This window comes from Malus domestica, chromosome 05 (assembly GCF_042453785.1).
Source record: "Malus domestica chromosome 05, GDT2T_hap1".
Lineage (NCBI taxonomy): Eukaryota > Viridiplantae > Streptophyta > Magnoliopsida > Rosales > Rosaceae > Malus > Malus domestica.
Genome location: NC_091665.1, coordinates 7348223 through 7420311, shown reverse-complemented (window position 1 = coordinate 7420311; position 72089 = coordinate 7348223). Strand labels below are relative to the sequence as shown.

The window sequence follows — 72089 nt, the reverse complement described above, 5'->3', positions numbered from 1 at the left end:
GATGTTTGAGGTCTTGCTAAAATTGCTTCTAATGGAAAAATATAGTTTGTTAATTTATTGATGATACTAGAATGACTTGGTTGTTTTCAAAGGATCAAAAGAGTGATATTGTTTCCATTACACGTGATTTCCATGTCATGATGTTTACTTAGTTTTAGGCTCAGTAAGGTCTTCCGGCCTATAACAGAGGTGCGATATCGCGGCTCATTTTTTTCGTAAAAGGGGTGCGATATAAGTCACTCCTGGCGAAAGACTTCTCTCAACGCTTTGAGATTGAGTATTAATCACTGAAAACCTAATGCGACATTTTGTTTGACTATTTACAAACTTAAAAGGAAGTATATTGTACTCCTAATTAGTTAGGAATGTGATTGTGTAACTCCTATTGAAATTCTACAATATCTTTTAGATACGTTCGTATTTCAGTTGTATTACTTGAAAGACAATGATTCTCCCTTCTTTACTACTATAAATAAAGACACAATATGATGAGATAATACATATCTCAAAATTCACCAATTTCTCTCTTCTCTCTAGTTCCATCGCCCTTCTTCTCTCCCCCTCTATAATTCTTCAGTTTAATAGGCATACAACAATATAATAAATTTTGTTAAAATAAAAATAAAAAACCACCTATGCCCTTACTTGAGCCCGACCTAGACACGTAAGCGCTAGGTCCCTGCCCGTTGTCCGACTAGTGCCTAGCACCTTTCAAAAACTTGATTGTAACTACAATAATGGCTTGATATTGTTATGGATTTCATATTACTGAGTCATTAACAAGCATGTGTTTTCAAACTTCGTCAAGTCTTGAAAGAAAGGGTAAGTTGCAAAGAACAAGGTAAGTCTTGAAAGAAAGAGTATATTGAAAGAGACGTTTGAGGTGCTAAAGATGACCATTCATCTAATTTTTCTTTTGTTTATATGTACATATATTTGTGTGCTATTGTCTACGTACTAGTTTATCTATATTTTGGAATTATCTTGGAACCTTAGATGGAATTTTGCAAATGTTGTTTCCAGGGAAGGATGACAACATGAAGCTCCAAATGGCTCAGGCTAAGGAAGAAACCATCAAGAAAATAATCAGCAGTCTCGGAAAACCCCACCGCAAGTTGCAAATCCGAGTTTAGTTTTAGCAAGCTGGCCCATCCGTTTTAACTTTTTGGGAGGCAGATTCTCTGCCCTTTCACTTCCTGTGCCCTCCTGTTTGTGTAATCACGGTTAAGTCACATCAACATTTTATATTACTATTTGACCTTAGACCACCTAAACCCTAGACCACACAACACAGGAGGACACGGGAGGGCATGGGAAATAAGAGGACAGAGAATCTGCCTCCAACTTTTTAACCCAAAGATACAGATGAGGATGCGAAATAACTGGAACAATTAACAAAACGAGCTTTACTCAACTTAGTCGGTCGAGATCCCAAGAGAGATTAAATTTTATTTATCCAACACTCCTGAGACATATGACCTGGAGATAAAACTCCAACCTGTCTAATCCAAATATAATCGAAGCAGAACAACGAAGTCTTGAAATAGAACGGGGTCTGCTTTCGAACTTTACTTTTTTATGACACGTTCGAGATAGTCGTTAACTATAAAAACTCAGTAGCCAACTAATCGAGATGTGAAGTTGTTGAAATTTTGTGTCTACTTGATCTAAATATAGGGAATGTGCATAGATGTGCGTGAAGTTGCGAAAAATACTTGGTGGAAATCATTTCCAACACAAAACATACCCCTAAGGTTAACATGAAACACAATCCTAAAATTTAAGCTTTTACAGTTATTGCCGGACTAGAAATTTAACTGAGTTGGCTTTCAAGTTGAATATCAAAGTGCGCAACGAATAAAATTAATAAGAATAAGAATAGTATTAAACAAACGAGAATACCAAAACGGCTACAAAACCCTAGAGTCTACATTGTGACTAACTTCTTCTCTAATGAATAACAAAGCACCCTATTTATAATAAAATAACCCTAATCTCTAACAAAACCTAATTCTAACGGGCTAAGCCCAGAAAACCAAACATTCAAATAAACCAAGATACTAATATTTTCCAACACCCCCCCCCCCCGTCAAACTCATGGCGGTATACGACATGGGTTTGCAAACAAGCAGATGAGGACTGGCTCCGTTAGGCGGACAAACAGATAGGCAGGCTCCGTAACGCGAACAGATAGGCAGATGGCAAATGGATATAGATTCAGATGGCAGAGAACAGACAGATTCAGGCAGACATATTTCGTTTGAGCATGGACCTTGTCACTAAACGGACGAGATTCCTATAACCCAACGGCAACAAACAAGCAGACGGAAACTTCGACAATAATCACTCGAGTAGTCAACAATCCAAGTACTCGAGTGATTGCTAAGCAGGCAACATCATACTTCAGACAAAAATCCAACAATTCCTGCAGGCCTAAAACAAACATCCAAAAATAATTTCTTTTTTTTCTTTTTTTTTTCTTTCTTTTTTTCTTCTCCTTTTTTTTTTCTTTTCTCCTTCTTCCTCTTTTTTTCTTCTGTTTCCTTTTTTCCAATGGTTTTCTCCAGAATGCGCAAACCAAGTGTGAGTTCTGGTCAACGAACAATAGGAACAGCAAGCAGATGTGTAGCAAGAAGTCCAGCAGCGGTGCGAGACAGAGGTGTAGCAGTGGTGTGGTGGATCAGTCAGATCGGTGGGTCAAGTGCGGAGGGGGTTTTGACCAGGCGACCGTGAGACCATGCGTGTAGTAGCGTCTGTGGTACAGCGGATGTGTGGTGGTCGTTTGTGCAGCAGTGCAAAGCGGGTCGGGTTCTGGGTTCCTGATTGCAACGGCAACATGAGTGGATGGTGATTGGGTGAGATGATGTTGGGTCAAGTACGGCGGTGATGCGGGTTGGGTTTTGACGAAAATTGCAGAGATGACATCGAGTTCAGACTACAACCTGTTTTGTTTTTTCAAACTAAACCAATGACAATCTAAACAACAAACAAGACGGACAAACAAACTGATATGAATCAAGGGAAAATTAAATCCTTAAGGATCAAACTTACTCTGATACCAAGTTGAATATCAGAGTGCGCAACGAACAAGACTAACAAGAATAAGAATATAATTAAACAAACGAGAATGTCGAAACGGCTACAAAACTCTAGAGGCTACATTATGACTAACTTCTCTAATGAATAACAAAGCACCCTATTTATAATAAACTAACCCTAATCTCTAACAAAACCTAATTCTAACGGGATAAGCCCAGAAAACCAAACATTCAAATAAACCAAAATACTAATATTTTCCAACAGTATCCAACAGTAGCAATTAGAACCCATGAAAGATGAATGAATATATTGCACTTGTCGCTTGTTAAGTGTAAAAGGGATCGTGCGTACAGGGACAATGACAGACAAAGGGATTAAACAAGTAATCATCAAGCCTTCTATATCTGAGATACATTTAGGGCAAATATAAAAGGGACAACTTGGGTGTGTGAGGAGACATGTCATTATCAACCTTAGTTATTCTTTCTCTCTCTTTCTCTTCCTTCTAGAACATGTTTAAGTCATTTTCTTCAAGCTTGTTTAGCATTTTCTTTCTTCTCTAATATATATCTATATATGTGTGTGTGTGTGTGGGACGCAGGCATCCAGTCCCACAAACCGCCCCAAACATCCAACTTGCTTTCTTTGCACTATTTCTCGTTTGCAAAAGCAACCCCACCAACCACTCTTACCATTTACAAATTATAGACGTGACGATGATGATCAGCCATCAGCCTGTTATTCTTGTTGTACGGTTAATCATTGTACCATATCCCTTCTCTTCAACAATTCCACAACATATTGCAAGTTCGAGAAGCATTTTATTAGTTCGTTTAAAGCTTGTTTTCCACCACTTGCTGTACACGTAGTACTTTTAGTTTCCAGGGCAATCCATTAAATGAAAGAGGAGAATTTAAACCCAAAAAGCAGTGGATTAAACATAAATAACTAGGGTAATCTACCGCTTGCTATACATGTACTCTTTTTAGTTTAAAATCAGCACAGAACAGGTTATTTGTCAATTTTAAAGGCACCGACTTATCATGTTAGACCGGCCATGAAACAGACCTCTGCAATTGATCAACTTTCGACTTAATGCGTGCAGTACTATACTACTACTGTAATGAAATCAAGTATCCCTTCGATTTAATGTTCATACATATTGGCATTAAGGTGTTGGCTAATTATGATCCCCCACTAGCTAGTTAGTTCCACTTGTTTGTGCCACAGAATTTTCATTTTCCATTTTCCAAATTATTGAACTATATCGGACATGTGAGAAGCCGTGTACGTGAGAAGACGTATTGAGAGAATTTGTTCTATAGAAAATTAGAAGCCTTGGATTCACCGATCCCTTCTTATTGTACTAAATCTTTTCAAATAACCAATTATTTCTCGAGTTTCATTAGGATTGTTTTACCATGCACGATCTATTATTGGTAGACCTGAAATTCATGTTGTGTTTTTCGTGTTCGTGTCATACCTGATATTTTAATAGGTCGTGTCGTGTAACACCCGTTAAAAGTAAACGGGTAATATGACCCATAACATTAAAAAAGAAAAAACATTTGTCTTTCAAGTATTATATAATCCAAAACAAGAGTCTCATAGGAAAAACATTAGTACATTACTATAAAATACCAAATGTTCAAGGATATGCAAAATGAAAGGAGTCCCGCTTAAAGGTTGAGGAACCATGCTTTCATAATTTTTTTTTATACTTGTACATTAATGATTATGAATTTTATTTATTTTGAGCTCCCTTAAAAATACTATTCATGAGGGTTTGTATGGTTTTAAAATTCAAACAACGATGTACCCATACTCATAGCGTAAAGAATGTGATCACGAGCCTTTGCAAATTTTTTCATATTTTTCGCACTTGTAAATTAATTATTATAATTTTTTAATGGGTTTGGTATTTTTAAATTACTTGATACTTTTATTTTAATGTGTTTTATAATTTTTTTATTCTCACTTTTTGCCTATAGTGTACTATAAAAATAAATAAATAAATAAAACTTAAATTTTTTAAATTTATATAAAATAATAATACAATGATACATATTTATTATGCATCATATACATATACACTATGACTATTGTATTTATAGTAAGTTATTTTAGTACTTTAAAAAATTAAAATATTCAAAATAATTTTTTACATAACGTGTCGAAATAGGTTATCCGCATGTCACTTTCGTGTAAACTTGTTAAGGACCCATTATTAACAGGTTCTTATCGTGTGATCCGATAATGACTCGATTAGTTATCGTGTTGACCCGAAACCCGTTATTTTTGTTTTATTTGCATGTCGTGTAAGAAATTATCAGATCTAGTTATTGGGTATTCTAATACATTTTTTCACATTTGTGTGCGCAATATTATTTTGGCTTAAACACGCATAGAATATATATATATTAGCTCTTAGTATTAACTAAGAGAACTTTTGATATATTCAGAAGTTGAATTCTGTGATGAAATCGATCAAATGAATCTGCCACCATGATTGTCATTCTTGTTATGAATTCCTCAGGAATAATGAAAGGTTTCGCCGTCAACCCTCTTGTTCACACACAAGACAGAGGTCATGAGGGATACGTGAGCCATCCACATGCTTCTCTCTTGATTACATTTTTCATGCATGCGTTTATATTTTGCAGCTTTGTATATATAAATACTGTCTGCAAACTGTAACAATGACTATGTTATTAATTCATGTATTGTCATGCATGGTGACCATTATATATTTTAAAAAATAATATTAATTCACGTGTTATAACAATACATAGATTATATTATATGAATGAATATAAATTGTAACATTATATGATGGTATGACTGTCATACTAAAATGTATTGCATAGTTCCTAGTCTCCGTAGATTATGACAATTACTATGCAGATAAACTTCTTTTTTTAAATATTAATTAATAAACTTGAAATCTTTCAAGTCTTTTACTGATTAATCTGAATGCTAAAAATTAACATGGGATTTCTTTTAGGATTTTTATGACAAAATATATAGAATAACTACACTAATTCATCTATACTATGAGAATGAGATTCAAATTTGTGCACAAAGGAGGTGGAGCATGTGAGCCAAAAATGATCTCAAAAAACGTGGAGGTGACACATGAATTTTTGGACAAGAAAGACGAGATTACTCTCAAGGCACACAAGAATTCCCACACGCATGCAACGGACAATAACGGCTCAATCAAGGAAGAGTCAAAGGTGATCATTATGATATTTATTCAAATCCCTTTCATCACTCTCCATCAATCCCTTATTGATTTTATTCAAAATGTAACTCTCAAAACTTCCTATTTAATATAGAAATAATTGTCATGTTAATTGCAAGATATTATTTCACATAATATCTTGCAATTATTCATCTAATTACACCATATATGACCAGTCATTCTCCACCAATAGGGCCGGCCACTCTCCTATAAATACCCCACTTATCCCACTAAAATGTTGGGCCATTTTGCTACCCACAAACTCCTAAACACATTCTTTTCAGAATTCTAACTTTGGCATCGGAGATTTTTCGGCCAAAGCCCCCCCCTCCACCCCAAAATTCATCGTGGGTGCATGAGGCTTTTGGCATTAATCTTAGGTGTTATTATTTTGCAGGTGCATTTTCGTCAAAGGAAGGGATGGTGGAAATTTGCATCTACAAATTGGTGCTTTCATTGAGAGTTTTATTCACACGTTTGAAGAAGACTCTTGCATTCAAAGTTTCTCATTTCTCGTTTGTTCGCAAATTTTTCATATGTTCTTCTTCCTAGCATTTTTTAATTCTTTGAATAGACGCAGGAGAAAAATACAATGACGAGAAATTCAGAAACCATAACGAATGGAACTTCCTACGTTCAAGATACGGATCAAATGATGGAGGATGCAATGTAGCCCCACCACGACGATCCATAAGACTCACCACAAAAGGATGAGTAACCTTACCACCACCGAGGACCACAACTATGGCAGCCATGACAGTTGTCGTGGTAGTAGAGAATGGGACATCTTCATGGCAGCTAGGCCACGAAGCAACGATAGCTGCATCATACGAAGCAACTGTTGCAACGCAGCCAGCCAAAGATCCGTAAACCTATGACGCCATGCCAAGAGGAGGAAGGGCCCATCTCCCTCACCCTTGATCTTGTCCGTGCCCACAATCCAACCCGCACCCTTGGTCCAGCCCACTCTCGTGGCCTACCTAGCTGCCCATACCTGTTTAACCGTTCCGGTTTCAGATTTTTGAACCGACGATTTAACCAGGGGTACTTTCACCCTTTTTTTGTGTGTAGATTTGACATATTCCAACTCAAATCTCGCGCTTAGAGTCCATTGCACTTCCACTACTCAAGGAGACGCATATCATCCAAGCTCTTCCATTCTAAATGACGAACAACATTTGTCTTGACAAGTCATAGAGTTAACAAGCGCATTTGCGTAGTAGATGACCTTGGTGAATCAGCTCTTGTAGCGTACCGAGATGTAGTGTTGTCACACCCTAATCGGAGTATTAACTTAAAACTCTAATTAAGGCATGATTCACAATTTAATATGGAATAGAATCTTTAAAAACAGATTAATCCATAGTAAAATAGTGAAGAAAGAAAAGAAAAAAACAATTTAGAAGATATAAATTTGTTCAAACATAATTCACATTTATTCACCAAGAGATAATTCTCAAGTTTTACAAAGTACACTTTACATAAATCTACATGAAACTTCTTGTTCCTTATTAAAACAAAAGAGCAAACACCACCAAGCTCTTTATTTTATTTATATTTACACATATCATGCAACAAGTAACATCTCTAGCACATGACTTAATTCTCTGGTTTCGATCCTGCACAAAATTTAAGTAGGGTGAGCATAAAGTTCAATATGGACATTATACCTCAATATATAACCATTAGTATCTTATTTTTATGTAGTTAAAACACATTAGAAAAATGATATGTATGAATGCACAAAGTTTCTCTCTTCAAACCCTATTAACTTGAACCCAAACACCATATTTTCCTTTTGTTAGTGCTCTTGCCTAATTCCCTTTCACCAATCCCGTATTACCCTTAAATTATTGTGCACTTTGGGGCTAGCCTGAGACCTGGTACCTGCCAAGAATTAGGCTCAACTACACAAAAGCCTTCCTCATTGCCCATTTCCCTATCTACTTCACAAGAATCTCAACCCAAGGTAATCAGTTCATTGTTTACAAATGAATGAAAAACATGTATATCAATCCACCCAAGTAATTGTATAGGTAATGAGTTTATGAATCCAACCACATAGATAAATATCAATCAATATGTATTAATCAGATAATAAAAGAATAAATATTTATAAGGTTTCCCAAGCACCCCCTACCTGGTTCCAAAGCTACAACGTAAGTCCACGTAACTACCAAACTGATCAAGTATCTTGGTCCAAGTCGTGAGTTCCTATTCAAAGTATAAACTATCACTATTTAAGCATACAATTTAAAATATAACTACTATTATAAATAGATTTTGTACATAATAACCCAAACAACACATACTTTAGTTTTCTAGTAAAAATAGTTTTAAAACTAAAAGTTTTTGTATGGTGGAAATTTATGATAAATTAATATTGGATATCTGTACGAATCCACCAATAATATCTAAATATATTATTACAATCAGAACTCGTTTCTAACACCAAAATTTGTTTATTGAATTTGATGACTGGTTCAACAGTTTCATGTTTCAAAAATTCACCTTCAAATCCCTTCCTTAATACCAATCCATAATCAAAACCTCAACATAAAAGACTCTTTCTTTTTGAGTTTATGAAAGCTCTCTGTTTTAAACAGTAACAAAACATAAGTATATTTTGAAATCAAAGGGGAAACTGAACATTCTATAATAAAATTATAAGGATTTTTGGCTGAAATAGATTGACTATTGATTAACCAACCTCTTCAAAGCCCCTCTAAAATAAAAATGAAACAAATAAAAGGAATGAGAAGTCTAACCAAAAGAAAAATACTTCAACTCTTAGCACCCTTTCTCCTTTACTAGCCTTCAGAAACTATAAAACTTTTTGTCTGGCATTTCCATTACTGTTGATTCTCAGGAGAACTATTAACTCCCTATTTATACAGGTTTTTGTTTCATTTTAACTGGATAAAAACTCGTACTTATCCCTAACAATCATGATACCTAACTCTAGACTATTCACCACTTGCTTTTTAGACCTCCACCTCTTGTTTCCATAGACTCCACAAGTTCTCCTGGAACTAACACTCAGGTGACACAAGCCACCAAGCCACAGAAATTGAACACTCCTACTTGCTAGCAGTAAGAGGAGGATTTACCTGACTACCCACACGGTAACTAGATTGAGATGAAAATCCTAGCAAATGAAAATAATACACCTCCTAATTTCAAATTCCTACGTGGTGGTAAGAAAGAAAGAAGCATGTAAAACACAAGTTCAATGTACAGTCATAAGGAAACAAAAACAAACTTACCTCATGAATTACTTGTTGGCTACTCTGATTTGAGATAAGTATGGAATTGAAGACTCGAAGACAAAAACTTATTTCTTGCTTATGAAATTCGAAGAGAGAAAAGCTAGGGTTTCTTTTTCCCCTTTTTAGACTAAAGGAGATAAGGAGATCATGAACTCCTTATTGAGGTTGTCATCCATAAAAAGATAAAAATAAAGTAATAACAAAATATTGTATTTGTCCCCCCCATTTTTTTTAGATGTATATAGTATATAATATATATATATATATATATATATATAATGAATCTAAAAAAAATATGAACCAATTTACATATTAGTCTAATTATATAAATTAGAGAGTTAAATCAACACTTGCACCATTAACTAATTAAAAAAAATTTCGGGTTCTCACAAGCGTGCCCCATATGAGGTGTCCCAAAGCAGGACATAGGTAAACAATGGTCCTCTCCAGCAGAATAGATGAATCAAGCATAGGGAAGAGCAGCCTAAACCAACAGGTCATGACCGGGGGTAGCCAGAAGCTCCACTACCCTAGTAGAGGCATATTTAGGAAAAAGTTGAGAAGTTCCTCACTGAATGATTGCACAATATCCAACGCAGTGAAGCTACTGACGAAGCACTCTGACGAGACATGACCAACATAAGCAAGTCACCTTTTATTGACAAGATCGAGCAAAATGAACTATCCCACATACACTGGCGGATACAAAGATTACTTATGTTCTGATAAATGCAGCAACCCAACCTAATGGTGCACGAAGGGCAGACGAGTACCAAAATGATGCACCAACCCAACTACCAAAACCTAAGGCTGTCTTGTTTTCATCATTCCAGACGATTCAATACTGGAGCAGCGTATCACTAGTAGCCGAGCATTGTGGACCTAATGGTCCAATTCCTTTTATTGTGCACAACCTGGCCCAAGCTAGCCCTAGCTTCACTTTCACAATCGCGCCTATCTTGCACCACTGCTTCTAGCCATGTTAAAACTTGTTTCGAAGCTCTCGACCACCCTCGATCTATCATCACAACTCCCAGTCATGCCGATCTTGCCATGTAACTCCCTGCTGAGTTGATTTTACTCCACAGCTCCCAACCAAGCCTCAGAAAAGCACATGATGAAACATCTAAGGATGGCACAATACTTGGAGAAGGCCAAGAGCAGCTTACTGCAATTTCCCATTTACACCCTAACGTGGGTTCCACAAGCAGTTCGAAGTCTCAACCAGATCGTCGAACAATACCTTACAGGCTGAGGATCATTTCAGTTATCCAACACTCTAGCTTTCCTTATATGCGTTCACAACAACAACTTCCATGTTCTTTAGTGCGAGAGGGTAAACTAATTCCCCGACACCCATCTGGGCATGCTCGCTAGTACAACAGGGTAAACTAATTGCTCTCTAGTACGAGAGGGTAAACCAATCTCCTGATACCCATCTGGGTAAGCTCTCCAATGTGAAAGGGTAAACTAATTGCTTTCCAATGCGAGAGGGTAAACTAATTCATGGACACCCATCTGGGTAAGCTCTTCAGTGCGAGAGCATAAACCAATTCCTTGACACCTATCTGGGTCTGTTTTTTGGTGCGAAAGGATAAATTATTTCTCCGACACCCATCTGGGTCTACTCTTTAACAGAAGGGGCAAATTGCTCATGAATTTCCACACAACTACTCATTTTGATGTGATTAGTTAACGATTATTTCACAAATCTTTATCATGTTGTGATGTAGGCCACACAACTCATAGGATCGAATACTCGAAGACCAGTTAAGCAGCAAATGGTATGGAGGCAGCAACCGACGATAAACTCAACAGCTCAACGCCTTAAGGAGCCAAAACTCATAGCCATAGTGACTTGTGGGTTCGTCATCCCTTTTCGAAGCAGCGTGCCCAACTGACGGTTCTATGGCTAAAATATTTGCAAGGCACTTCAAGCAAGCAAGTTTCAAGAAAAACAAAGATGGAGTAAAGTGAAGAAAGCATTTTATTAAATTTCTAGCAAATTGATAAACTTGTACTAAGGTCACCGAAATCCGACACAAGCTAAACAGAGCATATAACTCATTTAACAGCTTGGATGACCTTGGGCTCTCCAGCAGCCATCCTGCCTTCAACAGCCACTTTGCACTCAACAGTTTGCTGATCCGACACTTCATCTTCAATAACTCCGATCTTGGCAGCTTCGTCCTCGATTACTCCATCTACGGCAGCTAAGAAATCAAACTCAAGTAGTTTCCTTCTTCTTTGCAAGTAGCATAAACGTGGCAACCCAAACCGTGGCATTTGCCACACCATTTCCTCGGCCCATGCCGAGCCAACCTTTGGCTCCAGCCAAAGCCGAGCAACCCAAGTCATGGTCCTTGCCACACCACCTCCTCGGCCTATGCCAAGCCGACTCCTGGCCCCTGCTAGCCAATGTGTCGCACCACCCCGATGGCTGCACCGCGGTAGCACCACCCAAGAAAAAGATAAAGAAAATTAAGTTTTTCTTAGCTTGGTGCAGCACAGAGAAGACAAAAAAATCAACGGAAGACGGTTCTTTGCACTGGAAAGCGAAGAAGAATGCTAGGGGAGGGGGAATAAATATCCTCTAGCTTTTTTTCTTGTATGGAGAAATAATAGCCCTCCGAAGTTGATTTAATCCCCTACTTAAGGTAGTGTTAAATAGGCTTTGGTGGCAATTTATTTCCCTTTCTTAGAAGAATCTAATTCCAAGTCAAAGTGGGAATCTGCACAAAAGTTGGAGATCTCTACACCTACTGCCTTTTCCTGCAAGCAGCCCAGCAGGTGTGGGGGCATTTGTAGAGAAAAAAATAATCCCAAAAATCGTGGATGTGACACGTGGATTTTTTGACAAGAAAGACAAGATTACCCTCAAGGCACACCGGAATTCCCACACACATGCAACGGATAATAACGGTTCAATCAAGGAAGAGTCAAAGGTGATCAATATGGTATTTATTCAAATCCCTTTCATCACTCTCCATCAATCCCTTATTGATTTTATTCAAAAGGTAACTCCCAAAACTTCCTATTTAATTTAGGAATAATTGTCATGTTAATTGCAAGATATTATTTCACATAATATCTTACAATTATTCACTCAATTACACCATATATGGCCAGCCATTCTGCACTAATAGGGTCGGCCACTCTCCCATAAATACCCCACTTATCCCACTAAAATGCTGGGCCATTTTGCTACCCACAAATTCCTAAATACATTCTTTTTAGAATTCTAATTTTGGTATCGGAGATTCTTCGGCCAAAGCCTCCCTTCATTGTGGGTGTGTGAGGTTTTTGGTCTTAATCTTAGATGTTATTATTTTGCATTTTCGTGAAAGGAAGAGATGGTAGAAATTTGCATCCACAGAGCATACTGCTCAAGCTAACTTGGACTGAACTCATGTCTTTCTAAGAGAACTTAATAATTATATAGCAAAAGAGAGAAGAATAAAACTATTGGTCTAGTATAGTACCCTAAAATAAGAAGGCTATGGTGCATGATTGCCTACTTAGTGAAAGTTAACAAACCTCTTAAGTTCAGGGGAAAGGGCCACCTTTAGATTTTCTGTTAAACAACATAATCGAGCATAAGATCCTATGCACAAAGCTTTTCTTCATTACACGCCATCCATCATAAACCCTAGCAGCATTTATCTGTTAGCATTTAGTAATTAATTATAAAACGCTATCTGCTAATGAATACTAATTGAATACTAATTGACCTGGCAAGCGGATTGTGTTTGTTGTCGTTTTTGTGTTATACTCGTTATCTTAACGGATCGTATCGTGTCAAACCTGTTATCTTAATGGATTCTTAACAAGTTGCTCAATATCCCTGACTCTTTAACGAATCACGTCATTTGTGTCGGGTTAATGGGTCATGCTATATATTGTCATGCCTGATGTCTAGACCTGGAAAACGGGTCATATTTGTGTTGTCTATATGTCATACCCGTTATCTTAACAGGTTTATAACGCAAGACCTGATAACAACTCAATTCATTAATTGATTCTTAACAAGTGACCAAATAACAACCCGACAGGTTGCCCCAAAACCTATTATTTTTCGTGTCGTTTTATGTTGGGTTAACTGGTCATGCAAGAAATTGCCTAACCTAATACTATAGCATATATTTTATCCCAGGACTTGTCTTTCTCGTAATTTAACTTAAAAGGCTATAATTGTTCCTTTGCTTTTTCATTATATCAAATTCACAATAGTATAATTCGAAAGGAAATGATTAAGGTATTAATTTAAGCAGTTAATTAACTTCTACTAATCAAGATGAAAGCGATTTCTAGGCATTATGAAAAGAATGATCATCTAATACCATGGTCGTTGAATAACGTTATGTAAATACCAAAATCACATATATCATGTAACAAAATATAGATTAATAAAGGAAAGTCGGTAGATCGCATCAAAATGTGATGATTTTATCAGATTAGGTTCATGATACATGTAGATAATTCAACCTTGAATGGAAATGGACCCCATTTCAAGAATTTGGATCGAAAACAACAGCTAGTAATAAAAGGCTAGTAGCGTTGGGTTGGGGTCATTGACAAGCTAGAACTTTATCAAGCTTTACTTGCTGACAATATGATGGTTCAAGGTTTTCTAAGATAAGTACTCCTTAGTTGAAGTCTAAACTCTTGTGGTTTGGGTGTGTAACACTAAGTTTGATCTTTTGCCCTTTTTGTTTTTTACCTTTTATTTTTTCTAAATGGTATATTTTCAGTAAGAGATGTGAGAGGAAATTGGTTTTGAACTCACGCCATCCACAAGTATGGTTCTAAAACTCCCTACCTAGCGCCTAGGCGGTTGGTCATTGCCTAGATTAATTCCTAGGTGTTTGAACATTAAGAAATGACGCTTAAACGTGCCTAGGTGGGTGCCTAGACCCGTCTAGGCACCTGCTTAGGTCACGACTCTCACTTAGACTGAAAATAGATAACTTTTTTCCATTTTATTTTTTCAATAAACTGTAAGAAACTTGAATACTTGGATAAACATTCATTATATGCTTGTTTCTCATATTTCTAATATTTTATAATTTATATGTCATTCTATTTTGCAATTTATGTATCTCAATACAATCATGTATTTTTTTTAAGTATAAGTAGATATTTATTTATATGTTAATAATAAATTTAATTAAAATTAAATAAATAAAAAAACTACCTAGGCACTAGGTCGTCACCCACCTCCCGACTAGCGCCTAGCGCTTTTTAAAAGCTTACAAGTGAAGAGAAATACTATTAAACCACAGCAAACATAAGGGTAAATCGTCAAAATGGTCCCTGAGATTTGCATAACTCATCACTTTGGTCCTTGAGATTCCAAATCGATAAAAGTGGTCCCTGAGATTGTCCACCATCCATCATTTTGGTCCTTCCGTTAAAAACTCTGTTAAGCATCCTGGAGCTCTTGGCTGGAAGTTTGGGTAATTTTCAAAGCTTCGTAACTCAATCGTTGCTTAACCAAATTCGACCCATAATATATCAAAATGAAGATAGGAAAGTGTAGAATAAGATCATATCTATTTCAAAGCCCAATAGTTGCTGGATATGGCCGGAAAATAGCCTCAAAGTTGACTGGTCCAAGTGAAAACTTGAAAACTCGCGGAAACTGGGTAAACTACGTTCATAACTTCTTCAATACTTAACGAAATCAAGTGATTCAAAAATGAAAATCATACTTCTCAATGAGACGAAGAGAATAGTATCTTTTTCGATGGCTAACTCGCAGTGGTTTGGCCGAAAAACGGCTCGAAAGTGGCTAACTAGAGACCAAGACAGCCACTTTTGAGCCGTTTTCCGGCCAAACCAAGGCGAGTTAGCCGTCAAAAAGGTACCATTCTCTTTTTCTCGTCGAGAAGTATGATTTTTGTTTTTGAATCACTTGATTTCGTTGAGTATTGAAGAAGTTATGAACGTTTAAAGTTTACCCAGTTTTCGGCGAGTTTTCAAGTTTTCACTTGGACCAGTCAACTTTGAGGCTATTTTCCGGCAATCTTTGGCAACCATTGGGCTTTGAAATAGATATAATCTTATTCTACAATTTCCTATCTTCATTTTGATATATTATGGGTCGAATTTGGTTAAGAAACGATTGAATTACGAAGCTTTGAAAATTGCCCAAACTTCCAGCCAAGAGTTTCGGGACACTTAACGGAGTTTTTAACGGAATGACCAAAATGATGGATGGTGAACAATCTCAGGGATCACTTTTATCGATTTGGAATCTCAGGGACCAAAGTGATGAGTTATGCAAATCTCAGGAACCATTTTGGCGATTTACCCCAAACATAATGTTACGAATCATTACATATTTTCAAATTTGAAGAAGTTCAGGAATATATATATAATTGGAAAAGTCAAATATAGGACTGCACCCAATAAAAAAAGGGAACTCTAACGAAAAGCTCCTGGTACTGTTTACTTTAACGAAAAACCACATTTTTACACTAAAAAGTCAATCATGGTACCATTCACTTTACCCTTTATTTTGCCTTTATCGTTAAAACTAAAAGTTTTCAAACTCTTTTCATTAGTTTTCCTATAAAAATAACCAAGTACTTCTTTCGTTACCCTCTTGTGCTTTAGGGATGTTTGACATTCTTGTTGAAAGGCTAAAAACGTTTTTGAACTGTTTTTGGAGAATAGGTTAGAAATTTTTCTAGAGAATAACCTGCTAGGTGCCTCTCAAGAAGAACTTTCATATACTTATTCAAAAAGCACTTGAACTTTTAATAAATTTTTTAACATGTTTGTGATAATAACACTTTTTTCGTAAGTGCTTGTAAGTAGAAGTATTTTGTACATAAAGAATTTTAAAAGAGCTCATATCATGAGTAGTGCGTTGTAATTGAGTAATTAAGTAGTTTTTACCTTATGGTTGAGAGAGATGGAAAGTTCACCCATATGGAATTATACTTTTTTTTCATACATAGATATATTACATTAAGGAGATGGAGAAATAAAGTGGTTTCGAATTCCCACCATGCACAAAATTTGAACTTAAAATCTCACACTTATAATTAAATCGTGATATTAATGGGTTCCAATACAAAAATTTCTTTTTGAAAAGATAATTTTGTCGGATCACCGCTGCTTGATCAAAATGGTGTCAGAAGGGAGGGTGTTGATATTCTTGAGACCAAGGTAGCTAATTTTATTGAGGAGGGTGTTAGGTCTTTTCCTCCAATGTTTCATTGCACTTCCCTGTAATTTGTCAGTTTCTTAGGAAATATGTTCCTGTTTCCATGACTGGCCAAGGATCTGATGCGGTAATTTGGGAGCCCTCTCCTTTCAGGTAAGCTCTCTTCCCGCGATGGATATCATTTCTTAAGGCCTCGTTTGCAGGTTATTAGGTGCGGGAGATTGATTTATTCTAATTTTATTCTTTCTAGAATCTCTATCGTATTTTGACTGAGGACATGCTGCAAAGATGCATTTTATGGCATCTTAATGTGTTTTATGTTGTTTGCACGTGGAATCTTTTGAGCACGTTTTTGTTACATGCACTTTTACCATGTCAGTTTGGCAGCATATTTGGGATGCTTTTGGTTTGGGTACACTTCATGGCTCCTTATTAAAACGTTTTCACCCTAGGTTGGCCTTGGATAGGAGTTCACAATTACGGGATTTGTGGTTTGCAGCTTTTGTTTGTACTATATGGTGTATATGGTACTTAAAAAACCAAGCTCCGCATGAAGGACTTACTATTCATGTTTCTTATGCTTTGAGTTTATTGTTGGTCAGATCCATTATACAAATAGAATTGGGTCTGGTTATATGAATAATGTTGTTCGCGATTTATGTGTATTGAAGAGGATTGGTGCTACATGTAGGCCTCGTTGAGCCCTCATTATTTTAGAGGTGTGTTGGCTTCCTCCCAATCATAGTTGAGTTAAGATAAAATATTGTTGGCGCTTGGAAGAGTGGTTCCGGTCATGCTGGTGGTTTGTTTCGGGAATTCAAAAGCTAGTTCTTTCTAGCCTTTTGTTCTAACCTAGAGATTCCTAGCTCTGTTGGGGCGGAGTTAATAGCGGTTATTAAAGCTATTGAATTAGTTTCGGTTCGAGATTGAAATTAAATTTTGTTTGGTTGGAAGTTGATTCTGTTTTGGTTCTTGACTTCTTGCGCTCTCCATAATTGGTTCCTTGGCAGTTGAGAGGGGAGTGGAGGAATTAACTGCATGAATTTCTCAAAATGCATTTTTGGTCTTCTCACATTTATAGGGAAGGTAATCAAGTCATTGATGCCTTTGCAAATCATGGTTCCTCTTCTATTCAATGTGGTTGGTGGGATTCTCCTTCTGATTTCATATTGTCGTATTAGCATCGTGATTATGTAGAACTTCCAAACTACCACTTCAAATAAGTTATCTTTTGTTGGCCTTGTTATATCTTGTATTGGTTGTTGGAGGTTTTGTTTGTTATGGTTGCTATATATCGTAGTCTGGGTTAGACTTTATGTCCCCCTTGATTGTTTGTAATTTTCTTCTTTTTTAATAAAGTTATATTTTTGTCACTTCCCATTACAACAATATTGGAGCAGGATTGACTTTGAGGTTTTACCAAAAAAATAATCCCTTTAAGAATGTCTTCAGTAAACAGATGCAAATCTGAAACGGCAAAACCACATTTACATCTCAATTTGCACCTTCAAGAAATGTGAATGTGAATTCTACTCTAAAAATATGTAAATTTGAAATCTCATTTATTTTTCTCATAATTACTCATAGTGCTCATTTTCTAAAGATGTATATTTACATTTTCCGACAAAAATGATACTATACATCATTCCATTAGAGAATTTTTCCATCAACAAACAATATAAAATGTCTATTTTAAAGTCTTTTGTCTCTTCCGTTGCAATGCTCCCTGAGCACAAAAGAGTATAGCTTGTATGTCCCATGGTTCTGCACCTTGAGCAAAAGAAAGTATAGTTATTAACTACATACCGGAGAGATTTTTCAGTGTAACTGGAATACAAGATTGTACATCACGTGTTACCATATAATTAGTGAGATATGTGTGTTGAAAAGTTGATAATTTAAAAAATAAAATTTCTCACCACTTATATAAAAACACGCGGTTTACCGCTCGTGTTCCGGTCACAATGAAAATTTTCTCTGCATACTGTCCGATAATGGAGAGATTTTTCAATGTACCCGAAATACAGGATGGTACACCACATGACTCCATACAAGTGGTGAGATTCTTGTGTTAAAAATCGATAACATAAAAAATAAAAATTTTGACCACTTACATAATAACACGTGGTGTACCGCTTGTGTTACGGGCACAAGGAAAAATTTCTCCCGACAACGTGTCCACATTGCATATACACAGAGATAGAGGACAATATGTAAATCCGGGAAATTAAAGACTTTGTAAAATCCAAGGAAACCTTTTCGAACAGAAATTAAACAATGTTTAATGTTAGTTTACAAACAAATATTAACAAGATAAGAAATAGCTGCAAAGGGCACGAAAGGGTTTTACCTGAATCATGCTATAAACAATTTTCTTGTTGTATCTATATAGATTCAACCCAGTACTTATCACGAAGCACTGGATTATTAATAAATAAGGAAAGGCTGTTCTTGTTCCCTTGTGTGTCAATTAATCAATTAGAATGGTTTAGCCCATGATATATTATCCAACCTTAACTTAGTGATCGAAGAGTGATGGATGACTTTGGGGGGACTCATCTGGTAGATATAAATCTAAAAATTAATATGATTAGCTATATATTTGATTTGGACAGGTTGGAAGTCTGCCAGGGCTGTGTATGTGGCAGCAGATGAATGGTACCAAATGGCCAAGGGCGGCACACCAAACAGACTCGATAGGGAGGGAGGAGATGGATAGTGAAAGGCAAGAATGTGACGATGTGATATATATGTAAAAGATAATATGACATAAATCACTCATTTTTAACGGGAAAAAACGTAACATCTAGTTTAGTGCCAGACAAGATATCATTATAAGTAACTAATTATAAGAATCATAAATGAAGTATAAAAGTAATTGTCTAATTGTAATCTAAAAAATTGGCAAATATTTGGCGAGTTCAATAAAAACGGAAATGTTTATGAAGATGGAATAATGCTAGAGACAACAAGTTGTTTAATTCCTCATAGCCTCTCTGGCTTCGAAAATGGTGAATAACCGTGGCTTACCACCAGTTTTCTTTCTTTTCTTTTCTTTTCTTTTTTCAAAGAAAAAAAACAAGTTGTGTAACAAATTTGATCAGTCTCAGATTAATGATGTGGAAAACGTCTTAATTTTAAATGAATACGAGTTTAATTACAAGTGAGTATGTATTGAGTAATTAAATTATTTTAAAGATAAACTAGAGTAACCCTAATTGCATCTCACAACACCTAAGCGCGACCCGTCCCATCACCACACTGTCCGTCTCTCCTAGGTGGGAGGAGTTCTCTGTTTCTAAATTAACATCTCAATGTTTCTGTTGTATTCCAATACCATACATTGATCATCTATATATATATATATATAGTGATGTATTTTGAAAACTGATAAACTTTTTTTCTCAATGGGGATTTGAAAAATGTTTATATATATAAATAACAAATAGACGAGATGGTAAAGTCAAGAGATAATGTGGGAGTGAATGTTGTTAAAACTTAAAGCTACAAACCTAGTTTAGTTAAGGGAATAATATATATAATATATAGTTATATGCGGAAAATCTTAGAACACAAAATTGCGGTGGGCGGGGGTGGCGTGTAAACATGGTGTCACACTCACGCCGTCCAAACACAAGCTTTGCATCTCATTTTCTCAGCTGCCACCCCACGCGCAAAGCCAATGCGCAATCAATACCATTACCACTCTTATGTACCCTCTCCTCTCTTTCTCTTAATTCCATATATACCATATCTCTTGTTTTTAAACTAATTACAATTAACTAGCTCTTTTCTTCATCTAAATCTTCATCTCATCACCATCGAGCAGCTGACCCATGTTTATAAATACATTTATTGGCCTCTCTTTCTCTTCAGCAACAAATTAATATTCACTTCACAGAACTGCAGAAGCCCTCCCTCTCCCTCTCTCTCTCTCTCTCTCTCTCTCTCTCTCTCTCTCTCTCAAGCTAGGGTTCACCGGATCCAACTAATACATACATCTTCAATATTTCCATTCTTTTTTACGTCTTCATATATCATCCTTGAGTATTTCCTTTTCTGATCTCTTACAAGTTCTTTTCTTAGCGCAAAGAAGGCAGTTGCAGCAACAGTTTTATTGATATCCTGTGAGTATTTTCCTGTGTGCATGATATAATTCAGCTCATGCATATGTTAATCTCACTGTTGCATGCAGAACTATATATATATTTTACAACATATATATTGCTAAAATTGTTTTAATTTCTTAGTTCCTTTTTACAGATGAAATTACTAGCGTTTGTGTAATGCATCTACATTTACAGTTAATTAAAATTCACATTTTGTGTGATGGATGATCGATCGATGATTTGTTTGTACTAAATGTAGGTCAATGTTTTAATAATCTTACGGTAATTAATGAAAAAATTATATTGGTTTTTATTGATTAGTTTTGATTGTGTAGTTAGCGTGGTTTGGGTATGAAATGAATTGTATTTAAGGAATTCGGTCGAGCAGGAGGTAGCAGGCAGGGAGTGCGCTGCACTCAAAGAAATATAACATGCTTGTGCCAGCAAAGTCAAGCTTTTCGGCCAACTTTTGTGTTCAATATATATTTGTGCCTAATTACTCCATGCAACTAATGAAAACAAATTTACTTATGAGCTTAATTTTGGGATAATCCTATGTTTCAATGTTAGCGTGGTGGGTTCCAATCCACTACTAATCCTCTGTCATGATTTCTTTCTTTTCCGCAATGTCAAATAGCCAAAAGCACATGCACCACCACTAACAATTCCCACAAGTGAAATCGTCATCATTACTAGCTAGATACTTAGCTACTATATAGCATAGGGTTTAAATATCATGCACACGACTTTCAGAATTTCTTCTTCAATATCCCTCCAAATTAAGAGTCAAATAGCCAAAAGCACATGCACCACCACCAATTACAAGAACCCTTCGACTATGTTTGGGCAATGAATTTTCAAATCTCTTTTAAGGTCAAGTTATAAAGAAATGAATTACAAAATATTAGACAAAGAGAATTAAGAATGACAATCATGGCCATCATATAGGCATGTAAGAGGAATTTACAAATGACACTTTCCATATAAGGATTTGTAAATCCCCTTCACATGTCTTTCTAATGATCATGGAGAACATTTCTAATCTTTTTTATATAACATTTGTAAATCCTTTAAGACTGAAAACTTTCTTACCTAAACATAGCCTTCGAGAGGCAGTCCTAAGAAAAAAATGTATCATATGATTCTTTTTATTTCATGTAATCATGAATATATATATATATATATATATATATATATATATATATATAGGGCAATTCTTTGGCATCCTTTAATATAAAGCATTTGGTATCATTTTGAACATTAGTAGTGCAATACAATCACATTCAAGTATAATATCTCACATTTAATATGATTATGATAAAGTTAAAGTTAATAACACCGCATTACATTGTTATAATTAATAAGATTGGTAATTACATTGTGGACTATATATAAACACACACACTCACACACACACACACTCATGCACATATATAGCTAGTCAAGAGAATACTTATAAGGACTCTCTCTCATACTTCCTTGCATGATATGCAGGTGCGTCTAGAAGACCATTAGTAATGGAGATGGAATCTTGTGTTCCACCAGGCTTCAGATTTCACCCGACAGAAGAGGAACTTGTGGGTTACTACCTGAAAAGAAAGATCAACTCACTACAAATTGATCTAGATGTCATCGTTGACATTGACTTATACAAAATCGAACCATGGGACATACAAGGTACTTTAAGAACCAACTTATTTTTAACGTTTGCAGTTTGACCTCGAAATGGCACAAAAAGATATGTACCTAAGGGGGGTTTCTGTGTTCATACTATTGGATATGGCAACGTGCAGAATGAAAACAACATTGGAAGAATCCGTTGATGCTTGTTAGGAAAAAACGAAACAAAATAGATAGCGATTTAATACTTCATTTTAGCTATTTGCACTCCAAACTGTATAGCTAGCATTCACAAAAAGAATAGATGAAACTAATTAAAGAATGATTAAGCACTAACCAAAAACATATTGCACTTTATCTCCTCTTTGATTAGTCAATTTCATCTTTTATATAGTACTTGACATTATGGTAGCTAGCATTAAAGTGCTATCGTGCATGCGGCATGCATTTTCCTCAAAATTATAACATAATAGAAACAACATAAACACAAATGCTACTCTTTGTCATCAATGGCTAAACAAAAGAGTTGTTATTGACATCGCATAAGATTATGAGCATATGGATGCATTCTGATAACTATATATGTATGTATTGTATGGTACAGCGAGATGCAAGCTGGGCTACAGTGAAAAGAATGAGTGGTACTTCTTCAGTCACAAAGACAAGAAGTACCCGACTGGAACTCGAACAAATAGAGCCACAGCTGCTGGATTCTGGAAGGCAACAGGAAGAGATAAGGCAGTGCTTTCAAAGAACAACATTATAGGAATGAGGAAGACCCTGGTGTTCTACAAGGGACGAGCACCTAACGGCAACAAAACCGACTGGATCATGCATGAATATCGACTCCAAACTTCTGAACATGCACCCCCTCAGGCATGTTCTTCAATATCGTCCATCGATTAACTTGTTATTTAATTTTTCTTCAGTTGATCGAGAAATTGACAATATTAATATATTAATTATATGAAAAACTTTATTATTAGAGAGAGATGCCATCATTAAACCCTAAACCAGTAAATAACATGTGTTTACATACGTAGTTTGAATTTTTATATTATATGAATATATATTTTACACACACGCATGTTAATTTGCAAATTAACAAATCCGGCCTGGTTATGATCGTGCAGGAAGAAGGATGGGTTGTATGTCGGGCATTCAAGAAGCCAAGTCCTAGTCACAGGCAAGGTTTTGAAGCTTGGAAGCATGCTTACTATGTCAGAGATCATCCTTCATCTTCAAGCTTCTCGAGTGAAATGCCTATGGCTATGCTGATCAACCCCAATCAAGGTTTCCATCAACCTTTTCGTTCAGATCAGCAAGATCATTTCGTTTCGAACAACATTTTCTTGGGTAACCAACTCATGGAACTTCCTCAACTAGAAAGCCCAACCATTTCAACAAGCTTTGTCACCCAAGAAAACATATTGAATAGCAATAATCTCAGCACTGAAGACTATGAGGACGACAGGAGCAACAACAATAACAGCAATCAACAAATAGATTGGAAAAATTTGGACAATTTACTCGAAGTGCAATTGACTGATAGGGCATCATTTTCTCATCCAAGTTTATCGTCGGGACCCCAATATTATGAGCAAGAAACTCGAAGTAACCATCTTCTTGGATGCTTCCAAGACTTGTGACAGCAGAAGATCAATATAAATGGTCTCAACAATTTATTCTTGTTTGGCTCTTAAAAATAAAAAATAAAAAATAATAGTCCAGTCCATATCTAGTTGTGTAGTCGGGACAAGGTTATATATTAAGCTGTTGAGAGATTGCATGCTTAAGAGCATCTCCATTGTCAAAAAAATAAAAAATTATCAAATGTAAATTTTTAGGCTTAATTGGTAAATGTCAAATTTTCTTTAGCTCAAACTCATATGTTTATTCTAATTCATTTAATATTTGTAGGACCCGCTCTTCAAAAAATAAATAAAAATAAATTTGCATGATTTATGATTGGTGCATTACTAAGACCAACACAACAAAACATTCAAAAAATCAAATTTTATTAAGTGACATTCCACTAAGGATTTGCATTTCATTTAAAGACAATCTAAAATTAACCTAAAGTACAATGAAGATATTTAGAAAGTTACTAAGAATTTTGGCTCACAAGGCCAATTTTATCGTAGGCCACAATAATTTGGTTACGGCCCATGCTCAATAGCCTGATTACGAAAAGTCAAGAATGTTGGGCTGGGTAGCTTTGTTTTAATGCCAAGAAATAAAAGTTTTAACTTTTAAATGATAATTTATGAATACTTTTGATACCGATATAATATCATCCAATAAAAAAATCTTAAATTGTTGTAGGCCTTTTTAACTTAACTATTCTAAGGGAATAGAGAGAGGGAGGCTAGCGGCAATAAGAGAGAAAAGAGAAAGATTTAATTGTGAGGTTTGTGTTTGTATCACCCCATTGTGCCTTTATTTATAGTAGTAGGGTAGGTTAAATCCTTACTTTTTTAGGATTAAAACTCTAATAGGATATTAACTACTAAAGGGAATATTCAAAGATATCCCTAGATACACTAGGATTTACACAATCACATTCATATTCTAAATATGACTGCAACACTCCCCCTTGAGTGTGTAAATACTCAAACAAAACATCACATCAGATCTTCAACATATAAGATAGAACAGTTGATGAAGTTGGCGGCACAACGGGTGAATCCGAGTCTCAAATTTAAAGAAAGTATGCATTGGTAGTAAAACTCACAAAACCTCGCTATGGTAAAACCTAAGGCAGGTGAAAACCCATAGACTAAGGAGAAAAGTGAGAAATATGCATAATGTCTATAACAAACGTCAAATAAGACGAAAGTAATGAACTCAACGGAGTATGATCATCCCAGCATGGGTGCCTAATCAAAACCTCATTAGGTAGCAAAAAACCAGTGGAAAAAATGTTCCTATTCGTAGGAAAAAAAGTAGATTAAGATCAAGTGAGTATGCTTCAGGATACTCCCCTTAAGTTAAACATAACTTCCAAATAAAAGAACTACAAGCAATTCAACTCAGATAATTTACACATATCGATTCCTTGGACAAGCTTCTGAAAAGTAGACTTGGGCAATGACTTGGTGAAAAGATCGGCCAGGTTGTCCTGAGAATAGATTTGCTTGACTACAATATTCTGATGCTATTGTTGCTAGTGAGAATAAAAGAACTTTGACGTTATGTGCTTGGTGTTGTCTTCCTTGATGTATCCCTTCTTTAACTGCTCAATACATGCAGCATTGTCTTCAAAGATCATCGTAGGAAGGTCAACGACGGAAGTATGACCATTAGTGCTTCAAATATGTTCCATTACTACTCTCAACTAAAAGCACTCACGCGATGCTTCATGCAGGGTGAAGATCTCATCATGGTTCGAAGAAGTCTCAACTAGCGTTGTCTTGATAGACTTCCAAGATATAGCAGTGTCTCAAACGGTAAAGACATAGCCTATTTGAGAATGTGTCATATGTGGGTCAAATAGATATCCAGCATCTATGTAACCAATAAGGCGGGAATCAACTCAAAAATCGAAAGGGGCAGCAGCTCATTTCTAGCGGAAAATATCTTTAACAACATTCCAATGTCTGCGTGTGGGCGCATTGATGTATCTAGCCAAAAAATTAACAGCGAATGAGATGTCGGGTCTAGTGCATTGAGCCAAGTACAATAAAGCCCCAATTGCACTTAGGTATGAAACTTTAGGCTCTAAAATCTCTTTCTCATCCTCCTTGGGACAGTAGGGATCTCCTTTAACATCTAGAGTCCAAATGACCATAGGAGTACTCGAAGGCTTCACTTTATCCTCATTAAAATGCCGCAACACCTTTTAGGTGTAGTTTGATTGATGTACTAGGATTCTATCCAAACAATGTTCGATCTCTAAGCCAACACAATATCAAGTTTTCTCAGGATCTTTCATCTCAAATTCTGATTTTAAGTGAATGGCAATTTCCTCAAGCTCTACAGGAGTTCCAATGAAGTTCATTTTGTCGACATAAACTACAACGATCGCAAATCCGGAATGTGACTTCTGAACACGCATGGGCATAATTCGTTGTTCATATAACCCTGACTTGTCAAATATTCACTTAGACAGTTATACCACATTCACCCGGATTATTTCAATCCGTAGAGTGATCTCCTCAATCTAATAGAGAGAGTATTCTATGGTCTAGAATTATTTGAACCAGTTAATGGAAGTCCTTCTGAAACTTTCATGTAGATTTTCGTATCTAAATCCCCATACAGATACACGGTTACCACATCCATTAGTTGCATATTTATTTTTTCGGAAACTACCAAACTGATTAGGTAACGGAATGTTATGACATCCATTACGGGGGAATACTTCTCCTCGTAATCAATCCCAAGGTGATGAGAGAAGCCTTGTGCTACAAGGCGTGCTTTGTATCGCACTATTTCATTCTTCTTATTTCACTTCCTTATGTAAACCCATTTGTAGCCCACGAGCTGCACATATGGTGAAGTAGGAGCTATAGGTCAAAATACCTTCCGTTTCGCAAGTGAATCGAGTTTGACCTGGATTGCTTGTTTCCAGTTTGACCAATCCGTTCTACGTCGACATTCATCAACGGAACGTGGTTCAATGTCATCGTTAAGTATGATGTCAGTAGCTACTGTATACAAAAATGCATCGTCGACGATCATCTAATTTTGATTCTAAACCTCATCCAATACTACGTAGTGGACCGAAATCTAGTGATTCTCGAGAGGTTGGGTTGTCTCATCTAAGACATCACTGTAATCTAGAATAACCTCATGTTTTGGAATAGATGAGTGAGCGATTGTCGAATTTAAACTAGGGTCACTAGTTGCTGCCATTTTCTTTTTTTCGGGATTATGAATCCTTTGAACTAAAGGATTTGCCACGCTTCAGGGTTGGAACAGATGACTGGCTAGCCGTCAATGTATCGACCGCGTGGAAAGTGTGGCCTCTTTACCTTCGGGGATGGTTCGGCCTTCCTATGCAATGTTACGACGTACTCGGGGTATGTCTATCCTTGCAGGTGCGTTTACAGCAGGTATATGTGATCTTGTCACCTTAGCTAGATCAATAAAAGCATCTGACATGCTTTGAAGATATATAATTCATTTTAGACTAGGTAATGTGGGGATCTAGATAAGACATAGTGGGAGTATACCACGACAATTCGCAGCATTCTCCAGGAACGTTAGCATGCTTATCTCTCCTTAACGACGGGAAAACTGCCTCATCAAAGTAGCAATCCGCAAAACGTGCGGTAAAGAGATCTCCTGTCAAGGGTTCTAAATAGTGAATATTTGATGGCGAATCATAACCGACATATATTCTCATTTTTCTCTAAGGACCCATTTTGGTACGTAGTGGCGACACTATTGGTAAATAAATTGCGCACCCGAACATACGTAAATGCGAGACGTCAAGCTCGTATCCAGTAACCAACTATAACGATGAATGAAGTTAGGTAGCAGTGGGCCTTAGGCGGACTAGCATAGCTGCGTGCAATATTGCATAACCCTAGGCAGATATCGACAATTTGGTTTGCATAACCAAAGTCCAAGCTATCAATTGAATGCGCTTTATGAAAGCTTCTGCCAGGACGTTTTGGGTGTGAACATGGGTTGTAGGATGTTCTACTTCAATCCCCACTGACATGCAATATTCGTCAAAAGTCTATGACGTAAAGTCTCAAGCGTTATCTAGTCTAATTGACTTGATTGGATAATCAGGATGGTGAGCCTTTAGCTTAATAATTTGTGCTAGTGATTTTGCAAATGCAGCATTGCATGTGGACAATAGGCAAACATCTGACCATCGTGTCGATGCATCAACCAACACCATAAAGTATCTAAATGGTTCGCATGTTGGTTGGATAGGTCCACAAATTTTCCCTTGAATCCTTTGAAGAAATTTAGGAGGGTTGTGAATAATCTTTATAATTGAGGGTTGAGTATTCAACTTCCCTAAAGAACACGCTTTGCATGGCAGGAATCCAATGTAGGGAGGTAAATGATGCCCATATGATGATTTGAGGATACATCGCATCATGTCACGTCCGAGATGTCCCATACGGTCATGCCAAAGCAGCAAAGTGCTCTGAAACTCAAGCACAGGGCCAACCACATGGTGGGCTTCTATGCCGCGAATGGTTGTGATGTACAACCCACTCGAGAAACATTCCAACTTCTCGCAAATACGCTTCTGGCCATACTCGTAAGATATGATACAAAGAAATTCAGAACCATTATCTTCAGTGGTTTCAATATGATATTGATTATCTCTAATATCTCTAAAACTTAGAAACATTCTTCCAAAACGTGGAGAATATAGGGCCTCTTTAATGGTTAAGACAGTACCATTGGACAGTATGATACCAACCTTTTTGTATCCTTCAATCATGTTGGATGAGCCTGAGAAAGTTGTCAGAGGTGTGTTCTTAGGTAAGAAATTAGTAAAATAGTGTCGCTCACGCAATATGGTATGCGTGGTAGCACTATCAGCCAAACAACTAACTTCCCCACTAGACATACCTAGAAATAAATTGATTGAATTGGTCACATGCATAAATATAATTTCATTCATTCAATTAATCAATTCAAGAAATAATATCCATAAAATAATTATCCATAATTTAAAACAAACCAAAACCAAACAAATTATTCCAAATACTTAGAAAAATTGTCCAAAAATTAAACCATAAACCTAAAAAATTAGGGGGGGTGTCCGACCACTAGGGGTAAAACACCCTAAAAATTATCTAGAAGAATAAAACTTATTCGTCCATAGGAGCTGATGTCTCCTGAAAAATCTGGCATCTCTATGGATGTAGTAGTATCTTTGAACGGTAGTTTTTCCTTTATTCTTGAAGTTTGGGGCCTTAGGGGCAAAGGGTTGGAGCTTCTAGGTCAAATTTCTTCCATTTGGTGGGCCTTGGCTCTGTTGACCTTGGGCCTATGGTTGGGCTTGCCACCCATTGCCATGGCCACGATGATTTTTTCATCATTTATGGCTACTAGAATTGGTCGCATGGGATTCAGGCACGGTGTTCGAGCCAGTGGGTCGAGCTTGATGATTTTTCATCAAAAGCTGGTTCTTCTTTTCGATGAGAAGTAAAATAGAGATCAAATTTGAAAATTTGGTGAACTTATGTGCCCTATATTGTTGTTGCAGGACAATATTTGTGGCATAGGAGGTTGAATATGAATTATCCAGGAGATTTAATTCAGTTGTCCACTTTATAGAACTTAAGTAGTGATCGAATTCTACAAACTTCAAAGTTGTATTCATTCACAGACTTAAAGTCTTGGAAGCATAGATGTTGCCAGTCGTGTCTTGCTTCAAGCAAGTAAATGTCTTTCTGGTGATCAAAACAGTTAGCCAGAGCAAGCCAGATGGTGCGTGGGTCCTCCTCAACGAGGTACTCGATCTGCAATGCATTATGGATGTGTCTTCAAATAAAGATCATTGCAGTAGCTTTCTGAGCTTCGTCAACGGGTTTGTCGTTGGTAGGTGCCTCGATGGTGGCTCTAATACCCTTTGCATTATGATGAAGCTTCACATCTTAAACCCACTTCAGGTAGTTTCTTCTAGATACTTCCAGAGCGGTGAAATCGAGCTTTTTCAAGTTTGACATGTCCCTAAAACAAAGGGTACAACAAAATATGGTTAGTCATATAGTAATCCCTAGACATACATCGTAGAACATTTGGGTTCTATAGACATGTATTGGTTTAATTTAAGCATGAAAGCTCTAGGTTTCATGTGGTAAGTTTTGAATGAAAACTTCTGGTTTCAAAGGCACTAAATATGAAACTATAGGTTCAATTTAGTTTTATGAACGATTAGTTCATAAAGGAGAGGTTCCTACAAGAACATAGAATGCAATATGCTAATTTAAGTGTAGTGGATTTAAGTTGCTTCGGGAACTCAAGTGTGTGAGCTTCAGGACTACGAAAGGATGTCAACTGTTCAAAGTATACAAACAAATTATTGAATCGTTAATGTCCAAAAGTGATCTTCATGTCAATAATGTTGGATTAATTATCAGATTAATGAACTGCATGTCACTTTTAATTAATTCAATATATTGAGACCAAATGGGTCGATCGTAGAAGCAAAATAATGACAAATGGGTCATATTAGCTTTGGTTGGTGATAAACCAAGTGATAATTAAATTAGAATTAATTAGCGTAAACCAAAGTGCCCCCAAATTTATTGGGCATGATTTATAACGCGGGGATGCCAAAAATTGGCATTGGGTCGAAAATAGGGCGGGAATAGACCTTGCAGTTTCAGCTGCAGGCTTATTGGGCCTCGGGGAGAGTTGCAGGCCTTGAGCCAAGTGGTCTGGGTGAGCCCAGTAGCAAAAGTTGTTGGTTTTGGGCCTAAAAACCATGCACGGGTCAAGTTTAGCCTAAGGCTGGCTTGCGGGTTGGTGCGGGGATCCCCAACTGAAGCTGGGTTTCAAGTTTTTAGGTCGGGGCAAGTCAAGCCCAGCAGCAAAAGTTGTGGGCGAGTGGGCCGAAGCCCATTAAGCAATGGGCTGCTGCGGGAAGGCCTGTCATGGGTCAAAGGAAGCCCAGTAGCAAAAGCTACTAGAGATGGGCTAGGGACACACGGATAAGTCCAAGAAGGCTGCAGGCTTCTCAGTTTAGGCTGAGTGACTTTAGGCCCATATAAGCTTACCAGGCCGAAGGCCTAGCACCTCTATGCTTAAGCAGCAAAGCCTAAAGGGTTGCTGCCATGTGGTCCAATGTGTCAAAACGACACCATTTCATGATATGCTCCACGCGACTAGGTTGTAGGCCAATATGGTGGTTCGGCAGTGGTGCCATGATGGTGCGGTTGCCATGCTGCATAATCCCAGATTTTTCCTCCTTTTTTTTTTTTTCTGACATCTCTAGGGTTTAAAAAACCCTAAATTGCTTCTAATTTATTTATATACTTTGACTCACAAATTCCACATAGCAATATAATTTTTTAATGAATGAAACATATTTATATTGACAAATATATGAAACATATACAATATATATTAGAAGGAAAATATGAATATAGGGGGTTCATGCATCATGGGGAATGTTTTCATGCTTCGTGGACGTTTCAAATATCTTCCTTTATTTTAAGCGTACCTAATTGGCAGAAAAAAAAATAAAAGCCTTTGAATTTTGTAGAAAAGTGCTTCCTCTTACGATCCTTCAGTTTCTTAGCTTCTAGCAATAGCATGTTAATAACGTGTTGTAGGCCTATTTGATTGAACTATTCTAAGGGAATAGAGAAAAGGAGGCCGGAGGCAATAAGAGAGAGAAGAAAGATATTTATTTGTGAGGTGTGTGTTTGTATCACCCCATTGTGCCTTTGTATCACCCCATTGTGCCTTTATTTATAGTAGTAGGATAGGTTAAATCCTTACCCTTTTAGGATTACAACTCTAATAGGATATTAACTACTAAGGGGAATATTCAAAGATATCCCTATATACACTAGGATTTACACAATCACATTCCTATTCTAAATATGACTGCAACATAACTACTATTTAAAAAAAAATTAAATAGTCTCATAATTCAAAATAAGAGTAAGTTGTCGATTCCCTTCTAAATTTTCACTTAGCTTTCAATTTTCCACCTAAACTTTTCTATTGACAAATCAATGACTTGAACTAATTTATTTAGCCAATTTCCCCCTACAGTTAGTTTTTCATATATTTCATCCAAAGTTTTGTTAAACGGAAGTATGTGTATAACATGTGACAATCATTTGAGAGCAGAAACGTGATTAAGCAAGACCTTCACACAATATACCATGTGCAGTCGTAGAATTGCAAAGTGGTCGTTTAGAAGTCTAGGGTTTTCACGCAATTTGCAAGGTGGGTCTTCATTGAAACTTGGGGGAAATTGACATTGCCTTTGTCGATTTCTTAGTCAGGTGATGGCAGATTCGAAAAAATCAGTGAGATTATAAAAAGATTTGGGAGTTGAAGATGCCTCTGGAGGTGTGAAACAGAGGGAATCGTCCAAAGTATTGTAAGTATATTTAATCCCTTTTGTAATTGTTTGTTTAATAGGTGAATGTAGGCTTTACATTGCTTTTTCTCTATTCTATGGCTTTGTATGGGATTTCTTTTTGGTATTCAAATGGTAGTCAAATGTATACGTGGTTCTAAAGAAAAGCATGTTATACTCTTCACCACGGTAAGAAAAGGAAGAGAATGGGTGTGAAGCCTGATTTATATATTGATATGCCAGGCAACAATTGGATTTTTTTTTTAACAACTGTGTATTGAAATTGATGTTGCTGAAATACTGGATTTTCAAAATTGATCTTGCAAAAGTGCATAAAATTTTAAAACTAATCTTGCAGAGTGTGTGAATTGTGAAAATAAACCTGCAGAAGTGCATTAATTAATTTTTAAGGATCTAAAATCAGTTTAAAGTTTGGGTAAATTACATTTTACCACCTCAGGTTTGGAGTCGATTTCAATTCCTTACAACATCTTTAAAACATTTCACTTTCATACCTTAAGTATTATTTTATTTCAATATAATATATCTGTTACATTGTCCATCCATTGGTCCGTTAAGAGCGAACGTGGCTGCCACTTTGTGCCACGTAGTTAAACACTTAATAAAAATTAAAAAAAGATTAAAATAATTATTTAAAGAAAGAGTAAATTTTAGCTATGGTCCCTTAACTTTAACTCAATTGGAGCAATGGTCCCTCAACTAAAAATCCATTAACATTGGTCCCTCAACTTTAATTCAACTGGAGAAATGGTCCCGTAACTTTAATCTAATTGTAATAATGACCCTTCCAACATAACTCGTTTTGACAAAAGTTTTTACGTAGTTGACGAAAATGACCATAATTACACATTTTGATGAGTTGAGGGACCTTAATTGTATAAATGGTCATTCCAACATAACTTATTTTGACAAAATTGATGAAAATGACTATAGCTACACATTTTGAAAAGTTGAGGGACCAATGATAATGGATTTTTAATTGAGGGACTATTGCTCCAATTTGATTAAAGTTGAGGGACCATTGCTACAATTTACTCTTAAAGAAAAGTTAAAAAAAAAAATACTAATCCCCCCGATCACCTTCCCCAGAATCCCCACCCTCCCACCCCTTCCCCCATCCCCCATCACCCACAACCACTCCCCCCCCCCCCCCCCCCCCCCAACTGCGCCTCAATTTCCGATGAGAACCTCCCTGCTCAACTCCCCAAAAGCAGATTGATTTTGTTTACAAAATTAGAGAGATACCTCTTCGCAGCCAGATTCCTTCATGACTTGGATAGATCTGGTAACTAGTTGTGTGGCGATGCCTTTGCCTCTGTAAGGTTTGATGATGACAAGCATAGCGATGTACCCTCTGTAGGTGTTGCGATGCTCCCCCATCTTGCACACCACCGTCCCCATGCACCTGCCTCCGTGGAATGCCATGAAAAGCTGCAGCCACAAATACACGAAGTACCGATAGGTGAAGATGGAGTACGGCTCGCTCAGTTCTTGGTTCTCGAAGAATCTCAACCGGAAGTACTTCCAGCAGCTCATCTCCGCCGTCGAGTACTGCCACTCTCGCGGTGTCTATCACTAAAACTTGAAGCCCGAGAATTTGCTAGTTGACGAGAACGAAGATTTGAAGGTTTCAAATTTCGGTCTCAACGCTGTGACCAACCAGATCCGACCCGACGAGCTCCTCCACCCGCTTACGTGGCCCCGGAGATTTTGATGAAGAAAGGATACGACGGCGCCAAGGTGCATGTGTGGTCGTATGGCGTGATACTGTATGTTTTGAACGCCGGGTTCCTGTCGTTCAACGACCCAAATCTGATGGCTATGTATATTCTTGGTCCACCAACCCCATTATTAGAGGCAGGTGTTCTTCTCCTCATAGCTCAAGTACTCTATCTTCAACACCGCCGATGACGACAAATTTGCCTTCTCAATCTCACCCCCTCCTCCTCCGCCGCTGCCGCTTTCTTCTTCTTCTTTCTTACTGATTCCTTCCGGTTCCATATTTTTTGGGTCAAAATTCCAATTCATCACTCTCTTTCCTGTGTGTTTCATTTTGTGTTTTTGTACGAGTAGACTCGACGATTTTTAGACGACGCAGATGACAATGCAATTGGATTGGACTGGAGGCGCAGTAGAGAGGGAAGGGGTGGGTGATGAGGGGTGAGAGGGTGGGGATTCTAGGGAAGAGGATCTGGGTTTATATATATATATATATATATATATATATATATATATATATATATATATAACTTTTCTTTAAATAATTTTTTTAATTTTTTAATTTTTTTATTAAATGTTTAGCCATGTGGCACAAATATGGTAGCCACATCAGCACAAATGTGGCAGCCACGTCAGCTCTTAAAGAACCAATTGATGGAAAATGTAACGGATGTATTATATTGAAGAAAAAAAATAGTACTTGAGGTATGAAAGTGAAATGTTTTAAAGATGTTGTAAGGAATTGAAATCGACCAAACCTGAGGTGGTAAAGTGTAATTTACCCTTAAAGTTTTTTTTATAAATGATGTCAGTTTGTAGTTTTGGCTTGGTTAAGGGCTAGTTTCGTATTACTGTGCTTTGAAAAAAAAACAGTTTCTGCTGTGCTGTGAGAATAAGCTTATTTTTACTGCTTCATGTTTTTAGCTTTTTTTTCACCAAAAACTGTGAAAATAAGTTGTTTTTAAGTGTTTACCAAACACCTTTTTGAGCTCATCGTTTTTTTTATACCCACTTTTTTATAAAAGCACCTCAGTACCAAACCAGTACTAAGTAACAAGTTCATTAGGGCATGGCTGAACTTTTGTCTCTATAGTTAAAACTTCATGTAACTAATAGCTTGACTTATGGTATTTCTACTCTGAAGACATGTTGTTGGGTTTTTGGCCATATAATTGGAATTTATTTAAGTTGAATAATAAAATACAAAGTTGAAATAATAAATAAACATGTTATATGGTAGAAATAATAAATAAACATGTTATATGTAATTCTAATTCCATATATGGTTACATGTAATCAATAAAGCAACAAAAAAAAGATGGCGAAGAGATTAACTTAGGTGAATCCTTAGCATGTGTGCATTGCTTTGTAGGAATCATCCATGTGCTTGTGTTCTTCCTCTTCATGATTCATCACAAGAAGCTCTTAAATGTTGAGTCTCCAGAAGTATCCATACTGATACACCAACGATTGGTGATGAAGTGAGAGATTCGATTGTGCTAGCAAGATCACTAACTTGAAACAATATTTTGGGCAGCACATTATAGGATTTTCGGCTAGGGTTTTCTCTCATGGGGGACAAATCTTAGCATTTGATTAGGCATATATGAGAAGACACCTGTGAATTTATACATCCTCTTGTCGTACCTCTATGGGCTTTGACACCATGGGCCTTGTCCCATGCGTCTACCCTTTTCCACTTGCCCACTTGAGCTTGTGACTTGGACACTTTTTAATTAAAACCCAAATGAGTGATCAGGACCAAGCATGACAAGTATGGTATCTTCTTGCTTCCACCATTCTTCTTTTATCAAAGAGTTAGATTTGAAGCTGTTTACTTGGTCTTTGAGTAGTAATTGCTATTTAGGGTCATCAGGAGTCTTCCCAGAGTCATCTGCTAAACTGACTATGCATGCCTTGTTAGATCATTTATTATTGGCATTTTCTTAGAGGGCTCATACTTCTTGGTAGAATCTGGCACCTTTGTTGCCCACTTTAGGTTCATGGTGATGTCTTTGCTGAGTGGATGATTTGCTAGCCCTCGCATAAAAACTATCCACGTGACCATTTCATCGTCGTTGACAATATTGGCCTTCTCAGTCTTAAAGCATTGAATATACCCCATGATATACTCTTTGGGCTTCTTGATCACACTAAAGAGGTGATCGAATAATTTATTGATAACTCGATAAGATGAGTGTTCCTTCGTGAAGAAGACTAATCAGACAGCTTCTTGATAGCTTGTTGGGCTTCTTACCCAAATTGAAGAGGTGATAAGACAATTCCTCAGATGCATCTCCATGTCATAATGGGTCATTCAGAGCACCTTCAAGCTTCAATATAGGACTAGACAACAAAGAAGTAGACAGCCTGAAGGAGGTCAGTAGGGAGTAAGTGCTCAGAGTAATGGAGCTGAGCCATCACATGGAGGTTCCAATTAGTGGCTAGAGTTAGCACACTTTTCGCCTTGGAGGTTGAGGTGGAGCTTGACGTAAGCACAAGTATGTTGAGCTTAGAGGGACTAAACTCTTTTTAAGGGGAGACGGATGTGAAATTCCATTCCCAAATTTTACTATTTAAATTTCGTATTTGTAGTTGATACGACGCCTTCCTTCTTTCGGTGTAATTTTTTTTTTATTTTGCAAAAAGACAAAAAGCCCCTATTGGCGGAGTTCTACGTGGGCGTTTAAGCTCCATTCGTGTGTTCCCTCATTTCTTTGCATATTTGGATAGTACATGTGATATGAACATTTAAGTGCAAACATAACAAAATCTGGAGTTAGAACGAAGATTCTACAAGGCTTTTACCATTAATTGGGCACATTTTCCTTGTCACTGGCCTTATTGTGTGACCAATGGGACCACACTCGAGACCCTTCTCTCTCTCTATCTCTTCCTCCTAAGTTTCTCTCACCTTTTCTTCATCTTCTTTGCATCGTGAGCCACACCACCATCACTTCCAATTTTCAATGACTTGATTACCAAACCATGACAAAAAAAATCTCCTTCTCTTCACGAGCTCAAAGATGAGCTTCAGATTGTGAGAAAAGGACTACGGGCTGATGTCCTAGGCGCTCTGACGAGACAAGGTTTTATGACAAGTTTTTCAAGTACATCTCGTCCTTTTGGATGGTCCCAAAGCCATTAGAGGACTACACATTCTCCTTAGACTCAAGTTTAAGCAACCTGAACTCGGCCCTACTTGGTTTCGAAGGAAACCCAGGACGTTGGTTTTTGGGCTAAGACTTCTAGATGAATTTCATGCTATTTCCGGCCATCTTTTGGATTTCAAATATGTATAAACTTGTTCTCCTCTTCTCTAGCTTCATTTTGACAAAATGATCATTGAATTTGATTAAGAATTGAACAATTTATCGCCATATAAAGTTTTTTTCATAAATTTTAACGAAAATTCCCAATTTTCGGGTGCTGGCGACCTAAGGAAGGATGAAGAAGAAGAATATTTCGTTAACAATAACAAAATATTCTAGAATGCCAACAAGTATGGCATTAGCTTTTCGTTAATTTTTAGCGAAATATTCCTTTTTCGGCATCCATTAATTACACAATTTTAATCTAGTTTCTTAGTTGGTCGGCACTAAAATTTCAATTGGGGTGGATCTGACCATCAGATTGTCATGAATTGTTATTATGTTGTTGTGGAAACTTAAGGAGACCCCTAGGAAGTTATAGATAGGAAATCTGATATGCAAATCTTCCGAATTGAAGGACGTAGAATTGTTGACTCTACCATTGACCTTTAACCGAAGGTTGACTTTTGGTCAACTTGTCCCGAATCATCTAGATTGTTGTAGAAGACGTGTACAAGCTAGAATTTTGTGTTTTATCACTAGAATTATAATAAGACATGACTTGTGCTTTGTTTAAGGTGGCAATAGTAAGTGAGCACCTTGATCGTTGTTCTAGGGTGCTTTGTCGCAGACTCCCGGTGAGTGACTTTAATATATGTAGTATGGTTATTACCCTAAAAATTCCCATACTTATATACTTAATGTATATGACATTACTTTACAAAATATGTTTTATACTAAATTATTGCTTTTAAATTCAGTCGTCGATTTATTTTTATGAAATGTGATTTGACATGCATAATTGAAATGTTTGTGAAACATGAAGGCTAGTAAAGGACCATTAACCCATTGTCATGGGGAGTTGTCGCATCGAAAGTGTGTCATGGATCGTTTCTTGAGCCATTCTAAACTAAGTTTTAGAATTCTACTCGGTTTTGTTGAGTGCTCTGGAACCAGGTTTCGTTGAATTGTCCAGAACTCGGCCTTCATCTGGATTTCATTGAGTGGTCTAGAATCTTTCTTTTACATGATTTTGTTGAGTGGTCTGGAATCATGTTCAGTTCAAATTTCGTTCATTGGTTTCGTTGAGTGGTCTAGAACCCTAATCCTTTTGGATTTCGTTGAGTGGTTCGGAATCGCATTTCTTACTCGGTTCTATTAAGTGGTCTAGAACCTATCTTAGTTGGATTTTTTTTAATGGTATGGAACCTATCTCTGTTGGATTTTTTTAAGTGGTCTGAAATCCTATCTTCTGTTTGCTTTCATTGAGTTGGTCCAAAACCCTGTATTCATTGGTTTCTGTTAAGTTGGTTCGAGGGTCCCACTTCATTTCAATTTCTTTAAGTTGGTTTAGAATATGGAACTTGTGAAGTTATAGGTTTCAGCTGAACTGTGTCACTCTAGTCTGAGTTTTATAAGTATTTATGAACTAGAGATTTGAGAACCTTTGTGGCTTGGTTTAGAAAAGTCGATGGATGTTTGAATGATTCCTTCGGAATTTCCAACAAATTATTTATGATGTTATAAAGTATGATTTCATGAATAATGATGTTTTTAAACTATGATCAGTGGACATGTTTTATGATTGTCATATACCTTGAATTATTGTCACCCACATGAGCTTCGCATCTTATCCAGGTTGTTGCCTTGCCCGGTGCACCACTTTGACAGTGTAGGGGCAATCATGCAGGAGACAAATCTGTGTAGATACGAGAAGCTTTTGGGGTTGTAGTTAGAAGTGAGTTAGCTTGGAGTGATTAGGTTATCCCTATATCTTTTCTTATATTATTTCGAGAACTATATGTTTGGTGCCTATAGGCATGTTACTCTAGAGAGCTTTATGAGCTTTTTGTTGTACAGTTGTCGTAGACATATTATTGTTGTGCTGTTTTTTTTTCTTATTTTTTTTATATGAAATCAGAGAGTTCTAAAGGTGCAATAACCCATCACCAAATGCCTAGTTGTAGGATAATTGGCCCAAAGAAAAGAAATAAAATATTGAATCGTTAGTGTCCAAAAGTGAGCTTTGGACTAATAATTTTGGATGTCTTGTCAGATTAATGGACTACTTATCACTTTTAATTAATTCAATAGATCGAGACCATTCGAGGTCGATCGTAGATACAAAATAATACAAAGTTTCAGGCCATATTTTGGGCTAGATGGATGCATGCCATGTAAAAGAAAAGCTCTAAAAATTGGTTAAGGTCCTGAAATCAACCACTGAAAAAATATGGGTGCGGGTTGAAAAAAATAAAGCCAAAAATGGCTTTGGGTTGAGAACAAGAGGTAGCCTAGCATTGGATTGTTGACTACTATCCAATCCGCAAAACCCAGTAGCTACAGGCTACGAGTTGGGCTTGTGTAAGGCTGTTGCAGGCAGCCCAACAACATGCAAAGCAAGTAGCCTGCTTGTTGCAGTTTTACAGGCCGTTCTAAAAAATAGAAAGAAGCCCTGAGTGCAATCAGCAGAGCGAGCCGAGTTTAAGGGCTAGCCCAAGAAGCTACTGGCTGATGGATGGTGACCCGAAATGTGCTGGCCTGTCAAATTTTACATGACAAAAGCCCAGCATGTGGGCTTTGGGTTCCTGAAGCCCAAAAGAAGGCTGATGTTAGTGGGTTCAGTTTGGTGTGCGGCTTGTCTTGACTTTAGGCCAGCTAGGCGCGGCTTCCCATATATATATATTTTTTTTTTCTTCTTTTTTTTTTTTTTTTTCGAATTCTACGGTTTTGAAAAACCCAAATAAATAAATAATCATGCTTCTATAATGATTCAAACGTAATACTTCCTGATTGAATATCAAACTCTCTTTAGATATTAAAAAAAAATTACAATTATAAGAGATATGATAAAATCTCATAAGGATATCTCAAATATGATAAGATTTACAGAATTACAACCCTCAGAGCAAGTCCACCGGGAAAAAAATGTCCCAGCCCTCAGTCCAAAAAACAAGCTGGCCCTCAGTCCATTTGCTCCATCCCGTGGAGTTGCCTGGCACCCAGCCCATGCCAGGCAACAGCCCAGCACGTTTTGGACTGACCAAGAAGCTGGCCTGTTTCTCAGGCGCGTGCAACACAAGCGCGCAAGGCGCGCGTGCAACACAAGCGCAAGGCGCGAGTGGGTTTCAGGCTTTCCTGAAAATGTGTCAGCCCACTTGGGCTCAGCGACGTGGCGTTATGATAGCCGTTGGATTTCCAACGGTAAAAAAAATTTAAATTTTACTTTTAAACTGGACCGTCCGATCAAAGATCAACGGTCCAGATTAATTAATTTAATTAAAATTTATTAAAAAATACAAAAAAATACAAAAAATTTAAAAAAAAATTATATTTTTCTTTCTATAGTTTATCTGATGAGTTTATGTAATTTTATTTTAGTGTTTTTTTTTAAAGTTTATTTGATGAGTATGTAATTTTATTTCAGTGTGTTTTTTTTTAAGTTTATTTGAAATTTTATCCAAAATTGGTTAAAAATCATATCCGAAATAAACTTAAAAAAAAAAAAAACACACCAAATAAATGCGTTGGGTGCCAGCGCATTTTTTTAAGGATGGAGATGCTTTGGTCTGTTATTGTTCACTATGGTCTATTACTGTTCACTTGAGTAGATAAATGCGCTGGGTGCTGGCACAAAGTCCTTAGGGTGGACTTACTCTCATGCAATATGCAATAGGACTCCAACCAAAAACTATTTTTACCAATTTTCATTGCAAGTTGGACAAACGTTTTGGCTAAAAAAAGCCAATTTAATTTTTCATTCGCTTACCATTTTTTTTTGTTCCTTGTCAACCTAAACTGAATCTGATTTTTGAACACCAATACAGATGAATTGAATCTCCATCTTCAAAGCCAAATTCAATTCCCAAATTTGAATCGAAGAATTTGATCCGCAACATGTGTCTGTCTCGGATTTGATTGATGTGGGTCGCATTCTAAAAACTCAGTTCGACCTTCTTGACAACGAAACGAAGATGCAAAATTTGTCGATGAATGAGTGTTGTTATTGAAGTGGCCCCTTTTCATCTTCCTAACGGTGCTGGTGCAATCCGTACATGGCGGCTCCGAGAAATCTGGCGGGGGACGCCGGGAGGCTGCCTATGGACGAGGAGAATGCCAAGGAGGACGATTGGTCCACCGGCAAGAGGCCCAAGTCCGATAGGTTTCCGCTGTCGCGGTGGGAATTCGCAGCGGCTCTCGGCGTTTTCTTGGTCTTCTCTACCGGTCTCTGCTGCGTCTACTTGACCATGCCTGCCGCCGAGTACGGTAAACTCAAGCTGCCGCGCTCCGTCGCCGATCTTCGCTTTCTCAAGTAAGTCCCTCATTTCACGATTCAATCAAATTCTCATTTGGATTTGTTCATATTTTTGGAAATATATGATAATCTAGTTGTGTTGTTGAAGGGTTATTGAGATTTTGTTCAGATTAATTTGTTAATTGCGGAAGATTTGATTATGTGGGCTGCTTGTTATTGTACCTTTGGATTAACATCTGAGTTGCTTTTCTCTTTCTCTGATTTGCATAAGATATTGTCACATATGTTCAGTTGATTTGGAATTTGAAAAAAAAAATTATGAAACAAGTAGAATTCAAACGTCGATAGGGCTTATTTTTAGTCACTATATTATCGAATTCACCTCCGCACGGTTTAGGATGTTGGTTCACATGCATACTTGAAGACTTTGGTAGAATGAGAATATAGAAAGAACTTTCGTTTAGACTAACTCAATATGGAAAGTTTTACGTGAATGTTTCTGTAAAGAAAGTTTAAGCTCGGTGTGAGATGTCCGCCCTGAACTTCCCTATTAGAACTCCTAAAGTTATAAGTAATTCATCCATAAGCTGAAAATATTGATTTCTGCAAGTTTTTATGCAAATTTTTCCTAATAGAAAAGGTGAAGTACATAGATGATGAGCTGTCGTCAAATTAAACAAAAGGAAAGAAATCATAAATGGAGCATCAACCATAAGGGTACCATTGTAAGACTGTTCTTTAGGAACATAAAAACCCAATGACCACAACTACAAAAAGAAAAAGGAAAAATATGTTATCTTCAAACTATTGCGATATGGAAGCCTGAACCGAAAGTCAATAGTATCTCAAATCTCATCTATCCATTGTCTCCTTCTTTAGAACAACCTCGGCTTTCTTTCCATTCGTAGAGAACCCTATGTGTGACCAAGAGAACACATTTCCAAAATGTTCATGCTCACTTACTAAGACCATATCTTGTGACTTAAGTTCCCAACATTTGGAGGAGAACTGAAGGGAAGTCATTCATTTCAAACAGCCGCTTCCAAATCCTAGAAGCAACTGGGGGATGCACCTGCTAATGATACCTATATTCCACATCATTTTTCACATGACACACACCATCAGAGAGACTGACACAGTTTTGGCCTATGCCTTGAAGTGATGTCATGGTTTCACTTTTGTCTGTCTATTTTATCCAGTACTGTGGCCTCTATGGTCCCCATTTAACATTAGTCACTTCCCCTGAATGCTTGTTCTGATTTTTTAATATTTTTTATAATCTTTTGCAGAGACAATCTGGCAACATATGCCAATGATTATCCAGCACAATTTATTCTGGGTTACTGCTCTACTTACATCTTCATGCAGACTTTTATGATTCCTGGGACAATTTTTATGTCATTGCTAGCTGGAGCTCTTTTTGGCGTAATCAGAGGCCTTATCTTGGTTGTCTGCAACGCTACAGCTGGAGCGTCATCCTGCTTCTTTTTGTCTAAGTTAATTGGAAGGCCTTTAGTTAGTTGGTTGTGGCCAGAAAGGTTGAGATTTTTTCAGGCAGAGGTACTTCTTATTACTTTGTTAAATTTGGTCAATTATGCTATCGTTCTTCCACTACTTTAACCTTAAATTTTGTGCACCCAGATTGCAAAGCGTAGGGAAAAGCTGCTAAATTACATGCTTTTTCTTAGGATAACTCCAACCTTGCCGAACCTTTTCATCAACTTGGCATCTCCAATTGTTGATATACCGTTTCATATTTTCTTTCTGGCGACTTTTGTTGGTCTTATTCCAGCATCTTATATCACAGTCAGGGTAAGTTCTTTCTACTCATTAAATGACGAAATTCTATTTTCTGTAACATAAATGGAACTTTCTCATCTTACTATCCGGTTGTTTTGGTGTCTGTATATGGGGCTCGCTATACTTTTTAGTAACGAATTTGTCCAATAAAATAGTTAAACAGTCCACACTGCTTAGATTAGTTCTGGGTAGCATTTTACTTCATTGTTTTGTTATGCTTTAGGAGGTTTTGGACTTGAAGGCCTTGAAGTATGTCATATTTAGAGGCAATAATCCATAATCATTGACGCTGTGGTGGGGATTGGTCAGAGAAGCATGGGTCGATTGGGTTATTATTTTTGAGTTACGTTCAAACATTTTTTGTCAAAAGTATGTCTTTCGGTGGTAAAGGGACAGAATTCTGTGGAATTTCCCTCTTTTAACTATCTCTTGGGTAATGTGGTTGGACAGAAATATAAGAACATGTGTGGAGTTTGGCTGTGGCTTCTTTAGGGAGTATAATGGGGATCTACAATAGAATCCTTGGGGAAAAAAGTGAGGTTTTGGGTGTTCTATGTATTATTGCTTTCTTGGGTAATCATATGAGCTTAACTTCCTTGTAGTGTCTGTACTGTGGTTTCTTGCTTTCTCCAACCTTTAGAGATCTTGCATATTCTTTAATTTTATTAGAAGGGGGAGCTGCTGTAGGATAGTTTTTAGAGTTGTATTGCAATGTTAGAGGTGTATTTATGGATTTGGTTTTAGGGTTGTATCATATAATGGGTGGACCTCTGGTTTACTAAGTTTTGCATCGCAATTTTAGCTTTTTAATAAAATTCTATTTCTCAGATTTGTGGAGTCCGGAAAACACAGGGTAACACCAGTGGATTGCAGAAGAAACTTAGTAGATATGTGTTTTGTTGTCTTATCTTTAATCTGAAGTGTGATTCACAGTCGCGTGGGATATTTAAATTGAAAGGTCTTCAGCCAACTGCTGGCTAAGGTAGCCTGCTGGGAGGTTAGGCGATTGAGCCACTGAAGAAATTGACCAACTATGCTGGTTGACCTCCATTCCAGAAAAAGTTCTGGTTTTGGTTCTTCTCTTTCGACAACGTGACTTGTCCAACTCCCATTTACTCGGGAGTCCCCATTACTCCTAGGGTCCAAGATATGAGTGAACTAGTTTTGGTCAAAGTACTAGGCTATCTAGCTAGTCTAAGCTTATAGTGTGGTAAACTCTCCTATTAGCAAGCTCTTGCAATAATTTGATGTTGTATTGATCAAGGCCTTCAAGCTTCTTGTAGATGCTCATGATGTCGTCAATGAATACCTAAATCTGGATCTAAGTCTTTCATGAAATTTGCAAATTTTATATGCCTTTTCTTTTGGTTGGAAAAGTTCTAGACCTAGCTCATAGTGTCAAAATTTTATTTTTGAATAAAATAAATCATAAAGATAACAAATTGACTAATTTACAGTAAACATAAAGTGAATAGAAATTTTTATATCGTCGGGATGAATTAAGGGGTATCAGTAAAGTTGTTATTGTCATGTTCCCCGTGCTGTATAATTAGATGCAGGACTTGCTATGTTTGGAGGTTGATTTGTGCATGTGAGATAGGCAACAACAACAACAAAGCCTTTTCCCACTAAGTGGGGTCGGCTATATGAATTCTAGAACGCCATTGCGCTCGGTTTTGTGTCACGTCTTCCGTTAGATCCAGGTACTCTAAGTCTCTTTTTAGAGTCTCTTCCAAAGTCCTTCTAGGTCTTCCTCTACCCCTTCGGCCCTGAACCTCTGTCCCGTAATCACATCTTCTAACTGGAGCGTTAGTAGGCCTTCATTTCACATGTCCAAACCACCGTTACCGATTTTCTCTCATCTTTTCTTCAATTTCGGCTACTCCTACTTTACCTCGGATGTCCTCATTCCTAATCTTATCCTTTCTCTTGTGCCCACACATCCAACGAAGCATTCTCATCTCCGCTACACCCATTTTATGTATGTGTTGATGCTTCACCGCCCAACATTCCGTGCCATAAAGCATTGCCGGCCTTATTGCCGTCTTATAAAAATTTTCCTTGAGCTTCAATGGCATACAACGGTCACACAACACGCTGGATGCACTCTTCCACTTCATCCATCCAGCTTGTATTCTATGGTTGAGGTCTCCATCCAACTCTTCGTTCATTTGCAAGATAGATCCTAGGTAGCGAAAGCGGTCGCTCTTGGGTACTTTCTAATTTCCAATCCTCACCCCTAACTCATTTGAGCCTCCGTTAACTTGCACTCCATATACTGTGTCTTTAACCGACTTAGGCGAAGACCTTTAGATTCCAACACTTCTCTCCAAAGGTTAAGCTTCGCATTTACTCCTTCCTGAATTTCATCTATCAACACTATATTGTTTGTGAAAAGCATCGTCTGTGAAAAGCATATACCAAGGAATATCATATTGAATATGTCCCGTTAACTCATCCATTACCAATGCAAAAAGGTAAGGACTTAAAGATGAGCTTTGATGTAACCCTACTGTTATGGGGAAGCTTTCGGTTTGTCCTTCATGAGTTCTTACGGTTGTCCTTGCTCCATCATACATATCCTTTATAGCTTGGATATATGCTACTCGTACTCCATGTGAGATAGGCCATGATAATTAAACCTTTTTCAGTTAGATTGCAGCTGATGTTTCTGTTGGACCTATCATGATCGTTTGTGTTTTTTCGTCCGACAGCTATAGAATTTAATAACTTCACTAACAATATTGTCAATATGTTTGAAGAGAGCTTTTGGATAAACATCAAGTATATATCTACTTAGAATTATTTTCTTACATGTATTTATCCCTGTCCAAATAAAAATATGACGGATTAAATTGATTTTCATCATGCTAACTTGTGTACCTTGTTGTATGGTGACTTTTTTGCTGTGTTTATTATATAATAAAATAGAGCTTTGTTGCACATAGAAAAGGAATCACAATTGTGACCAAATTAAGATACACATAAACGGAACATCTGATCCCATTGGTTTATAGTGTAGTTGACATCCTAATTAATGCAGGTCATATTTTAACTGTTCGGTTACAACCGAACATCTTGGACTGTCAGAAATCTGTTTTTCAATTTAACACATGACAGCTTCTTTTCATGAAATGTTTTCGTTGTAGTAATCGATAGCTGCTCATTTTGGTTTTCCAGGCTGGCCTTGCTCTGGGGGATCTCAAGTCCGTCAAGGATCTCTATGATTTTAAAACTCTGTTTGTGCTTTTCCTCATTGGTTCTGTGATTATACTTCCAACCGTTTTGAAGAGGAAGCGAATCTATGAATGAAAGTTCAGGTGTCGAGGACTCCATTCCATGCTTCTGTACAGAAGGCGGCTCATGTAGTCTGACAGCTAAATAGTGCAAATGTTACATTATGGTGAAGCTTAATTTTTCCAGTACCCAGAAGGGAGCGTCTGTTTTTCGATATAGGCTCTTCAAAGCGTTCTTTACTAGGTAAGGTATTGTTACATAGTTAAAAATGATGTTTCGAAAGCTGCTGTGCGAAATTATTTATGAATTTATCATTGCTTTAGGCTCATGTAACATTGATAGTCCTTGTAACATGGTTTACAATTATATAGCAAATCTTGTATTTTTTTTCGGATGCGGTTGCCCTTTCTGTTAGTTGGAACTGCTATACTTTTCTATATGGTTAACCATTTCAGGTCCAGTGGAAGTTTGAAAAAGTGTTGATTTATACGTTTTTAAGTTGTAACTGAATGCAATGAGGATGATATGTGGAAATTGAAATGATTAAATATTAAGGATATTGTGATTCAAATGGGATTGGAGAAATTTTTGTATACAGCAGTGGGACGAGTTTGCTCATACGTACTTGCCAGGATTGCTTTGGATCGTTGGCTAATTATTTACTGTCGGACATTGTTGACCTCCTGCCCAAGTCACCTCTGTTGGAAAGGTCGTCTGCGGTTCAAATAACAGCGTTTAAAGATGAAAGAACAATTGTTCCAAAAAATAAAAAAAAATGATGAAAGAACATTTTGGGTTTAAAAACTTCACAAAACATCAATCTTCAGAAAATAGTGTTAAAAGATTCTTCTACAAAAGTGGCTTGAGCAATCTTTCCTAGAATTCTATGTTAATGATTCTCCTACAAAAGCGGCTTGAGCCATCCTTCACACAAAGCTGTTTAAGCAACTTGAGGGGGGTGTTAATTAGGTTCATTGAAAAATTACGCTCATTAAATTCTATACATAGGTTTGTTGACTCTTCTACATTAGGTTCATTGTGGCCATGAGATGCTGAAATGTCTCTGTGAGTTTTCCCGGCCCCCAAAAGGGGTGGATAATGGTGTCTTGTCACCAGTTGTCCCCTTTTTAAAGAGAAAAAAACTAAAACAAACCAAATTTTTCTCTCCAAAAGACAATTAGTAATGAGATTACCACGTATTAAGCTCTAACAAGGCCACTTTGTATACATATAAAGCAAAACCCTTGGAATTAATCAGGCAGCACAAGATTAAGAAACGTAAGCTATTCATTAGTTCCTTTTACAAATTGAATGTTTACAAGAAATTGCATTTCTCTGTTACTGTCTCATTCTCCGGCAGACGAAGACGTAGACTGATCTTTTATTCCGAAAGCGTCACCCAAATTAAAGTTCAAATTGTTTCTCATGGTTCTGCTCCTCCCAATTCCTCCATCACCCCCCTTCCTCATCATTGCAGCAAACTCCCCATAATCGATACGCCCATCCTGCCAAACTTAAGCAATTAGGCTTCCGAAACTTCAATAATATTATTTCTCATCGAAATAAACATGAAACCAAACGCTTACATTGTCTTCATCAATCTCTTTGACAATTTCATCCAGATGAACGTCACCTAGACCAAACTCCTTGCAAGCCTGTTGAAGCTCGTCGACAGTAATATATCCACTACCATCTTTGTCAAAAAAGGAAAAGGCTGCAATCAAATTCTCCTCTCTTTCCATCTTGTTTAAGTGCAAGGTAGCAGCAAGAAATTCGCCATAGTCTATTGTTCCGCTGTTGTCTATATCAGCCTGCCAACATTGCCGAAGCAGAAATGATTTTGTGAGGATCATTCGTGTTAATAGCGTTGGAGATCTATTAAAACCTTAAATGGAAGGATATTAAAACTTAGTAATATGTAGCCACAGTTTATGGGGATCAATCTATTAACTGCTTCCATAAGGGACTTGATTTCAGACTCCATTAGCTCCGAGCCCACTTTTTTCAATCCTTCTTTAAGTTCCTCAAATGTTATTGTCCCGCTACTATCTGTGTCAATCATTTTGAACAGCTCTTTTAAACCTCCAATCTCTTCTTCTGACAGTCTTTCCGCTATCACCTGCGCAAAGAAAACAAGAATGTCACAGTGATACACATTACACCATCACCAAAACAAAAAAGTGGTCACAGTAGAAGAAGAAACAAATCGCTGTCATCAGAAATTTCAGAGATAATTGAGTGAAAACTCCAGAAGTTCTGGTTAGAACTTTACCATAACCATAACTGGTTTATATATATAAATTGTATTGACATATATAAATCGTTGTTGTCTGCCTACTTCACTATGGCCAGAAGTTGCATATATAGTGGTTAGAGAATTAAACAGAAAACGAGAGGTCTTCCCTCACTCTCACGTCTCAAAACCTTTACTCTCACAAGTCACTGCATACACTCATCTTGTGAAGTTGATACGAAAAATATGTGATAAAGCCATGTGTATTATAAGGAAAGTGACAAGTTTTGAATAAATCAAAAATGATATTTCTGCTCAGACCGACCGTTATATAATACAATGTACACTGCAGACGAACATTTATTGACCATTGACAAACAAACATTCCATTGGTTGCATAAGAATTATTCTGCAGTAAAATTTGGTATCCTAGAGATTTTTCAACTCCGTTGGAAGTTGAATGTAATGTTTAAATAGAGTTTCGATCTGGAAACTATAAATACTGTGTGTCTTGGTTACAGCCAACGTTTTCAAGGTGAAATTAACTCCCAAGTCCCATCATGTATCATATTGCTTCCATTTTAAAAACTACTGGTTGCTGAAGTTATGTAATTATTTGTTATCTCAGAAATAGACTTGACAGAGATTGAAGTGTAACTCTCACATTGGATGATAAATGAATTTACCAACTACTGCCAGGGTGCTGTGTAAAATGAATTAGAATGATCGATCAACAAAAAGATGATAATGGTAAAACATTTATAAGACATACACGAAGTGCCATCTTCTTAAGCTTATTCATTGCTGAGAACTGCTTGAGGCGGGACAGAACCGCAGAATCTAGTGGTTTATCTGGGGCAACTCTGTCGTCTACAATCCAGGGGTGACCTGAAACGATCCATTTTAGAGTTCAATGCAGCTAGCATTTTGGATATAACCTTATCTATGCAACTATCACATAAAACTTAATTGGCATTGTATAGTAGGTATTAAACCACTCACATAGGACTTCATGGGCAGAGATTCTTTTCTTCGGGTGCCTCTCAAGCATCTTATACATGAGATCTTTCGCACTTTCTGAAATATTAGGCCACGGCTCAGATTCAAAATCTATTTTGCCATGTAAAATCTGTCTGAAGATCCCTGATTCAGTTTCTGCAGATACATATTGAAAAATTAATCAACTCACGATATAGCAAAACAATCAAACGTAATAATAAGGTATGCCTCACTGATAATGGTGTGATAGTCCAGAGTGTAAGAGATTGTAACTGTAGAGGATCACTACCTGCCCAAAAAGGAGGAACCCCGCTTAAGAGGATGTAAAGTATCACACCAGCACTCCATACATCCACTTCAGGTCCATAAATCTTGGACAACACCTCAGGTGCAACATAATAGGGACTCCCAACTATGTCATAGAAATATTGTCCTGGAACAAGAAAAGGTAGAGCAGAGCACGTAACCAACCATCTTTACGCACGATAAAAACACCATTCAAGCTTCAACGGGGAGAAAGAGAAGAACACAAGGCAGAGCCGCATTTGATACAGGATAGTGATTGCATCAATTGTATACCGGTTTGAAAACCAAAAAGAAAAAGAAAAAGCATTATTCTGGTAAAGTAATACATTCGAAATTGTGTTTATGTAGACGGACTGTCTTAGACATAGAGATTGATGAGTAATTTCGCTCACGGGAATGACTGAATTAATTGGTATACTGAATCAAAAGTAGATACCTTCTTATGGTATCAATACCATGACAGATGAGCCAACCATCTCCAACCAAAAAGACAATAAAACTGTTGAATCTAGCGATGCAATATAGAATCAGGCTTGAAAGGATAGAAATTTCTAAATAAATCTAGCAACCTCCAAATATGGCAAAGAGAAAAATACAATATCGGGGAAATAGCTGCTGTCTTCTCCCTTGTAGGCGGAGCAGCGGAGTTTATGTTTGTTCAACATATCCGAGACTAAGTAGAGAAACAATCTATAACCAATAACAGTATGGATGTATAAATCAAGCAACCCTAAAGATTGAGTACGCAACAAGGCACGAGAAATCTAATTCAGCAAAATTAATGAGTTGAAGAAATAATCAGAAACATTCTCAAAATTGATGGCAGACCAACATTTCCAATTCCAATTCTAATAAAAAGAAAGAACAAGTAAAAGTGGATCTGATCTGGAAATGAAGGGAAGGAAGCTGAACCTGGCTTATAGAAGACGGACAAGCCGAAATCGGTGGCTTTGAGCGTGGCATCATCCGAAGGCGTGTCGAACAAGAAATTCTCCGGCTTGAGATCGCGGTGCATGACACCGAGGGAGTGGCAGCCCTCCACCACCCCAACGATGGTCTTGATGAGCTTGGCCGCCTCCCTCTCGCTGTAATGCCCCTTCTTGACGATCCTATCAAACAGCTCGCCGCCGGCACAGAGCTCCATGACGAGGTGCACGAAGACGGAGTCCTCGTAGGTGCCCTTGATCTGGACGACGCTGGGGTGCTCGGAGAGGTGGTGCATGATTTGAATCTCCCTCCAGACGTCGTCGTAGTCCTCCTGGCAGAGGAGCTTGCGCTTGGGGATGGACTTGCAGGCGTAGTGGGCGCCGGTGGGCTTGTGGGTGCAGAGGTAGGTGGTGCCGAATTGTCCTTGGCCCAATTTCTTGCCCATCAGGTAATGGTCTCTCAGCCGCGGCGTTTCGTACGGCAATACTGAATGCGATCCTTTCTTCATTCTTTCGATTCGATTCGATTCGATTCTCCGATGACGATGAATTTCTTCTGATTTTTCTAGTTTTTTATTTTTGATTTGTGATTCGATCGTTTTCCATGCTTCTCCTTGGCCTTTCAAACTGTTATTTCTGTTTGTTTCTATACCTCTCTCCTTGTGTGTTTGTGGATTATGGTTGATCACTATCCGACCACTCTCCCTCAATTGTTATTTGTTATTATTATTTATATTAATATTTTGTTTCTTGGTGGGGAAGTAAGATTGGAGAGAGGGAGAGGATGTGAGTTTGTTTGTTAAATTTGTTTGTTTTGTGGTGTAACTAACTGTATTCACCTTCAGCTTTGTTGCGCGCGCCTTCTCTCTCTCCTCTCCTCAACCCACATACGTTCCCTCCACGTTAGCAATGCATAAATACGACAAAGGAAGAAAATTCCTCCATTAACTTGACATACGACTGTACGAAAACGTATTTGGCGCGACTTAACTTCCATTCATCCTCAAATCTATAATATACAGTAAATATAAATACGTATCGTTTACTCTTTTATATAATGAACCTAATGTAGAAGAGTCAATAAACCTATGTAGAAAATTTAATGAGCCTAGTTGTTCAACGAACCTAATTAACACTCTCATTCAAGTTGGATAGAAATTGCTTTAACATATTTCTGTGAAAGCTGGTTCAAGCCACTTTTGTAGGAGAGTGGAGAGGCTTTTAACACTCCCTCTCAAGTTGGAGAGTGAAGGTAGAGAACTCCCAATTTGCGGCTGCGAAGACTCTATATGTCGAGTAGCATTCGTGCCATCAATTATCTTGTCTCGAATAAAATGGCAATCCATCTCACTATGTTGTGTCCTCTCTTTAAAAACTGGATTCCCCACTATATGTAAAGCAGCTTGATTACCACAATATAAATGTGAAACTCTTGAATGAGGCAACTGTAAATCTTCCAATAAAAATCTCAATTAAGTGACCTCATAACAAAGTGTCTGCCATTGCCTTATACTCGATCGAAGCAGAGGACAAGGAAACGGTCTTCTGTCTCTTTGTGCACCGAAAGATGAAAACATTACCCCAAAAAAAACACACGCACACATACAATAACCAGTGGTTCAACGACTAGTCATAGGACAACCAGCCCAATTCAAATCACAAAAAGCAACCAAATTTAGTTTAGGAAACTTTAACGAAGCGCCCGGTACTGTTCACTTTAACGAAAAACCATATTTTTACACTAAAAAGTCAATCCTGGTACTATTCACTTTACCCTTTATTTTGTCCTTATCATTAAAACTCAAAGTTTTCAAGCCATTTTCATTAGTTTTCCTTTTAGTTTATTAGCAGATCCATGTGAGGTTGTCATGGCTCATGCATAAAACGACTAAAAACATGTACGAAATAAGTGATATCCGAACGAGTGATAGTGAGATAAATTAGTCAGCCTGCCAAACATTGATCTTTGGCAAGATCCTTGAGCAATTCGTCTTTCTTTGAAAGTTTGACATCTTCCATTGGGAACTCCACTGGTCTAGCTCCCAGAAAACCTTGATTTTTGAGTATTTCAAGTGCATATGTGCGCTATGAAATATAGATGCCACTTTTGGAAAGAGAAACTTCAATGCCCACGAAATATTTCAAATTCCCAAATCTTTACTGCGAAAATAGGTATGAAGGAAATCTTTGAGAGAGTTGATTGCATGAACATCATTACTCATAATTACAACATCGTCAACATATGGCAATAAGCCTGTGAAAGACTTTCCTGAACTGCAAGTGAAAAGTGAAAAATCGGCCTTAGATTGGTTGAAGCCAACAACAATAATGGCTTTGGTGAATTTGGCGAACCATTGCCTTTAAGCTTGTTTTAACCGTAAAGCGACTTGTTGAGGCGACATGCAAGATTCTCCCCCTGTTGCCGAATACCAGAAGGAAGGGACATTTAAATTTCTTCATCTAAGTTGCCATGGAAAGCATTGTTGATGTCAAGTTGTTGAAGATGCCAATTTTAACTGGCAGCAACGGCAATAAGGCAGTGGACGATGATCATCCTAGCAGTTCGAGAGAAAGTGTCATGATAGTCAATGACTTCAGTGTGAGTAAAACCCTTGGCGACAAGACATGCTTTGTACCTTTTGATGGAACCATCTACTCAATGTTTAATTTTGAACACCCATTTGCAATCAATCGGAGTCTTGCCAAAGGGCAAAGTGGTGAGAGTCTAGGTGTTGTTGGCAGCAAGAGCATCAAGTTCAGACGTCATGGCCTAGCGCCAGTGAGGATTAGTTGCTTCTGCAAAAGAAAAAGGCTCCAAACTTCGACGGCAATATTTCGTTAAACTCAAATATAACTGAAAGATTTTTTGTATGTGCTTAATTTTAAAGTCGATCCTTTATCCGTTCGTAAAATTACAGATGGATTGAATTGTTTCGTCACTTTTTTTCCTCTTTGTGTATTTTCAGACTTGGGTTCAAATGCAATTGATGTTAGGAAGCGCCGTGGTGACTTTTACTACCTCGTTGCATTGATCTCCACCACCACTGTGGTAGCAAGAACCCACCATCTTCAGTCTTTATGAATTTTTACCTACAAAACAATTAACACCATCGATAAAAAACCAAAGTCTTACCCCCCTCCCACGAGGTGGGGTGGGGTTTGGCCAATGGATCTCTGATGCCCCAGCCAGTAACTCTGAAAATATTGGAAGTTTAGGACTTGTATGCTTCGCGTAAAGTTTACCAATAAATGGTGGAGATGAGGTATTTATAGGAGGTCGTCGGCCATGGGTGTCAGATTTGCCCTACACATGGCAGTTTCGAGTGGCCAAGGTGAGTCAACATGATGGATGAGGAAGGAATAATGCCTAATATATTAACTAGGAGATAATATCTTAGAATTATCATGTAAGTATCATTGATTGATTATGATGAAGATTCCTTATTTGTTTGAGTTGTTCTTCAATCAGGTATATATTAAAGATAGGATTTGGTGATTAATCCTATCTTTAATGTTGGTATATGGTCCAGCCCATGATCAATGTTCTAGATTATTCTAGTAAGCAAGTGAGGTGGCTAGAGCATGCTACACAATTCTAGCATGTTATTAAGTTGATGGAAGAAGCTAGAGAGTACTAGCTTCCTTGGTTGCAAATGGAAAGATCTAGAAGCTACAATTTTGTGGCTAGTCTAGAATTATCTATGCTAGAGGTTTGAAAAATACACTAGAAACTAGTAGAATGCCAAACTCTCACCTATAAATATAGGTGTGATGTTGTAGTGAAGTAACCAATTAAGAACCAAGTGTGAGTAGCAAAGGATCAAGTCCAAAGCTAGAGTTCCACTCTAAGAGTAAGAGTAAGAGTGTTCCACTACACATTGTGAGTGAAGTTTAGAGTGATAGAAAATGTGTGTCATACTTTCTTGTATCCATCAAGCCTTGTCTTTGGCTTGGTAAGACTACTCTTGTTGTACTGACCTTTTTCATATAGTGAAGATTGATCATTGTTTCGTGGACGTAGGCATAAATTCTTGGTATCCATCTTCTACTTTACCTTGTGCATTCTCTATCTTGTAGTACCGACATTCCTAACAAGTGGTATCAGAGCCTCGTTGGCTCGTACTACGAGATGGAAGGAAGTGGCATTATGATCAAACTCACTAACTCCAATTGGGTAACTTGGAAGCCAAGGATGGAGGACATTCTCTATTGCAAGGATCTGCATGAGCCAATTGAAGGAGATGCCGATAAGCCTGATAGCATGTCCGATGCCAAGTGGAAGAAGATGAATCGCAAGGCAATTAGCACAATTAGACAATGGGTGGATGATAGTGTTTTTCGCCATGTGTTTAATGAAACCAATGCCCGCGAGTTTTAGATGAAGCTTGAGTCCTTGTTTGAGAAAATGACCTTAGCCAAGAAAGCCTTCTTGATCAAAGAGCTCATCAAATGTGAAGTACAAGGATGGTTTAAGTGTAGCAGAACACTTGAACAATTTCCAGAATATCATCAACCAGTTGGCTACTATGAAAATGACGATCGAGGACAAGCTATAAGCGCTCTTGTTACTTGGACCTTTGCCAGAAAGTTAGGAGACCTTTGTGGTGAGTATAAGTAACTCTGCTTCTAATGGTGTTCTTACTTTTGATAATGTTAAAAACAGCATGCTCAATGAAGAAACAAGGAGAAAGACTTCTGGTATAGATAGCAGCCAAGTATTTGTCACAGAGAACCGCGGAAGAAGCAAGAGTAGAGGGCCTAGAGGTCATGGCAAGAGTCCTAGCCGATCCAAGTCAAGGTTCAAGGTTGCATGCCACCATTGTGGCAAAGAAGGCCATATGAAGAAAAATTGTCGAGTTTGGAAGAGAAAGCAAAGGGAAGGAAACAATCAGAAGAAAGATGATACTGGCAATACCACCACTATCATATGTGGTGATGTACCAAAAATATTGTCTGTTGGTGAATGTCTGCATAGGGGCAACTCTGACAGAGACATTGAATGAATCTTTGACAATGGAGCTTCCTTCCATGCTACGTCCAAACGGGAGTTCTTTAGTACATACAAAGAAGGTGAATTTGGCATAGTGAAGATGGGGAATGAAAGCTATTCCAAAATTCTTGGAATTGGTGATATTTGCCTAAGAACTAATCTCGGCTGCCAGTTGATGTTGAAAGATGTGAGACATATTCCTGATATACATCTCAATTTGATATCCATCGGTACCCTTGATCGACAAGGTTATTATCACCATATTGGCGACGGAAAATTGAAGCTTACAAAAGGCTTAATGATGGTAGTAAGAGCACGACTTTGTTGTACATTGTACCGGTCAAATGCCAAAGTTTTGAAAGGTGAGTTGAATGCTGTGGAGGACTCATCTCTAGACTTGTGGCATAAGAGCCTAGGCCATATGAGCGAGAAAGGCCTACAAGTTTTGGCAAAAAGTCTCACATTCCCTTTGCCAAAGGTATGTCGTTAAACTCTTGTGAGCACTGTTTATTCAGAAAACAAAGAAGAATTAGTTTTTCTGTTCCATCTACAAAGAAAGGAAATTTGTTAGATCTTATTTATTCGGATGTGTGTGGTCCCATGGAAGTTGAGTCACTTGGAAGAAATAAATATTTTGTTACTTATATTGATAATGCTTCACGAAAGGTCTGGGTGTTTTTGTTAAAATCCAAAGACCAGGTGTTTCAGACATTCTAGGAGTTCCATGCCATGGTGGAGAGGGAAACTGGGAAATCTCTCAAGTGCCTTCGTAGCGACAACGGCGACGAGTACACATCTCACTAATTTAGAGAGTATTGTGTGAAACATGGCATACACCATGAGAAGACAGTTCCTGGAACTCCACAACATAATAGTGTTGCTGAAAGAATAAACCGAACCATCATGGAGAAAGTCAGGTGCATGCTGAGGACTGCAAAGTTATCTAAGCAGTTCTGGGGTGAAGCTGTAAGGACAGCTTGCTATTTGATCAATCAATCTCCATCAGTACCATTAGGTCTTGATGTTCCAGAAAGAGTATGAACTGGTAATGATGTGTCTTACTCTTATCTGAAGGTGTTTGGTTGCAAAGCTTTTGTGCATGTGCCCAAAGAGCAAAGATCGAAGTTAGACTACAAAGCTACACCGTGCATCTTTCTTGGTTATGGCAGTGATGATTTTGGTTACAGATTATGAGACCCATACCAGAAGAAGTTTATCAGAAGCAGAGATATGATCTTCTATGAAGACCAAACAATTGGGGATTCGGATAAAGAGGCACAATCAAATAGCGCAATCAAAGGAGTTGATCCATTAACTTCAGATGAAGAAAGTCACGATGACATCCCTAAAGCAGCTGCCAATGAATTTCCTGCAGAACCAGATAATGCTGATCAGGAGGAGCATGATCATGATGTGCCAGACCATGAGATTGTTGATCAAGGGGAGCCTAGTTAAGAAAAGCAGATTCAAGGAGAACCCAATCAGGGGGAGCCTCCAGCCCCCCAAAGGAATGAAGATCAAGTCAGAAGATCCAGCAGAAGTCGAAGACCGTCTACCAAGTATTCTTCATAAGAGTATATCATGTTAACTAATTATGAAGAGCCCGAAACTTATAAGGAGGCCAGAGCTCATAACGATAGTGACAGATGGATAAAGGTAATGGAGTCAGAGATGGATTCCTTATTAAAGAATGATACCTATGAGCTGGTGGAGCTTCCAAAGGGCAGAAAAGCATTAAAAAACAAGTGGGTGTTCAAATTGAAAAGGGACGACAACATGACAAGGTACAAGGCTCGTTTGGTTATCAAAGGTTTTGGTCAAAAGAAAGAAGTTGACTTTGATGAGATTTTCTCACCGGTGGTGAAGATGACTTCCATTCAAGTTATCCTTGGTATGGCAACAAGCATGGATCTTGAGCTTGAGCAGTTAGACGTTAAAACTGCATTTCTCCACAGCAATTTAGAAGAGGAGATATATATGGAGCAACCCAAAGGCTTTGAAGTCAAAGGTAAAGAAACTTTGTTTTACAATCTCAAGAAAAGCTTATATGGTCTTAAGCAGGCTCCGAGACAGTGGAATAAGAAATTCAACTCATTCATGGTGAGTAATGGGTACAAGAGAACTCATGCTGACTCTTGTGTCTATATCAAACAATTTTCTAGAGGTAAATTCATCATTTTATTGCTTTATGTTGATGACATGTTGATTGTCTGTCAAGATGCTTCTATGATTAAAAGGTTCAAAGAAGAGTTATCTAAGTCCTTTGACATGAAGGACTTAAGGCCAGCCAAGCAGATTTTGAGCATGGAGATAATTCGTGACAGAAAATCCAAAAAGTTGTGGCTATCACAAGAAAAGTATGTTGAACGGGTGCTTGAAAGGTTCAACATGAAAGCAGCCAAATCTGTAAGCTCACCTTTAGCCAATCATATCAAGTTGAGCAAAGATTCGTGTCCAAAAACATATGAAGAAAAGGAGAAAATGGTAGTTGTTCCCTACTCTTTAGCAGTAAGAAGTATCATGTATGCAATAGTGTGCACACGGCCAGATATTGCTCATGCAGTAGGTGTGGTGAGCAAGTTTCTATCTAATCCAGGGAAAGACCACTAGGAAGTTGTTAAGTGGATTCTCAGATATTTGAATGGGACTTCTAAGATGTGCTTGTGCTTTGGTGATTTCAAACCAATCTTGGAAGGATTTACAAATGCTGACATTGTAGGTGACCTGGATGGTAGAAAATCTACGTCTGGGTACTTGTTTACTTTTGCAGGGGAAGCCGTGTCTTGGCAATCCAAGTTGCAAAAATGTGTTGCTTTGTCCACAACCAAGGTTGAATACATAGCCGCTACATAAACATGCAAGGAGTTGTTGTGGCTGAAGCGGTTTCTCCAAGAGTTGGGTTTGAAGCAAAGTGATTATGGCGTTTATTGTGATAGTCAGAGTGCTCTGGATTTAAGCAAGAACACTACATATCATTCACGCAATAAGCACATTGATATTCGTTATCACTGGATTAAAGATGCTATCGAGAACAAGTTGCTACAGCTGAAGAAGATTCATACCGATAATAATTCTTCAGACATGTTGACAAAGGTAGTCACAAAATCAAAGTTGGAATTCTGCATTAAGGCTGCTGGGATGGACTCCAGGTAACTTGGAGTCATGATCGGAATTCCTCCCTCATGGACTAGAGGGGGAGATTGTTGGTATATGGTCCAGCCCATGATTAATGTTCTAGATTATTCTAGTACGCAAGTGAGGTGGCTGGAGCATGCTAGACAATTCTAGCATGTTATTAAGTTGATGGAAGAAGCTAGAGAGTACTAGCTTCCTTGGTTGCAAATGGAAAGATCTAGAAGCTACAATTTTGTGGCTAGTCTAGAATTATCTATGCTAGAGGTTTGAAAAATACACTAGAAACTAGTAGAATGACAAACCCTCACCTATAAATATGGGTGTGATGTTGTAGTGAAGTAACCAATTAAGAACCAAGTGTGAATAGCAAAGGATCAAGTCCAAAGCTAGAGTTCCACTCCAAGAATGAGAGTGAGAGTGTTCCACTACACATTGTGAGTGAAGTTTAGAGTGATAGAAAGTGTGTGTCATACTTTCTTGTATCCATCAAGCCTTGTCTTTGGCTTGGTAAGACTACTCTTGTTGTACTGACCTTTTTCATATAGTGAAGATTGATCCTTGTTTCCTGGACATAGGCATAAATTGCCAAACCACATAAATTCTTGGTGTCTATCTTCTACTTTACCTTGTGCATTCTCTATCTTTTAGTACCGACATTCCTAACATTTAATACCTTTCACTTTTTCATGCCACGAGCAAAGGAGCTTGATGGTGTCGTAGGTAGTTGCTCAAGTCTCCAGGGATGAACTACACGTGGGAACATTTGCGTCTCCTGCCATATAATAAGGGTATTCTTTTCTTCTTTGGGAAAAAGTCCATATATCATATTCAGAATTTTCGTGATTATTTTTTGCTCCACAACCACTGCCCATTCCTTAAATTTTGTCTGCCATCTCTTCACCACCTCACCCGAACTTTGGCACCGATGATTAGGTCACCCTTCTTCTGCCCGTCTTGAAATATTAGCTAGCACATTTTTAAATTGTTCTTTTGATTCGGATCAAATTTGTGAAGTTTGTCTGTTAGCGAAACAAACTCGCCAACCTCTTGGTACTAGTTCTATTTCAATGTCGAGTTATTTTTTCCTTTTGCATTGTGACATGTAGGACCCTAAGAAACATCCCTCTCTTATTGAGGCTTACTATTTTTTCTTATCCATCGTTAATGATTTTTTTTATTTAGTTGGGTTTTTCTTATGTGTTATAAACATGAAACACAAAATAATGGGAGAATTATTTTCCATGCGGGATTTCTTTGCCAAACAAAAGTTGATTTTTTCGATTTAGTTGGATTTTTTTCACTTATGTTGAAACACAATTCCAAACAAAAGTCCAACAAATACGAGTCGATAATGGGAAAATTATTTTTCATGTGGGATTTCTTTGCTGCTCGCGTGTCGTTTACCAACGCACAGGTATCTACACACCACAACAAAATGGTGTTGTAAAAATAAAACATCACCATCTTCTTGAGGTAGCAAGAGCCCTCTGTTTTCAATCCAATCTACCACTTCAATTTTGGGGGAATGTGTTCTTACCGCCGCTTAGCTTATAAATCATATCCCTACACCCTTACACCACAAGCAATCTCCTTTTGAAGTCGTCTACAAAAAGCCACCTTCCTACCACTACATGCGAGTTTTTGGTTGTCTCGCTTATGCCACATCCATTCATCCCGCCAACACAAATGCCCTTTCATAGGTTACCCCATTGATCAAAAGGATTACAAACCTTGAAACCCATAAGACGCTCTCTAGTCGAGATGTCACCTTCCTTAAGGGCACTTTTTCCTTTTCTTGCCTCACCATCTGAACCATCCATTAATATCTCCATTCCTCAAATCACTACAAATACCTCATGACCAACCCTCCCTACATCACTTGAAAGTTGAAACCCACCAATTTTCATATCACCTCCGGACCCACCACTACCCCAAAACATATGAGGCCATCTATATATAATAAGGAAAATTAATTAAAAGAGCTTAAAAATTTTGAATTTTAACGATAATGATAAAATAAAGGGTAAAGTGAATAGTACCATGATTGACTTTTTAGTGTAAAAATATGATTTTTAGTTAAAATGAACAATACTAAAAAAAATTTGTTAAAGTTCTCATATATATAATAACCTATAGGTCATGAAATGTTGGGGTCACAGCATTGATTTGATTTGTGGAAGGAGGACAACCGTGGTCATTGTTCAGTGTGCGGTTGTGAAAGAATAGACAGCCATGGCTGTAGTTTGCAAGTCCGCATCATTGGTCCCCACGTTAAAGGAACACAACAAGAAAGATATCGATATAAGAAAATTATTTGTTTTCACATGCAATACATCGATATTATATTTAGAAAAATACTTTAAATTTAATAATTTAGAAATACGGAGAAACTAATTTTTGTATCAAGAGAAGGAAACCAAAAAACTCCGAACTTACAAGTAGATAGATGATGGGTTTTGTTTTCCATCTGAACTTTTATAGTGTTTTTGTATAAATCGTGAGATATTTTTTCCTATTTACTAACCTTGTCAATATGGGACTAAAAAAAATAATGATGTTTTCAAGTCTTTAATTGATATGTATAAGTAATGAATAGGCACTAAATTAAACATTTTGATGCCACGTCATATGATTTGCGAATTTGGTTAACGCATTACTCTTTGTTAAAAATTAGACTTGAATTGAAACGCATGTTTAAAAATAACAACCCACATAGCTACTAGCTAGTAATTAAATATAAATTAACAACCAAACAAAAATTTGTGAAAAATGAAAAGAATAAACATGCACATAACATATTGGCATTTCAAACTTAGGACCTCTCGTTAATTTTAAACAAAAATCATTGCTTCCAATTAAACTTCTTGATCATTTTAGCCAATTTTATAAATTTATACAATTATGAAAAGAAATTTGTAAAAATTGGAAAGTAAATAAGTACACATGATGTTTTGAATCCAAGACCTCCTCATTAATTTCAAACAACAAAACCACCAATTCTAGTTAAACTTATTTGTTATTGGACCAAATTTTATAAATTTCCTGGGCCGACCTTGTTACCAAGTTGAAGACAATATCAATGTTGTTGGAAGAGGGCCTTTGGCCGATCACTCTAATAATTTCACATGGTATCAGAGTCAGAGAGCGAACCCGTATTGCCACATGATAGGTGGGTCCCCTTGGGCCCGCACGATGATGGTGGGTACCCTTGGGCCCGCACGATGATGGTGGGTCCCTTGGCCCTGTTTGTAGGGTAAGTCCCATTGACTCTATATGGTTGCCGATGTGTAGATCCCCCACATGTGACCCACTAAATGGGTCCCACGTGACGGAGTGTGTTGAAATATCCCACATCCGTTGAATTTATCAGAAAAGAAGAGTTTAAGTATCATAACTCCACTCCAACTAATACCGAGGTTTTTCACCTGATGAATTGTGTACATGATAATTACCAAGTTGGAAACAATATTGATGTTGTTAGAAGTGGACTTTCGGGCCATCTCTCTGATAATTTGACATGGGATCACCATTTCCCTTTTAGAAGTATTGGTCGACTACCCTACCACATATTTGCCCCAAAGCACACGAGCATGCATGGAGGCTCCTTAGAGACCCAAATAAGATCACATGCTTTCCTACCTAACTTCATGTTTTAAGACTACCTCTTACGTACCCGAGTTTATTATCAGATCCCAACCTTCATTGCCACTTATCAGGCATCCCCCAAAGGAACACTCGTCCACCAGCAGGACTACTGCACTCGTCGGCGTGCGTAACCCTAGCCTAGTAGATGACTAATGGATCTTCCATATCAATAGTCGTTGAAGGAAACAGGTAATCGAGAACTATATTCAGAACTCATTTTTCTTTTTCTCTGAAACCTCTGGATAGTCAATTGTTCTTTCTATGTTATCTTTTTTTTGTAAGTTTTCTTGTCAATATGTTTTGAACAACAATTTGTCTCCACAACTAACACGAAATCGGAAAAGTGTAACATTCACCTGAAATAATCGAGTACCTAAACTTTATGATTCAGATCAACTTGGGGGCCAATTGACATGATTCTTTTTCCTTACTTCCCCTATTTCTAAGTTCTCTGATTTCTTCTTTAACCTATTTATATTAAGTACACAAGCTTTAAGTCGAATCTTCCATTTACAAGTGAGGAGGAGTGTCACTACACAGTAATACCAATAAAATTACACTTTCTTTTGAGTAAATGAAAAAGGAGTAATTGTTGTTTACGTTCTAAACTATCACGAAATTATCAATGTACTCCTCAACTAATTCTTGAGCCAGTTTGCCAATTTTTACCTTCATTCAATTTTTTATTAAACAGTGTTGCATGCCAAGTAGGGGTGCAACTTGGGTTGGGTCAGCCCAAATTCATCCATGTCCAACCTGATTTCTTACTCGATCGGGCCGATTAAAATAAAGTAAAAACTCTTCCAAACCCAACCTCAACCCGATTATTATTGGGTTGAGGTGATGCTCTACCCACCAATGTCAACCAAACCCAACCTGGTTTCTAGACCGAATTGCTCATGCACATATTACCCTTCCCACTCCATAATATATAAGCTAGGTACAAGTTGGGAGGGCTATACTTGAAGTTTGTTGTTTGATTTTCATTTGAACAATGAATGATAGTGTTGCTTTTACATTTCTTTTGATTACAAATTTGGTATTGTCTTATAACTTAATTTCAACTTTACATAGTTGAAACTTTACAATGACGACACGCTACTTAATTTATCTTTTGTATGGATGATGATGTGTAAAATTGAATTTTAAATCATTTTGATATTATTTGGTTCAAAATTTGAAATTTATCTTATACAATAATGTTTTACAAGATTGACCTTCATATGAGCATACCTAAAAACCGAGTAAGCTTGAACTCAATTTAAACCTGAACCTGAATAAACTCGCATAAATCCGAACTCAACCCAAACCCGAATTAGAAATGTTGGGTTAGGGTTTGGTTGAGCTTCTTTCCATTGAATAATGACACATTGGCATCTTGGTGTTGAATAATGACGTCATCACCTAGGCTAAACCTCTTCCGAATAAATTGAGAGCAACTTAGATGGACCTGCTACACCTGGCGTCCAGTTCAATAACACAATACCACAGCTGCTTTTCGTCTACTTTTATATTTTTCCATCACTTCATCTGAATCCTACCGTGCCAGTGCCCCCAAGGGCCCCAACGCTGATTGACCCAAAGCCTTATCAAATTAAAATAAAAACTTAGAGCCAGGGCCTGATGTTTGTAATCCGCACTGCACCCTTACAAATCATCTGTGGAACATAAGCATAGTCATCCATCTTATATTTCCCCAAGGAACTAGACGTACGCTCAAATTACTACCTCTGCAACTTAACTGGGAATTAAGTAATCTACGGAAACTATATATACAACGTATCAAGGTTACATAAGTACGGCAATCTTAAACTTTTATTATGAACCTTATTACGCAAAGATTCACGGCATGCCAAGAGTAAACAAGTTTATTGTTTTATACACCAAGGCGGATACTTGAGTTTAAAACATGTTCTTATGTATGGAGTTCAGTTCCTCTACTGCAGCTTTCCCGGTCCTGAATGTAGCTGGAGTGTCCTGCTTGGTACAACCTGAAGGACCCCAGGTAGCTCTGCCAATATCGAGTAGACAACAAAACAATGAGTATTTATTTCTAATCATCCGAAACTCCCTAGTTTACCGGACTCATAACTTGCATAAAAGATCTATTGATGTAACTCAATAATCAGTAAAATGCCTGAAACTGTGCATAATTGACAAATGGCTTTGTCTACAATGGTTTTCCTCTTCACTTATAAGTGATTGGTCTTAGGGTCGATTCTCTCCAAAGGCGAATTTGAACCACATTACTGCTAACCCATTGTGAGACTTAGCCCACTTCATTACCTCTTTAGTGTAGATAATATCGTTTGTTCAAAAAAAAAAAAAAAGGTTTTTTCTCTTTTGTTTTCTGTTTATTTTTTGAAGGAGAAACGACTTCAACTCACTTTCGCAATGCACATGCCTTAAAGTTTTCCTAGCATCAATCAACAAATTACTCATATACATTCGTCATCTGCCGTAGTAAATAGATGAAATACCAAATTTGACCTAAAATGTGAAATGCGAATTCATATCAATGCCAGCCTAGAGACATAAACAAAATGCCATGACACTGGTAATTCCTTTACCATATGAAAGCCTATGCAACATTTGTGATGTGTTTAATGGTAATAATACACAACAAAAACAACAACAACAAGGAGAAAAGGGATACACTGCCAGCCATCAGTACTGAGCATGAGCAAGAAGCATTGTACAGCCTAAGTTAAGCAAAAGTAAACACTTATAATGTGAATCAACAAGGAAACAGTAGGTTTTTTACCAATTGGATACTTGTGGGGGCAACAATAGTAGTATAAAACTTCTTTTATAAAGATAACGTATAAAAATGACATCAGCTAACTTTAAATCATTTAGAAGTTAGAACCACAAAGACTCTGAATCAACAACAGGATAAGAGGATTATAGAGATTATCTAACCAATGACAAACAGTAAAAACATCATTTGAGGTTTTATTTATTTTATTTTCCTCATGTTTGGGCATTGCCAAATTTAGCATATTATGAATTTCACAGGAGTGAAACTTTGGAGTGTGTGAGGGACTTTGAAGTTTCATGGAACTTAGGCTAAATTTGTTAGGAATGCGCTACAAAAATTAGAGGGACTTAAAGATGACTAGATACAATCAATACATTGAGAGATTGGTCAAATGACTCCATGAAAGGTGTCATTTTGAAAGCCCCATGTTAAGTGTCTTTGTAGCGCATTTTTAGTGTTTTAGTAGTAGCTTTGTGGTGTTTGACTAGTTCACTAGTAGTGTTCTTGTTGTGCATTTTTAACAATTTAGTCAATGTTCCTTGGGACTTTGATCTAAACATAGGGTTAAAGTCCACGTGGAATAAGGACCCAGTAGTGTGAGCAAAACTGAAACTTTAAGGCCTTGTTTGGTATAGAGGATTGAATTGGAATGGATAAGATATTCTTTCAAGGTATGAAGGAAGAAATGAAAAAATAGCGACCAACTTAAAGGTAGCCAAGGGATTACTCAAGAAGAAAATTTATTCATTCCAATCGTCCCCAAAATGGTAGGATCAGAAGGAAGAAGTTTTCTTCATGTCTAATCCCCTAAAAATTCTCCTCTACCTTCAATATGCCTTGAATTTAGAGGGTTTTCCATCCATTCTCCTATACCAAATTAGTCCCAAGCATTCTGAACATGCCAGAAAGTGATAACAATAAGCAAGCAAAGAATACCCACAATTGTTGAAACAGATGCGGTTGGGGGTCCAAAACAAAGCTGAAACAAACCCGCAGAGGCCAACCTATCAATCACTACACAACCGATTCCCCAATAGAAAGATCGATACGCTACCGTGAATTAAAAGATCACCTTTAAAAATCGACTCACTTAGCTTGAAACATTCATATTAACCATGTCAAAGAGGAGTATAAGGGATCGGATAAATAAATAACATTTGCTGAGAAAACCGGAAGAATACTCATCACCAACACTAGAAAGAAGGGGAGAGAGAGAGGACTAACTTGAAATTTGGTCGACCTGCTGAGGAGTGAGCTTAGCGGAGAATCCACTGGCAGCCGTCTTGTAACTGTATACCAGAGCCTCCTTCGCAGCCTCCTCACTGTATGTATATATGTATGTATGCATATCACAATCCACAAATTCACACAAATTCACAAAATTCATTTTTCTTTGGTTTTCCCAGGAAACAAACAGTAGATAAAGGAGGGAGAGAGAGACCTGCCGAGGACGGAGGCTAGGGTTCGGATGTGATAGGACTCAGGCTCCTCATTTTCAAGAGGGCGTTCGGTGTAAACGATGTGGACCGCCGTTTCGGAAGAAGAAGCAGCGACGGATTTGGGAGCAGATTCGTCGGCCATAGCGAACACAGAGAAGATGATGAGATTCAAAAGCAAAATTAAAGACAGGAAAGCGTTGGAGCTGGCGGTGCTTAACATTCCTTTTTATACAATTCAATCACAAATTTCAATTTGGGCAAATTCCTTTTAGCAATTTAGGATATGACTTGGCTGCTAAGATACTTGTGTGTGTTTGGTAACTCCGTCTCTTACTTTGGCTTTTCTCCCTTGCCTTTGCCTTTGCCTTTTTGTCTCTTTGGCCTCCACCTTGGTGTAGAGCCTTCTTCCTTGAACTTTCTTTCCTTTATTTCATTTTCTTTATATTTTATTCGAGTTTTCTTTAAGGGTAATGCTAATAAGACTAAATTTGTTGATGATTGGTTTATTACTTAAACGTTCATAAACGTGCTCATTCTTATTGGTAACACATCATTTAGTTTGCAAACTTTGTTTACAAATTTAGTTTCCCCAGCATTGCCCGTTCTCCCGTGCACATCAAAATTACACATCTAAGTTCCACTGCAAAACAAGAGCCATTACATCCAAATAGATTATTCGATCTAACGACTCTTATTATGATGTGTAACTTAAATATGTGATTTTTAATAATCGATGGTAAGCAATGCTTTAAAATTCACTAGGCGGTAGCCAGGTGGCAATAAGAGTGCAAGTTGAAATGATGTTTTGGTTGGATGTATGACCTCAAAGCAATCAAGATTAATTGATTGCTTAAGGTAATACAGGGATTAGTCCATAATCTAATTATTGGGCAAGATCACTATAGGTAGATTACCAATGTAATCTCGTTAGTGAGTCCAATTATAACGATTATATACTCTTACAAGGTAACTTATGAAATAATGTTAAAGAGACCATCTTCATATGTGTTTATCCTAAACATTGCTTCTGGTCGTTGAATTATTTGAGTGGACATATTATAATCTAGTAAGATTGGTACACCCTATGTCTACACTGTTGTAGGATGGAATGCATGGTTAGTCTCAAGTTATCATCATGGGTCATTAAGACAAGTGTGTAGGTACTTAATAAAGATGCAGTATACTAAACGCGAATAACTCGAGATCTTATGTATGTATACTTGATACATACTCATGTCAATTAGAACTCGATTGTTGCAGTAATGCAAACTAGTCCTTGAACCTAAGGCACCCCAGTTGTCTTGTGGTTAGTTTCTTAATGTTACATTATGCTAAAGACGATCCGGTATGAGAGGATGTTTACAACTTTGTTGGAGTTAAGCAACCTAATCGTAGAGGCAAGTGAATGAAAAACAAGGAATCTTTAACCTTCACAATTGAAGGAGAATGCTCATTGATGTAATTCAGAATCTTGGACCAAAGCATCGTGATTTGAAATGAAATAGATTCCAAATCTATCAAGTTGAATAATGAGTTTCTCACACACTTTATGAACCGAACATACTAGTAACTTGGTTTGTTTCTTATTTGAGCCGGATTAAGCTTCGTTTGGTTTGGTTTGGTTGTTTCACGAGCCAAACACAAGCTAAAACCAATCCGAATTCAAACTTTAATGAGCTAATTTTAGATATACTAAAACCCAAACATCTGTTACTGTTCTAAGGCAGTGTGCGGACCAAAATGCCCCTCAATTAGTTTGTTAAGCCACTTTTTTGCCATCTTTTCCACAGTAAAATGACTTCCTTGCCCTCCGAGGCCACACGTTCATCCTCTCCGGTTTCGATTTCTTTGGGTGCTTCAATGCTCTTTCCTTTTTTTTCTTTACTGTTGTCCTTTTGATTGTACGTGTCTTTCATCCATCCATGCTTTTTCGTTTTTCTACAGTGAAAAGGCTATTACGCTTTTTTACTCCACATGTCCGTCATCAATTACACCAGTGCCCTTTGTTTGGTTGTCTTTGACGAAATTGGACTTCGTTTCACTTTTTGTTTTTTTTTTCTGTATTTGTTTTTGCTACAGCTGCAGCACAATTTTGTCAGGCCCACGTGTTGGTCATCGTGTGGTACTTTGTTAGGGTTTTATTTTGTTCTGTTTTGTTTCCTCTCATTTTCAACTTTGTTTCACTGTCGCTTTCACCCGTTTTGTTTCCTCTCATTTTGACACACCTCGACCGAGATCAAGGCATAATGGCCATCACGTGAGGGTGACGTAGCCATGTGTACAGTGCGGAAGCAATGAAGATAAGAATTATATGAATAATTAAAAACCGAAACTACTAGAGTGCACTACTAAACAGGAAGTGTTAGGAGTAAGATACAAAAGTAAACACTCCTAATCAGAGCATAAAAAGTCTAGGTGCAGTCCAGTAGGACAAGTACTAATTATACAGTACCATAAGATGTCCTACAATTATTTAGATATGTCAGAACCGCCGAAGTCCTCGCACCCAGCAACTGCAAACTTACCTAAAACCTGGAGAGGCGCAAAACAGAAAGCGTGAGTGGGCAAAAACAAATGTTTTACAAAACCATTTCATTTATCAACATATCTAACCCCTCGCTATAAAACATGTATAATTTTTCCCAGAATCAAGATATATGCATATACATAAATATATATGAAATTATAACAATTCAAATCATGCTTCACATAATCATATATATATGTATGACATGCCAAGATATAACAGAGTAAGCAATTCAGGTAAGAATAATTTCATATAAATATAACATGTTAGCCGGAACCCCTGTGGTAGTCTGTACGGCTGAATTCATAGCTCAACATCAATCTAGTCGGAGTCACTACAATGACCTATTCGGCAACATACTGCACAAGAGTAGAAACCAAAGGAAAAGGTCTGTATGACAATAATGGGTGTAATATAATTATGCTCAATACTGCTCTCACATAATAGTTTGGCGATAAATCACTAGTCACCTACGAGTCGGAACCACCTAAGATGGTCTATGCGACAAGACTGTACACCTAAATTGGATCCAATATGAGCATATGGTGCGGGAGGTGACATAATAAACAGGCATGTGCCATAACTCTGGCTAAATCAGAATCACCCTAGGTGCAGTCTTATGAGCTCAACATTATTCAATCACATATCACATCATTGCCAATTCACATAACCAAACATAACTCACCTGAGCTTACCTAAGCGTCCACAACACCACATTTATATATATATATATATAAAGCATCATATACCAATTCATAAACGAATTATACTTATATGCATGGCATTTACGGCATACTTTCATTTAAACACATATTTCTGGGAAAATATCAAGTATATAAATATATGCTGAAAACTAAAAGCCCACTCACTGGTATGTCGAAGGGTCATAGCCCCCCGAGTCGCCCTTGATCACGCTCGTCCTCGGGATAAGTCTCACCTATATGCAAATTAACTAAAAAACGTTATTTAAAGCACAAAGGCAAAACTAGCTAATAATTTCTCATACAATACTCAATTTTGGTATTTGAATATACCACAATGACCTACACAACCTTAGGATCATTCCAAAATTTTTAGAATATTTTTCTAACCTCTCATGGGCGGCCACGCGCCAGCGAGTGCACGGCAATACGCGCGGCCATGCGCAAGGAATCCTAACGGATTCTCTAATTGTCATTAGGAATATTCCATGGAATATTCCGTTAAAACCCAACGGTAACTGTTAAAGATGACTGACGGCGTTAGCATATTCCGTCAACTTAACGGAATATGCTCCTTTCTTCTCCGGCAAGTCGCCGGTGGCCGGTGACTTCGCTGGTTTCTGGGTAAAACTTTAAATCGCTTATTCTCTTTCATTACTTCACCATTTTCCATAAAATTGGTACCAAAATCAAGCTAATAACATGTAGAATCACGTTATATAAGTTTCAAGGCTTAAAATCTACTAGGTTTTCCTCGAGAAAGCTCGATAGTTCAGCTTACCTAAATATACGTCGATCTCAGCCCTCCGACGTCTTCCAACGAAGTACCCCGAGACTCGTGAGGACCTCCTTAAGCTTCATATAAGCTTCAAATTCCCTGAAACACAAGATTTCACGTATGCATGAACAGTGACAAAATCGGAGCTAGGGTTTCCACGTGAAATCGAAGGTTTCCTTACCTGAAAATGGTACATTTGAACTCGTATGGTCCTCACGAACACAATGGTGATCTTATAACCTTCGATCTACAAGGTTTGAGACGGTTTCTGGGTTGGTCCGTACGAAGAAGGAAGAGAGAGAGAGTCTGAGAGAAAGAGAGCACAAGAAGGAAAGAGAGAAAAGGTGGGTGTGTGTGGTCCAAAAGTCACCAATCAAAACTAAGAAAAGTCTTAGTTCTAATTGGGTCACCAATCTAAAACAATTTAACCCAATAATAATTCACACACATCAATTAACGTCCGAGGACAATTCCATCATTTTACATCATCGATAATAGAAGTTCGGGACGGGCTATGACACATTTCCATCTTTGTTTCGCGGTTGTTCGCATAGCTTAAATCCTTTTTGCCTCAAAAATTCCTGCTTCGGCTCGTCGCAAATTTTCGTGTTGTTGCTTTCAGTCGGTGTTTTGTGCAATTCTGCAGCCTGCGGTTTCTCGGAAAATATGAAATCAATGTAAGGTTTTTATTTGCACCCTGCGAAAACATTTGTGTTTATGATGAAGAGTTTTGAAATTATGTGCTTTTAATTCGAATGATAGTGTGCTTGCTTATTGTTAATTATTTTTATTTCGTTTTGAATTTGCTAGTTTATCTTTTGTGCATCTTA

At 37.5% G+C, this 72089-nt stretch overlaps 4 protein-coding genes across 4 annotated transcripts; 2 read left to right on the top strand and 2 right to left on the bottom strand.

Moving 5' to 3' along the window:
- The first annotated feature begins 20600 nt into the window (after window positions 1-20600).
- Window positions 20601-24339, top strand: LOC103443874 (NAC domain-containing protein 30). The gene is made up of 4 exons (XM_008382770.4): window positions 20601-20853; window positions 22330-22512; window positions 23060-23331; window positions 23589-24339. Exons 2-4 carry the CDS (start codon window positions 22353-22355, stop codon window positions 24102-24104), a joined length of 948 nt encoding a protein of 315 aa, XP_008380992.1. The 5' UTR covers window positions 20601-20853; window positions 22330-22352; the 3' UTR covers window positions 24105-24339.
- A 16862-nt stretch (window positions 24340-41201) lies between these two features.
- LOC103443875 (uncharacterized membrane protein At4g09580) lies at window positions 41202-47209 on the top strand. Its single transcript, XM_008382771.4, has 4 exons — window positions 41202-41839; window positions 43072-43342; window positions 43424-43594; window positions 46763-47209. Exons 1-4 carry the CDS (start codon window positions 41583-41585, stop codon window positions 46892-46894), a joined length of 831 nt encoding a protein of 276 aa, XP_008380993.2. The 5' UTR covers window positions 41202-41582; the 3' UTR covers window positions 46895-47209.
- An 809-nt stretch (window positions 47210-48018) lies between these two features.
- LOC103443876 (calcium-dependent protein kinase 4) lies at window positions 48019-52156 on the bottom strand. Its single transcript, XM_008382772.4, has 7 exons — window positions 51270-52156; window positions 50341-50484; window positions 50055-50207; window positions 49825-49940; window positions 48771-48938; window positions 48406-48630; window positions 48019-48324 (listed from the first exon to the last, which is right to left on the bottom strand). The coding sequence occupies exons 1-7, from the start codon at window positions 51790-51792 to the stop codon at window positions 48166-48168; spliced, it is 1488 nt and encodes a 495-aa protein (XP_008380994.3). The 5' UTR covers window positions 51793-52156; the 3' UTR covers window positions 48019-48165.
- Window positions 52157-64850: 12694 nt separating this feature from the next.
- On the bottom strand, window positions 64851-67677 carry LOC103443877 (subtilisin-like protease SBT3.11). Its single transcript, XM_008382773.4, has 3 exons — window positions 67256-67677; window positions 67039-67136; window positions 64851-65064 (listed from the first exon to the last, which is right to left on the bottom strand). The coding sequence occupies exons 1-3, from the start codon at window positions 67471-67473 to the stop codon at window positions 64991-64993; spliced, it is 390 nt and encodes a 129-aa protein (XP_008380995.1). The 5' UTR covers window positions 67474-67677; the 3' UTR covers window positions 64851-64990.
- Between the last annotated feature and the right edge of the window lie 4412 nt (window positions 67678-72089).

Bases quoted from the DNA above. Each gene is read 5' to 3' on its own strand.
- LOC103443874 (XM_008382770.4), top strand. From the start codon at position 22,353: ATGGAGATGGAATCTTGTGTTCCACCAGGCTTCAGATTTCACCCGACA. The intron at 22,513-23,059 runs GTACTTTAAGAA...TGTATGGTACAG, and splicing joins CGAACCATGGGACATACAAG to CGAGATGCAAGCTGGGCTAC. The intron at 23,332-23,588 runs GCATGTTCTTCA...ATGATCGTGCAG, and splicing joins CTGAACATGCACCCCCTCAG to GAAGAAGGATGGGTTGTATG.
- LOC103443875 (XM_008382771.4), top strand. From the start codon at position 41,583: ATGGCGGCTCCGAGAAATCTGGCGGGGGACGCCGGGAGGCTGCCTATG. The intron at 41,840-43,071 runs GTAAGTCCCTCA...AATCTTTTGCAG, and splicing joins GCCGATCTTCGCTTTCTCAA to AGACAATCTGGCAACATATG. The intron at 43,343-43,423 runs GTACTTCTTATT...TTGTGCACCCAG, and splicing joins TGAGATTTTTTCAGGCAGAG to ATTGCAAAGCGTAGGGAAAA.
- LOC103443876 (XM_008382772.4), bottom strand. From the start codon at position 51,792: ATGAAGAAAGGATCGCATTCAGTATTGCCGTACGAAACGCCGCGGCTG. The intron at 48,939-49,824 runs GTATGTCTTATA...TTCTTTGCGCAG, and splicing joins TTAAGAAGATGGCACTTCGT to GTGATAGCGGAAAGACTGTC. The intron at 48,631-48,770 runs GTTAATAGATTG...CAATGTTGGCAG, and splicing joins TCAAGTCCCTTATGGAAGCA to GCTGATATAGACAACAGCGG.
- LOC103443877 (XM_008382773.4), bottom strand. From the start codon at position 67,473: ATGTTAAGCACCGCCAGCTCCAACGCTTTCCTGTCTTTAATTTTGCTT. The intron at 67,137-67,255 runs GTCTCTCTCTCC...ATATACATACAG, and splicing joins CTAGCCTCCGTCCTCGGCAG to TGAGGAGGCTGCGAAGGAGG. The intron at 65,065-67,038 runs GTTAGTCCTCTC...CGATATTGGCAG, and splicing joins GCAGGTCGACCAAATTTCAA to AGCTACCTGGGGTCCTTCAG.